At 45.5% G+C, this 53,730-nt stretch overlaps 2 protein-coding genes across 2 annotated transcripts; one reads left to right on the top strand and one right to left on the bottom strand.

Moving 5' to 3' along the window:
* Positions 1–5,403: 5,403 nt before the first annotated feature.
* On the bottom strand, positions 5,404–20,149 carry DDX20 (DEAD-box helicase 20). Its single transcript, XM_053592021.1, has 11 exons — positions 19,682–20,149; positions 19,193–19,287; positions 16,028–16,196; positions 15,185–15,299; positions 14,628–14,770; positions 14,339–14,477; positions 14,190–14,248; positions 10,460–10,542; positions 10,016–10,121; positions 9,809–9,910; positions 5,404–6,910 (listed from the first exon to the last, which is right to left on the bottom strand). Exons 1-11 carry the CDS (start codon positions 19,980–19,982, stop codon positions 5,763–5,765), a joined length of 2,460 nt encoding a protein of 819 aa, XP_053447996.1. The 5' UTR covers positions 19,983–20,149; the 3' UTR covers positions 5,404–5,762.
* Positions 20,150–36,563: 16,414 nt separating this feature from the next.
* On the top strand, positions 36,564–52,916 carry INKA2 (inka box actin regulator 2). Its single transcript, XM_053592765.1, has 2 exons — positions 36,564–36,761; positions 48,264–52,916. The coding sequence occupies exons 1-2, from the start codon at positions 36,726–36,728 to the stop codon at positions 49,098–49,100; spliced, it is 873 nt and encodes a 290-aa protein (XP_053448740.1). The 5' UTR covers positions 36,564–36,725; the 3' UTR covers positions 49,101–52,916.
* The last annotated feature ends 814 nt before the right edge of the window (positions 52,917–53,730 follow it).

Raw genomic sequence — 53,730 nt, 5'->3', positions numbered from 1 at the left:
CCGAGATAGTCTCAACAATGGTTGACCACAATAGTTTACGCATAATTTGAGCAGAAATCAAAGTGGACAGTTAACACTGATCCATAATTAACAAAAAAGTAAACTGGTAGGTATGCTGAGGACTTTATCCAGTTTTCAAAGTATGATTCCTGCAGTTCAGGATCATGTCACTCATATCTTGAGGTTATTAATGAATTTCAGTCACCCAGGATCCCTCTCTTCAATTACCAGGTAACTATAAGGCAGAGAGATCACAATGCTGTTAATTTAAGGCAATATTAGCGTCCCTTCTCTACTGGTTGGCATGGTAACTGTGACAAACTTTTATTATCCCTTTTTGATTTCCTAATGAAATCTCATTTTTGCAAAGCTTTAAAAATGACCGGAGGAAAAACATTGTTACAACCCATGACCCTTGGAGCCCAAACAGCATCATGAAGATAATTGTTGAAACTAAGAGAAAGTGGCTATCAGAAAATGAAACAGCTTTAAAGAAGTTCTTTTTGAGTCTTGTTTTCTATTCAGAATGTTCTATGTTTTTTTCTCATCAAGTGTGGGAATGACATTTATCTTAGCGGGTTACTTAACTACACTGGATGATGTCACTCTACCAGTGTAGGGCACTGATCCAAGTCCTGGGGGCTCCTTGGACCAATGGACTATTTTACAAACCTGGGTGGGAGGGATGGTATATTTTTGATAATCAGACATTCCAATGTAGTGTTTTCCTTAGAGGTCATCCCCCATTAATGTTATTGTGAAAAACATCAAGTGTGTTCTTTTCTATTTTCGTATAATAAATGGGCTTTGCTTACCAACAGCATATTGGCAAAGAAGAAATACACTGTACAAAACTGCAGGAAGATAAACATGTGAAAACTTTCTATGAAAAAAAACTTCTTGAGTTTCCTGTCGTCTTCTTTTGAAACTGTAGTGCGTATGTTAAAACATGTATATCATTTACAGTATTGAGTCGTGTGCCACTACTGTACCTGATTGTATCCAATCTGGATTAAACAAACTATGTGCCACAATCCCTAAAATGACTATGAATATTTCTTTTAATATCAGTTCTCCTTTCTTTCCAAAGATGTTGCTATACATGAAGAAGTAAGGGTAATTCAAACAAAGAAAGGCTTTCTGCTTTGCTAGAGAAGTCATGGAGTCTTAGAAGGGAATTAAAAGTCCTAGTGTAATCTTCCTGCCCTCTCCCTCAATGCAAGCAACCCCTCTGTGATACCCCTGACAGTTCTTGCCTGCTTATACACTTTACTTATGGGTGTTCCCTGTCTAACAGGTAAAGCATTTGATTGCGTTTGTCAATAGCTCTATTTTGAGGTCCAACTCCACATTATTGAAAGAAAAGCTGCCTTTATGTATTAGTACTAATTCTGCTGAAGCAATACGAAGTATCTACTCCTTTGTCTAAATCAAGGTCTCAAACTAAAAAGAAAACTCAAATGCTGTATAGCACTTGGGTGACGGACACCCTTAAAAAACACTGACTTGATCACTACACATTGTGTACATGTAAAAAAGTCATTAGGTGCCCCATAAATTTATACAAATAAAGAAAAGTTTTAATACTAAGTAGGGGAAAGAGCTTGGGAATCAGATGGCAGAAACTCAAGTTTAAGTTCTATTACTTAATTGTATGAATTCACGTCAGTAGCTTTCTCTTGGCTTCAGTTTGTTTCTTCATCTTAAAAATGTGGTATTAGGGTGCAGTGGCACATTCCTGTTGTCCAGCTACTCAGGAGGCTGAGGTAGAAGGCTGACTCAAGCCCAGGAGTTCAATTCCATGCCGGACAACATAATAAGACTCCGGCTTGACCCCCATCTCTTAAAAAAAAAAGAAAAGAAGTGGGTATTAGATTAGTTATCTTGGAAGATCAGCACCAACCTTAACAATTCTGATTTAGATGATGAGAGCAACAGGCATGCTCATGTTTCATCACGTGGCAACTACAGTGCAAATCCTTTTAACTTCCTGACAATTACAGATCTCAACCTATGAAAACAGTAATAGAAATGGACCATTAAGACTAATGCATGATGCCCAAAGGCCCTTGAAATTGACTGTTAGTCATTTTGATCACTAATGCTTACATCCTTATTGCCACTAGGTGTCACTACAGACCCACAGCTCAAATAAGCCGGTGGAAGCCAAATGTACAACAGGCAATTCATGCTTTTTCATTAAAAAGCAGCAAATGTCAATTGGGACATGCGTGCCTGGTCACAGAGGTACAAAGTAATACAGCTTTCTACCAAAAAAAAATTAGAGAATAACTTTATGATAGAGTTCTAATGTCACCTATGACTATCAAAAAAATTGTTTTAATTAACATCAATTTATTTATATTTAGGAAGAAGAAACCCTAGTAACTTCAGACTACTCCCTAGTCTCATACAGATTGATCAGAAGTATGATAATTCATGTTCTTTTTTTTTTTTTGAGACAGAGCCTCACTACATGACCCTGGGTAGAGTGCCAGGGCACCACAGCTCGCAGCAATGGCAAACTCTTGGGCTTAAGCGATTCTCTTGCCTCAGTCTCCCAAGTAGCTGGGATTACAGGCACCCGCCACAATGCCTGGCTATTTTTTGGTTGCAGTTGTCATTGTTTGACAGGCCTGGGCTGGATTCGAACCTGTCAGCTCTGGTGTAGGTGGCTGGTACCCTAGCCGCTGAGCTACAAGTGCCAAGCCTGTAATTCATGTTCAATTGTGTTTAGTATTCAGGGGCTGGAGTTTACCTTTAAACCACATTTTTAAAAGGTTAGTTGATATGACTACTTTAGAAAGCATTACTGTTAATTACCCAAAAGAATAATTTGTATTCTAAGTCAGAATTATCCAAAGAAGCAGATTTCCTGAGGATCTCGCTATATGTTAATAATGCTGGCCTAACTCAAGTGAAAGTTTCATATGACTAATCATAGTTCAATATATTGATTTAAAAGTATTTGAAAATTCAGACATCTAACTAAATCATACTAGCTCTCATAAAAATTACCTGGTTTTATGAAGGCTGAATTTGATTATCCTTTGATTATCCTTTTCCCTAATTATTTTCTCTTCCATATGAGAGATAATAATTATATCTTGTACTTAGAAGGTACCCTAAAAATCTTCTAGTCCAACTTCCACTTTGATGAGAAAACTGGACTGGACCCTGAGGGATTAAATGATTAGTACAAGGTTAAAAAGTAGGTAGCAGTGGTCTCAACCAGGACACGTACTCTTTTTCATTACACCAGTGTTCTCCTGTGAATTTACCTTAAACCTCTCAATAGATCCAACATTACGAAGACGTGACCCTGGACTGACAATTCCAAAAAATTCCATGCAAAGATGTCACACAAAAATAACAGCAGATTCTTTCCACGTCCACCACTATAACTACCTCTCTTATTATATTAGAGAAAGTAGCAGCTACAATTTTTCTGGTAAATGCTTATGAAAATCGAAGCAATTAGTATTTTTGTATGTTATGCGTGTGCTTACCTCCAGCTTATTTTTCTGTGAAGGGAAAAAAAAAGCAAACACAAAATAGAGAATCCAATTAATTTGAAAACTAATGGGTAATCTCATCTCTAATTCAGATGCAGCAATACTGTAATTAAAATCCCCTAGCAATGACAAACTGTGAACTTGAGCTATATTGTTAGGGGAAAGGGTAGAAAAAGAGGTAAATTCAATTACATAGTAATGACAGATCTTATTTAAATGTGTAATTAAAATCTCTACTTCTTAATGACATACTGGACCTAATTATGGATTTGCTACCTAGTGTTAATTAATACTTTCTAAATTGGTAATACCTATACAGTACTGATACACGTAAGTAAAGCCCACCAGTGTCCAAACCAGATGACAGGAATCCAAGTTAAACAGCTTAGGGTTGTTACATGGGTGGTGGGGAGTAAACGGCTGTGGGTGTTTGCTGACATCCCAGGGAAAAAGTGTTTATAACTGTCTAGACAAGCATGTACACAGGAAAAGAAGGGCTTTCCATTTAAAAAGTAAATACACATCTTTATACATAAAGGGTTCTCTCACCAGAAATCCAGTTCACAGAAAGCTTTGGGAATCAAAGCTTAATTGTAAAAGGACTTCCAGAGAAAAAAAACATGTTAACTTCCATTACCTTTATCCAAATCACAACTTATAGCTACACTATCTCAGAAAAATGACAGCTCCCCTTGTCCAAGCATTAGAAGTAAAAATATGGTGTAAGTCTTTTAGAAGACACAAGATTGCGAAACACTAAGAATTTGAACAGAATGAATTCGTTTCCACAAAATACTTAAACCTAAGAGCTAGAATTTTCCTTTAGCTCACCAGCAGAGGTCAGTTCTTAGCTTGAGTTCCAAAGATGAGCATCAGAGGGTCTATGAATCCCTTGAAATTACACTCACTTTTTGGTTTATAGAATAAGAAATTTTCTGGGGTCAATCTCTCGCTTTCATTCAGTTCATTAAAAGATCTGTGAGCCAACAAAAATTAAGAACGCCTCCTCTACCTGAGCAACATAAGACCGCCACTGCTAACCTGGGCTGTTTACAGTACAGATGTGGAAAGCTTTCACTCTCAAGAGCAAAAGACAGTTAAAAAATAAACATGTCAATGTGCTTAGTGAAATTCGTTTTTACTAGAAGCATGTATTTTTACTGGAAACAAATAGTATCCAGTACCTAATTTAGGATAATCTGAAGCAATGTTTAATTATTCCTTCCTGGAGTTCTCAAAGAACTAAAAAAGAATCACCATCCAATCCAGCAATCCCATCACTGGGAATCTACCCAAAGGAAAAAGAAATCAATGTATTAGAAAAGGTATCTGCAGCACTACTCACAATAGCAAAGACATGGAATCAACCTAAGTGTCCCATCAACAGATAACTGGATAAATAAAATGTGGGTACATACACATAATGGGATATAATTCAACCATAAAAAAGAAAATCGTGTGTTTTACAGCAACATGAATGGAACTGGAGGCCATTATTTTAAGTGAAACCACCCAGACACAGAAGGGCAAATACTGCCTGTGTCTTCACTTCTAAGTGGGAGTTAAGTATGTACATATACAAGCAGAACGTGGATAATAGAGACTCAGTGGTGAGGGAGATGGATGAGAGGTCGCTTAGCTGGTATAACATATGCTGCTTTAGTGATGTATGTGCTGAAGGTCCTCTGACTTCACCACAATGTTATCAATGTAGCGACACTGCACTTGTACCCCATGAATATATGCAACTAAAAAATAAATGGAAAACATGCCTAAACCTAAAAGGAGTTTCTGATCTACCACGCTACAAATTTCTGTAAGAATGCACCTATATGGAAGGAAATGCAGCCCATGCCTTTTGTAAAGAAGTGCACAGCAAACTAACAAATTACTTTTCAAATTTCAACTGTTTTTATTCCTTTTAAGTAAACAGTGGTATATGTCATCTTTTTAAATGTTATTTTGGGAACATCTTATAGAAAATGGCACCCTAGGATCTTCAGTTCTATGTCCCAAAAATTCTTTCAAGAGTCTGATGAAATTTCTTTAAAAACTCTTAAAAAACACAAAGATAATACAACCCAGCCTAAATAATAATCTGAAAAATAGTAGTATCCCAGTGGAAAGTCTCAAGTCTTTTCATATTCCTCAAAAATGCCACCATATGCCACTGTACTACAAGTCAAGGAGGATGGATATCCAAAGGTTACCACTTGATAGTTCCTGATACTCAGGCATATCCTATAATCACTGGTTACCACGCATCATTTCCTGTAGATAAATGGTATTCATGTGATAGGCCACCATCCAACTCGGATGTCTCTGAGCATTCCAATAATAAGACTGAGATGCAGCAGCATAATATTCTTGCCATGCCCTATAGTAAGCTCTCCAGTACTCCTCATAATTCTGATAGGTATCAGAAAAACTTGGATGTGTTTCCCTATAACAGTCATACCAACCATCTTCCAGGGGTTCTGTCTGCAATCGATAGGAAGACCGCCTGGGTAGGTTTCTCCGGCTCTGCTTAGCTCTCTGGTTAACCCCCTCTTTATGCCTTGCCTTTGTCTGAACTTCAGGGGATTCCTGATATTCCTCTAGACTGGGGGTGTCATTTCCATTCAGAGGTTGTTCCAAAGAGACATGACCATTCACAGGAGCAGACTCAGAATCTTTCAGCTGAGGATCTGAAGAGCCTTCCAAGTATGACTTATTTCCTTTGCTCTGGGATGAAGTCCTCGAGCTGTAAGAATCACTGTCACTCTCAGAGTCTCCAGATTGGCTACTACTTGCCAATATCTGGACTTTCTCTTCGGGAACTCTATTTTTCACAAAACCATTTTGAGGATTCACAGTCTGATCCCCAGGACCTGTATAGTGCCTAATGATTTCCACAGGTTTCTCTAATCCCTCTTTAATATAGTGTTCATAATCCTCTACCAATTCTGCAAATGTCAAAGTGTATGGCTGATGGTTTTTAAAGGAAGACAGACAAGGAATTTTGGGGAGTGACACCGGGGGTAAAGCATCTGTGACCTGGTGCTGACTGTTGGTAGAGTTCTCAACAGGGGCCTGAACAGAACTCTTCAACTGCTCTTCCGACTGTAGTTGTTTTGGAGACAGTGCTTTTTCTATGACTCCACACTCTGAGTGGCTTTTCACAGGAAGCTTTTGTTTGGTATTTTTTGATTTGACTGACTGTGCACATACAGAAGTATTTCTAGAAGCCAAGTGGTTACTGTGAGCTTTCTGAGTTTGAAAGGTTCTCTCCATTTTTTGAATTTGCTTTTTTAGGGGTTGGGTAGGTACATTTGCTAAACCATAGGTATGCACAGCCGCTTTAACCTCCACATCCCAATCCAAACATTCTTCCATCAGACCGGGAGGAATGGGATCTACACAAAAAAGAAGACAGTATTAAAATTTTCAAGCTATTCTAGACCAGCATTTTCTGAATAATTCATAAAGTTTTCCATGATCAAATAAGTTTAAGAATCAAAATATGCAAATAATATACTAAGAGTTACATTACTATTTTAAAAGACCTAAGCAATCCTTGAATAAAAAAGTATGTCTGAGAAATGTACGAGATCCATCTCATACTCACAAGCACTATCTCTCCTTATCCCTATGTAAACAACAGCTCATTCTAGAAGTAACTTACAAATCTGCACCAATTCTCCCGTCTTTTCTCTCCTTTCTCTTCCCAACCCCTCCCCGTTATCTTACTACTGCTGACAGCAAAACAAGATATCAGAAAATTCACTGTGGCTCCCCAAAGCTTATCAGCTAGGAAATATACCTGTAACTCTGTACATCCAACTAAATCTGTCATTATAATACTCCAACAGAGGAGATCACTGCCCTTGGGAAGATAACTGAAAAGCCCTGTAGTACCAATGACATTTCTAAATGTTTTTAATTAATTTTTCTTTTTTTTTTTTTGAGACAGAGCCTCAAGCTGTCGCCCTGGGTAGAGTGCCAAGGCATCACAGCTCACGGCAACCTCCAAGTCCTGGCTTAAGCGATTCTCTTGCCTCAGTTTCCCAAGTAGCTGGGACTACAGGTGCCCATCACAATGCCCAGCTACTTTTTGGTTGTAGGTATCATTGTTGTTTGGCAGGCCCGGACTAGATTCGAACCCACCAGCTCTGGTGTATGTGGCTGGCACCTTAGCCGCTTGAGCTACAGGTGCCAACCCGATATTTCTAATTTTTAAAAAAATTTCTGGCTTCAGAAATTTCCTACTCCATCCAATTGTGACAATTTGTATAGGCTCTATACACTCAGACTTTTTCAAAGGTGATCAATTTTTGTCTTAGGCAGACAAGACAGTCTGAGTCCCTTCTTTCCAAAGATCTTGCCTGTCTGTTGCTTCTGTATGTTCCATGTGTCTGAACCCACAAAATCTCTAAGGTCTGTATTCTTCAGTGGATGCTCTTGATCCTTTACTGAACTTGATGATTAAAATTGATTCCTATTCACATGGTATGTTCTGTTGGCCTAGGCCTATCACGCAGGCCAATTTCCCCATCTCTGCCCTACGCAACTCATCTAAACAGTCTGTTGCCACACAAGTTCGCAGCCCAATATATAGTAGATCAACAGCATGAATACCATCTTCTCTTCATTTTTGGGCTCTGTTAACATTACATAAAGATCCAAAGGGCAGCACCTGTGGCTTTAGTGAGTAGGGCGCTGGCCCCATAACTCGAGAGTGGTGGGTTCGAACTCGGCCCCAGCCAAACTGCAACAAAAAGAAAACAGCTGGGCGTTGTGGCGGGTGTCTGTAGTCCTAGCTACTTGGGAGGCTGAGGCAAGAGAATCACCTAAGCCCAAGAGCTGGAGGTTGCTGTGAGCTGTGATAGCACAGCACTCAACCGAGGGCAATAGAGTAAGACTCTGTCTCAAAAAATGAGTAAATAAATAAAAAAGATCCAAATATATAATTTTCCATTATCCAAAAACAAATTTTATTTTTATCACTAGATGTTACAATACTGAATCCTATAAGAAGTCTATTACCAATTTTCAATTTATTTTTTTCCATATCAGACCACCAATAGACTTACACGTAGAAAGAACTGACAGTTTTAGAACTGATACAATACCTTAAGACCATCTATTCTAAAACATTTTGCAAATTAAGACATTAAGCTTAGGGCAATTAAAGAGATCTGTAAAAGATCGTGAAATAAGTTATTATTACTAAGTCACAACTACTAGAATCCACAATAGTCCCAGACCCAAAGCTTTACCTAGCTTTGCAAAATAACTAAAGAAATTAAATATAATATCAACAAAATACTCAGTTACATTTATTCAATAACCACACATCCCACATTCTACCAGGTCACGTATATATTACACATGAATACATTTACGTGTATGCAGCTACATATGCATACATACACTACTTGCAGTGTATATTTTTGATGTAACATGCACATCAAACAAACCTATTTCCAACCCAAAAGCATTTTAGGTTTTTTTTTTTTTAAAGAGATCATAAATAGTTGTAAACACTGTTTCCAAGATAATGCTTAAAACCCAGCACGAAAAATGAATGACTAAAATCTAAAAAAAAAAAAATCAGATTTTTCAAGATAGTATTCAAATTAAAAATACTGTTTCTTCCTCATGGTTCCAAAGAGTATGCCAAGAATTACCTTCATTGCAACTAAAAAGAGGTAAGGTATCCCCACCACCTTACATCAAAAAATAAAATCGAATTACAAAGCCACTAACCAAAAACATAGAGCTAATATACAGTATTTTTCATGCACCAGTTGTTAGCCTACAGATCTCCCTGCTACTTATTAGCTGTGACACCTTTACTTTACTTCTTCATGCCTAAATGTCCTGTTTTACAAAAAGCAGATAATAATCATACATATCTTACAGAACTGTGGTAATAATTAAATGAGTTAATACACATATAGTAAGGTCAGGCGTGGTGGCTCACACATGTAATCCTGGCACTCTGGGAGGCTGAGGTGGGTGAATTGCCTGAGCAAATGCAAGACCCTGTCTCTACCAAAAGTAAAAAGAAACTGAGGCAAAAGGACTGCTTGGGCCCAAGAGTTTGAGGTTGCTGTGAGCTATGACACCGCAGAACTCTACCAAGGGTGACAAAATGAGACTTTGTCTCAAAAAAAAAAAAAAAAATATATATATACACACACAGTACTGATTACAGTACCCAACCCAAGTGTCTGTGTTAGTTATTATTTTTTATGCCCATCATAACTACAATTATTATTTTGACAGCAAAATGAAACAGACAAATGTACCTGGTAAAGGAAAAAGGTTGATATTACATTTCTGGGCAATTTTCATCAATACATTTTCTTCTTCTCCCCGGCAACAGTAGGTCACTGTCAGTCCCAAGGTACCTAAAGCAGAAGGAATATTAAGAAGTAAATCAATTTCCACATAAATGACATTCCACATATAACAGATTCCTCCCTTATTTAAAAAAAGCAAACTTTTCTTTTTACCAAAACGGCCAGCTCTGCCAATCCGATGCATATATGTCTCCCAGTCCAATGGTACATCCAGATTTACAACCAGATTCACCTTCTCAGCATCAATCCCACGGGAAGTCTTGAATTGAACAGGACAGCAATTATTTGTTTGCATTAACTACAGTATGGCAACCAATACACACTATGTCCTTCTAGTATAACCAAGAGCCAAATTAAGAAAAGGAGGATATTTAGGAGCAGAGGAAAAGGAAATTCATTCCTAATGACTGACTAATTTTAAGAATAAAGATCAAAATATTAAAGACATTTTAAGAAAGCATTTTCCCCACCACCGAAAAGATAATTGTCTTCTGGTATTCTTGTTAGATGCACCCACATAATAGATGAAATCTGTACATATGATAATAGAACATATGTCAAGATGGATTAGTCACTCAAACTGAACAGGAAATTTACCAGATCTGTGGAAATGAGGACTCTGCAATGAAACTGCTTCAGTTTAGCCATAGCATCAAGACGCTGATTCTGATTCATGTTGCCTAAAAAGACCCAAAAAGAAAGTCATAAAAAGTAAGCTCATACATATTTATCAAGTCCACAAAAAGCAAAAATCATAACATCCAGTCTTAACACTTTATTTATTTATTTATTTTTTGAGACAGAGTCTCACTATGTTGCCTTCAGTAGAGTGTCGTGGCATCACAGCCCACAGCAACCTCAAACTCTTAGGCTTAAGATTTTCTTGCCTCAGCCTCCCAAGTAGCTGGAACTACAGACACCCGCAATGCCTGGCTATTTTTTTGTTGGCAGTTGTTGTCATTGTTTAGCAGGCCCAGGTCAGGTTCAAACCCACCTACCTTGGTGTATGTGGCCTAACCAATGAGCTATGGGCGCCAAGCCACCCATCTTATCACTTAAAATATACCCTCCAGAGTTAATTCTATCCTGTGCAAATCTGGGTTAAGATCTAAAGTCAGGATCTTTTAAAATATGGTTTAGGCCACCAACTTGAAATTCAAAAATCAATTTTAAATGGTGACCAGGCTATACCTACGGATATGACATTCTGTCAGAAAATCACATATACAGTATAACTAACCATTCTTAAGAAAATAAAATTGTTTTAATCAACTATTTGTAAACTTGGTGTTGAAGAGTGATCTATAGTCAAAATATCAGTTCATCAGAAAACAGTCTCCACACTATAACATGACTAAACAAGCTTAAATTAACAGGTGAAAAATTAAGCTGAGACAAAAACAAAACTTAAAACTCTAAAAAGGATCTCACTGATCAAAAATTTACTTATTTTTTTTTTTTTTTCCTATGAAACCAATTTATATTTACTCGTACTTTCTTATGTAAGATAGACCACAACTATAGCCCGGGATGAAGAAGAGAAATGGAGAGGGAAGGGAGGGGAGAGGGGAGGTTTGATAGAGGGAGGGTATATGGTGGGACCACACCTATGGAGCATATTGCAAGGGTACAAGTCAAATCTATCAAGTATAGAATGTAAATGTCTTAACACAATAATCAAGTAAATGAGGCAAAAGTTATGTTGATTAGTTTGATGTAAGCACTCCAAATTGTATAAAAAATCAACACATTGTCCCCACATATGCATAAATGTATTCATGATCTATGTGTATATGACTTAATAAAAGGAAAAAAAAGCCAACTCCCCCACTGACATGGTGAAAATCTGGTGATAGGGCAACAATTAGACAGAAACTTAACTGATTTTCTTTACAAATTTGGCATTTTGGTTATTGGCAAATTTCAGTATTCATTTGCCAGTATTTTCTCTTCTGAAGTATCCTCAGAAGCAGGACCTTTTAAACAGTGTACACAGCCATCACGTTTATTCTGCACTGCAGTTCTGGGGTGTGTGTGAATATCGACGTGGAAGGTATAGACGTGTGGGGAGGGGACATGAGAAGGAACCAGTTGTGTGTGGCGACATTTGCTCCTCCATTTGGGTGGCATTTCCCAACACTGGCTGGTTGTGGTGATATGTGTACATGCCTCAGAATTCATAAGGTGTGTAGTGTAAAAGGTTGGGGTCCTGAGGTCTCCTTTGCCTGCACCCTCCTGGCCACCAGGTGAGGTTCTCTCTGAGTCCCTGCTTCCAGAGTCATTATGTGGCAGGGAGCAGGTGAGCATATCTGGGTCCTCGTACGGCAGGGAGCAGGTGAGCGTATCTGGGTGCTCATATGGCAGGGAGCAGGTGAGCGTATCTGGGTGCTCCTACAGCAGGGAGCAGGTGAGCGTATCTGGGTGCTCATATGGCAGGGAGCAGGTGAGCGTATCTGGGTGCTCCTACAGCAGGGAGCAGGTGAGCATATCTGGGTCCTCGTATGGCAGGGAGCAGGTGAGCAAATCTGAGTGCTCCTATGGCAGGGAGCAGGTGAGCATATCTGAGTGCTCGTATGGCAGGGAGCAGGTGCGCGTATCTGGGTGCTCGTATGGCAGGGAGCAGGTGAGCGTATCTGGGTCCTCGTACGGCAGGGAGCTGGTGAGCATATCTGAGTGCTCGTATGGCAGGGAGCAGGTGAGCGTATCTGGGTGCTCGTATGGCAGGGAGCAGGTGAGCATATCTGGGTCCTCATATGGCAGGGAGCAGGTGAGCATATCTGAGTGCTCGTATGGCAGGGAGCAGGTGAGCGTATCTGGGTGCTCGTATGGCAGGGAGCATGTGAGCGTATCTGGGTCCTCGTACGGCAGGGAGCAGGTGAGCGTATCTGAGTGCTCGTGTGGCAGGGAGCAGGTGAGCGTATCTGGGTGCTCATATGGCAGGGAGCAGGTGAGCGTATGTGGGTGCTCGTATGGCAGGGAGCAGGTGAGCGTATCTGAGTGCTCGTACGGCAGGGAACAGGTGAGCGTATCTGAGTGCTCGTATGGCAGGGAGCAGGTTTGCGTATCTGGCGCCTCTATCCTCCATGTTGCCCTCCTTCCAAGTGTGCAAGTGAATCTGTAGGATGAATTTCTTTCTTGTTTTTTTTTGCAGTCAAGAGTCTAACTATATCGCCCTTGGTTGAGCGCTGCGGCATCGTCGCAGCTCACAGCAAACTCCAACTCTTGGGCTTGAGCAATGCTCTTGCCTCAGCCTCCTAAGTAGCTGGGACCACAGGTACCCACCACAATGCCTGGCTATTTTTTTTTTTTTTGTGCAGTTGTCATTGTTGTTTAGCTGGCTGGGGCTAGGTTCAAACAGCCTCGGTGCATGTGGCTGGCGCTGTAACCACTGTACTCGGGGCGCTGAGCCTTGTAGGATGAATTTCTGAAGTGAAAGGCTGGGGCTGAGGGTCTGGGCATTGAGTTTTGCTCACTGTTTTGCTCAATATTTCTCCTGTGTGCCCTCCATGAAGGTGTGCCACTTTTTTCTCTGATCAGCCACATAGCTTTATCTGTCAAATGCTTTTCAGCAACATTCTAACTGATCAAAAATTTAAATCGTTCATTCCTAGTAAGCCAATCATAGTAATTTAACTTTGCAGCAAAAACTGAATCACTTTTGCCTTCCAAAAGACCATAAGACAGCCATTTTAAGAGTAATTCTGAGTATTTTAACAATGATTAGGTAAAGGAAAAAATATTTTACTCTTCAGACAACAAAGACAAACTTTATTTTTATGATTTTTGCGGACTGATAATATTTGTGGATATAACTCAAAGAGATCCTAATAAAATTTAAGTATCTTGGCTCAGTGCCTGTAGCTCAAGCAGCTAAGGCGCCACTTACACTGGAGTTGGAGGGTTCGAATCCAGCCCCGGCCTGCCAAACAATGACAACTACAACCAAAAAATAGCCTAGCTTTGTGGCGGGCGCCTGTAATCCCAGCTACTTAGGAGGCTGAGGCAAAAGAATTGCTTAAGCCTAAGAGTTTGAGGTTGCTGTGAGTTGTGATGCCACAGCACTCTACCCAGGGCAATAGCTTGAGGCTCTGTCTCAAAAAAAAAAAAAAATTTAAGTCTTTGCATACTAATTTTCTAATTTTTTACTACATGCCAAATTACTCCTTAAAAATACAAAGGTATTGATCAAACTGAAAAAATAAGCCTGAAATGTCTTTCACTCTGAAGATTCACTGTTAACCTCTCACTGTAAGATAGCTCTTCCTCCTGACTTTGGAGGCTTCAAGTCAGTACACTACACATCGAATAAAGGAAGAGATGAACTTACCTGAAATACATTCAGCAGGAAAGCCTTTAGAAGAAAGGATATCAGCCAAATGTTGTGCTCTATGAAAAATAATATAATTTTACAAATATTGCCCCATGCCTACCCTTTTATTTTGTAAGTTTCCCAGATGACCTTTTAAGTTACATTACCTGCTATGCAAATTAGAAAAGACTAAAGCTTGATTAAATGGAATTCTGCTGAACAGTTCCTGTAAATGCTGAGCCTTTTCCTCAAAAATTTTATGGGCTAAAGGATATGAATTGACAATTCTGTAATACTGCTTCAAACCTGTGAAGAAGTCAAGAGTTGTCAGTTAAAACAAACATATCTGCTACTTTCTAATAGCAACTACAAAACAGCAATAGACAACTAGGCAAGGGAAAGTTCTGGAATATCACAAAAAGAAAACCAGTATAAGTATTCAAAATCTATACACACCTATCAGACTTGGATCACTGGAATTCAGTCTTACGAAAGTGGGATCTCTCATGTACTTTGTCAAAGCATTAGCCAAAAATTCAGGGTAAGTAGCTGACACTGCCAACATCTGTTTACTGGCAGGCAAGGAAGAATAAATCCAACTGCAAAACAGAAGGGAAACACATACCATGAAAATTATTAAGACAATAATCACCACCTGGAAAAGCTAAAGACAGATATTATGGGGCATTATTTTGTTTTATTTTATTTTATTTTTGAGACAGTCTCACTACATCACTCTCGGTAGAATGCCGTGGTGTCACAGCTCACAGCACTTCAAACTCTTGGGCTTAAGTGATTCTCTTGCCTCAGCCTCCCAAGTAGCTGGGACTACAGGCACCCACCACAATGCCCAACTATTTTCTTGTTGCAGTTATCATTGTTGTTTAGCTGGCCCAGGTGGAGCTCAAACCTGCCAGCCTCGGTGCATGTGGCTGACACCATAACCACTGTGTTACAGGTGCCGAGCCGGGGGCATTATTTTAATAATCAAGTTAGTTATTCATTTTTCTTACTTAATTTGTTCCTGGAAGCTGCCTTCTTCTAAGAGCTTATCTGCTTCATCAAGAATAAAGAGACGTATACTGCCTGGGTTCAAGTAGTCAAGTTCTATCAGTTGTTTGATTCTGCCTAATTTCAGGAAAAAAAAACACATTGAAATATTTATAATATACCAGATTTGTGCAAACTTCAACCAATGTTGTTACTCTACCTACTCACAGGCCGTACTGCTCCATTTCCTAACTCAACTATTTTTGTGCATTTATACACTACATCACAAATTAAAAATCCTGAGTTCTGATTTTGTTTAAACCCATTATCCTTCCCTTAAGTTTCATCACAAAATAGTATGAAAAATAAACAGCATTCCTATCAAAAGACTTGAGTGCTAAGGCACTGAATGCTAGATTCTAACTCTTAGTGATTCACGATCCAAAGACTAATAGACAAGCCAAAGAATAATCCAACCCGTGGCTAGAAAGGCTTCCTGAAAGTCCTCATTTCTCCTCTTCTCAGAGACCTTATCTCATAAGGTTTTGAATATCTCAAACATCCTTATGACTGAAGGTATTCTCAAAACATCCTTATGACTGAAGATTTCATAAATTCCACTGGTAATCTAGCTATATGCCTGTATCTCATTGGTCTAATGCTCTTCATTTCTAATCAAAATAATTAACACAGTTACCAAAAACTCCTATTTATCCTCATTATTATATTAAAAGTATTAAGTTCCTTAAAAGTTCTAATTACCTAACAATTGCAATCAGTGTAACCTGGCTTATTGTATCCTCAATGAATCCCCAACAATAAAAAAAAAAAAAAGTTCTAATTACCAGCAGTCTTTGTTATCTTACCAGGAGATCCAACAGCAATATGACATTTTTTAAGTCTGGTTTTGTCTTGTGACAACGGGGTCCCTCCAATGAAGACATGACACTCTAAGCCTTCCATTTTGATTCCAATAGATGTAATAACAGAATGTATCTGTACAGCAATCTCTCTTGTAGGAGCCAAGATCAAAATCTAAAAAATTGTAAAATATACTTTTAATAAGTCAAAGGAATAAATACATACAGTTGGCACATTCGTTATATGATCCACTATATTTCACTTTAACAATCATTTAAAATGATGAGTTTTTATTGATAAGGGAAAATACAGCTGTCCCTCAGTATCAGCAGGGCATTGCTTCCAGGACCCCGACATATAACAAAATCAGCAGATACTCAAGTCCCTCAAATAAAATGACATCTATTTGCATATAACCTACGCATATCCTCCCATATACTTCAAATCATCTCTAGATTTCTTATAATACCTAATATAGGCCAGGCACAGTGGCTCACGCCTGTAATCCTAGCACTCTGGGAGGCCAAGGTGGGTGGACTGCTTGAGTTCACGAATTCAAGACCACCCTGAGCAAAAGTGAGACCCCATCTCTACTAAAAATAGAAAAAACTGAGGGAAGAGGATCGTTTGAGCCCTAGTAGGAGGTTGCTGTGAGCTATGACGCCATGGCACTCTACCTAGGATGACAGCTTGAGACTGTCTCAAAAAAAAAAAAAAAAAAATCAGCTTGGTGCCTGTGGCTCAATTGGCTAGGGCACCAGCCACATACACTTGAGCTGGCGAGCTCTAATCCAGCCCGGGCCCATCAAACAATAACAGCTGAAACCAAAAAGTAGCCGGGCGTTGTAGCGGGCGCCTGTAGTCCCAGCTACTTGGGAAACGGAGGCAGGAGAATCGCTTGAGCCCAGGAGTTAAGAGGTTACTGTGAGCTGTGATATCACAACACTCTACCCAGGGTGACAGCTTGAGGCTCTGTCTCAAAAAAAAAAAAAAAAAAAAAAAAAACTAATATAATGTAAATACTATATAAACACTTGTATTACATTTTTGTTTTTTATTATTGTATTTTTTAATTGGGTTTTTCTCCCTAATATTTCCTATGCACAGTTGAATCGTTGGATGCAGAACCCAGATACAGCTGGCTGACTCCTTTGCATTCCATTCATTCATTCATTCAACAAATACTAAGAACCTACTCTGTCCTAGGCAACACATTAGTTCCCAGGGAAACAACTGTTAAGAGTAGTCTTTGTTGGCTCAGCACCTGTAGCTCAGCAGCTAGGGCACCAGCCACATACACCGGAGCTGGCGGGTTAGAATCCAGTCTGGGGCTGCCAAACAATGACAACCACAACCAAAAAATAGCCGGGCGCTATTCTTGTGGCGGGTGCCTATAGTCCCAGTTATTTGGGAGGCTGAGGCAAGAGAATCGCTTAAGCCCAAGAATTTGAGGTTGCTGTGAGGTGTGATGCCACAACACAGGCGACAAAGTGAGACTCTGTCTCAAAAAAAAAAAAGAGTAGTCTTTGCCCTCATTACTTTCATTATTGGACAATAAGAATCTATACAATAAACAAAACAAATGGCAGGTATTGAGAAGTATGATTTAAAACAACAAACAGGGGAAAAAGAAACAAGTTATTTCAAATGAGATGATCAAGAAAGCTCCTCTAAGGAGGTAACATGTGAGCAGAGACCCAGATGTACAGCATGGAGTAGATTTTTGACAGCTAGGGAAGCCTTTTCAGGAAGAGGAAATAGCAGATGCAAAGGCCTTAAGATTATAATGTTCTTAGACTATTTGAGGAACAGCAAGAAGGCCATGTGGCTGAACAGAATTAGGGGGAAAGCTCTCCAGGACAGCTAGACCACAAAAAGCCTGGAGAGCTGTGGTGAAACTTTATAATACAACTACTGAAGAAGGTAAAGATGTATGTTCTCAACTATAAGAAGAAAAAGATTGCTTAAAAAAAAAAAAAAAAAGACTAGGAGTATTTTCTCTCTAGGTGGGTGAGATTATAGATCATTTTCTGATACTTTCTTTTATTTTTCTGAATTTTCCTAATTTTCAAAAATGAGTATTACTTTGATACACACACAAAAAATAATGTCATTATGATGATACAAAGATCTTAAATAAAAAATATAAATTTTATTTATAAAATCTTCCACAGTTTTAGCATTTGATCTGCTGCCAAATTGTCAGAAGCCAAAATCTAATACATCTTAATCTACAATTAGTCTAGCCCAGGTCCTTCAGAATTAGAAGGATGTCCTATGTACAGCATCACCCAGAATTTGGTAGATATAAGATTCAACTCAAAAAGTTTCCCAGACTGGTGGGCACAATGTGAGGGTATATGGCACACCTCCTGGGGTGGGGGGCAGGGGAATACAAGTACAACAGGGACCATACCTAACAAATGCAAACACTGTAACCTAATTCTTTATACCCTCAAATTAACCAGAAATTAAAAAAAAAAAAGCTTCCCAGATCATGAATTATTAGTATCCCATTGTTAAAAAGATGGGATACTAATATTCAACATATTGTTGAAGATTCATCACCAGTTATACATGTGACTAAGAACTTGAAATAAAGCCTGCCATAACTACTAAATTATGAATTAGAACTGTATCTAATACAGCTTCGACTCCCCAATGTCTGGCATACTGTTTATATGCAATATGGACTCAATAATCAATAAATGTTTGTTGAAGAAATGATCTGCAAACCCAAATCTACTATTAATTTGGATACGCCAATCTCAGAAGTATTCCAAGACAACTTCAAAGACAGGAGATCAATATGATACATTTCAAGAACCTCCTGCAGTTACCAACAACTGCCAGAGAACATTACCATGAATCAAATGCTACAATCTAGTCAGTAAGTAAAATAAAGAATTCATCTGTGTTCTCAAGTAATGACAAAACTGACACATATGAAAGTCTTATTCTATGTAAAATAATAGAAAACTCCAAACACTAATAATGTATCATTGGTCACTATCCACATCACCACTCCTCAAGGACCTCAATATTTACTTTGTTTTTATATTTTTCATATAGTTTAACTCAATCACTCATCAAATTCACTTCCACCTCTGAGAAGCTACGGGTAAAATCCATGTAACACACTTCCCTTTAGGTGCTCCGAGCTGACTCACTTGGGTACTTAAGTTTTCCAGAACAAGCGAATCCAAAGCAATGGTGGAGAATACACAGGTTTTCCCAGTGCCAGATTTAGCCTGAACAATTAAATCTGCAGAAGAAAAAAAAAAATTATTACCAGCCAGTAGAGGCTTAAGTACAATGAAGCAGGGAACTAGAAGGGTCTCCAGAGGCACCTTCAGCTTTCGCTGGTTGTCAAAAACGCACGAGAACACATCCACTAACATGTCTGGTCCCAGAACTGCTACAGTTTCTCGTCTCAAACTTAGCAACACTTGTCACAGCTGGAAAGGACCCAACTATTTTCAAGTTTAACAAAGTGCCTTACTTTTACAAATTAACAGAGGTTCGAAGAATGCAGGCCCTTGCCCAGGGAGTGGAGCCCCGCACTCTTCCCCAGCTACCCCGCGGGCCAGGCCGCAGCCGCCCCTCGGCCCCCCGCTTCCCTCGGGCCCTCCCGACCTCTCCCGGGGCCCCGCCCTCACCGAGCCCACAGCGCCCCAGCGGGATGGCCTTCAGCTGCACAGGCGAGGGTCTCTCGAAGCCGGCCGCCCGCAGCCCCTCCAGCACCGGCCGTGAAAGAAGCAACGACTCGAAGTCCGCTGGCTCGGCCAGTAGTACGTCCCCCGTGCGGGTCCGCGGGCCGCCGACGTCGTGAGCCATCCGCAGGCTCCGCACGGGCCCAGGGGGTGGCTCTGGGGCCGAGACCTGCGCGGCAACATGCTCCGCCTGCATACCGCTCTCCGGTGCCGCTAAGGCCACCGGGCCTTCAAACGGCGCCGCCATGGTAGCTGCGCCTTCAGATCTCGCGGTATTTGAGGAGGGCGGGCAGCCTGGGAGCGAGAAAAGGAAAAACTTTATTGGCAGTTATCCTGCAAAGACACGGACATGCCTGGCCTAGAAGCGGAAGGGAGGGGCGGAAGTCGGAGGCGGAGAGATACTTCTAACACACACACACACACACACGCACAGGCGCGCGCGCGCGCGCGCGCACACACACACACAACATGGGCTGAGGCAGGCCGGAAGTGGGAGGAGAGGAACGGGGAGGCTACCGGTGTGCCGTTGTGTAAGGCCTGAAGAGGGCGCCGCGGGCCCACGGTGGGGCGCCGCCCCGCCTCCTGGCCTCTTCACAGAGGGTCGCCCAGCCTTGCCCGCTGCGCGCACATATCTCTCTTTGTGACGCGTGGGGTGCGTCACACCCCCGCCTCAGCGCCACGCGCCGAGTTCGCAGCTCCGTCTTGCTGCGCGGTCACCTCTTCCTGGACGCGTACCTGTTGGCACCTCGACTCGCGGCCTCCTCTGCTCGCAGAGAACGCCCCAGGGTTTGTAGATCTAAGGAGGTACCACGTTTGCTGATAACGTCTGTCCGCAGTTTGGCTTTATTCATCTGCGTGTCCTCAGCCCCTAGCCCAGTACCCCAGGGCACTTGGTGATCTCGGATAAAACTAAATTGAATTGGACTTGGAACTGGTCTGACGACGCCTAAGTTCACATCTCTGCTTTTGATCTCTGTGCTCTCCATCTACCTCCCCAACATCTACACTGAGATCCCTAATGGACGGCTCAAATTTAACACGCCTTCTGTGTGTGGTGCACAAACACACACACACCCCATCATTTCCTGAGTGGTCAACTGGGAGTCTTTACCACTTTTCCTTACAGTAGATCAGGAGATCTCTGCTCAAATATCACCTTTTCAAAGAGTTTTTCTTTCCTTCCTTCTACCCACTTCCTTTTGTGAGACAGAGCTTCACTCTGACCCCCTTGGGTAGAGTGTCTTGGCGGTGTCATAGCTCACAACTTCAAACTCTTGGTCTCAAGGGATTCTTTTATCCCAGCCTCCTCAGTAGCTAGGATTTCAGGTGCTCACCCTGGTGCCCGACTAGTTTTTTCCATTTTTAGTAGAGATGTGGTCCTGCTCTTGCTCAGGCTGATCTCGAACCTCTAAACTCAAGCAATCCACGGTCTTGGCCTCCCAGAGTGCTAGGATCATAGGAGTGCTAGGATTATAGGCATGAGCCACCACTCCCAGCCTCAAACAGTTGTTTTTTTGTTTTTTGTTGTTGTTTTTTTTGAGACAGAGTTTCACTTTGTGCCCTCAGTAGAGTGCTATGGTGTCACAGCTCACAGCAACCTCCAGCCTTGGGCTTAAGCTATTCTCTTGCCTCAGCCTCCCAAGTAGCTGGGACTACAGGCACCCGCCACAACGCCCGGCTGTTGCAGTTTGGCCAGGGCCGGGTTGGAACCTGCCACCCTCGGTATATGGAGTCGGTGCCCTACTCACTGAGCCACAGGCACCGCCCCTCAAACAGTTTTTTCTTATACTCGTGAGACAGCTCTCACATCCTATCTGCTCCCTGGTTTTTCCCATCATTTGCTATTCCTTTGTTCTACCTGATTTTGCTTTATTATAACTACCTGAAATTATGTTTGTCTGTCGTCTTTCTCCCCACTCTGTGAGGGCAGGGTCCTGTTCTGCCTTGTTCTCTGTTCTATTATTAATAGATAAAATACAGTCTGACACATAGGAAATGCTCAATATGTATCAAATGATTGAGCTCCTATAAGGAAGTCCTGCTTATAATGCAGAATATAAATATTTTTTCTGGAACCCAATCTTGTTCCTAAATTCAAATATAAAGATATTCTGTATCCAGTCCCAACTTTGCCCTCAAATTATAATCCTGGTTATTGATTGTCCCCTACCCCATTTACGCCCAAACATACACACCATGATTGATAGTCTGGATTCCATATAATGTATGGAATGGCTTTGACACAGTAATCCCCCTGGAAGGTGGTCCTAAAGATAATTTTGCTTAGAAATTTACAAAATGCAGCGGCACCTGTGGCTCAGTTGGCAGGGTGCTGGCCACATACACCTAGGGTGGCGGGTTCGAACCCAGCCCAGGCCTGCTAAGAAACAGTGACAACTGCAACCAAAAAAAAGTAGCCCAGTGTTGTGGTGGGCACCTGTTGTCCCAGCTACTTGGGAGGCTGAAGCAAGAGAATTGCTTAAGTCTAAGAGTTGGAGATTGCTGTGAGCTGTGATACCACAGCACTCTACCCAGGGCGACAGCTTGAGACTCTTGTCAAAAAAAAAAAAAAAATGGAAAAATTTACAAAATGCCAACTGTCCTTAAGAAGGAAGGGCGACTGAGGAGGGAATGAGATGGAACTAAAGGTTCCAAGTGGCCCCTCATGGTTCATGCCTGTTATCCTAGCACCCTGGGAGGCGGAGGAGGGTGGATTGCTTGAGCTTAGGAGTTCTAGACCAGCCTGAGCAAGAGCAAGACCCTGTCTCTACTAAAAATAGAAAAACTAGTGGGGTGTAGTGGTGCGCTCCTGTAGTCCCAGCTAAGGACTTTAGAAGGCTAAGGCAAGAGGATTGCTTGAGCCCAAGGGTTTGAGTTTGCTGTTAGCTATGACACCACAGCACTCTACCCAGGGCAACAGAATGAGACTCTGTCATAAGTAAATAAATGAATAAATAAATAAAAATAAGGTCCCTCTTGGTAACCCCACCCTTATTTGCCCACCTAATCCTCAGATCAACTTGGAAATTCTTGGCTCCAACTTCTGTCCTTCCCCCTTTTATAACAATTTACTGAGTGCAGGTAATTTTGCCTCCAATTATTTCATCCATTTCTCTTCATCAGCCTCCATAGCATTTGCCCTATTTTAGGTCCCTTTGTCATCTTAACTATTGCAAAAACCTCCTGAACAGTTTCCCTGCCCAGAATTTCTTCTCTGTCCCAGCCCAGTACCCTGTTGGTGCTACAGTGATTTTTCTTAAGTGAACGTCTTATTAGTTTGGGGCTAAGTTCAGATCCTGTTCCTTTTTACATCCTCTTTATTTCCTGTCCTAAGGTCCCACTTCATGCTGTAAAAAATTCCATTCTAGCTCTTATCATGTAGTATTTGCTTATTTATGTGTCTGTATCTCACACTAAATAAACTATGAGCGTCTAAAGGACAGGAATTTTGTCATCCTAGGCTCCCCAGCCCAGCACCAGGCAATTGGTGGACCTAATAAACATTGAATGGCTGACATCTTGCTGAAAAATCTCTCCTGGGTCGTCTTGCGCATAGCAGTGGTTCTTATAGGACTTATCCCCTACACTGCTGAAGTACCCTGCATTCATCCCAAGAAAACAAAAAAGATTACTTTTCCAGAAAAGAGCATTTGTAGTTTTGTAGGCATTCTGTTATTGCATTTGTTGTTTATAATATATTATAGGCAAAAATATTACAGTAATATTGTTGGGATTAAATTGTATTGCTATGGCTTGGCACCCATAGCTCAGGGCGCCAGCCACATACACCAGGGCTGGCAGGTTCTAACCCAGCCCAGGCCTGCTAAACAACAATGACAACTACAACAAAAAACAATATCTGGGAGACTTGTGACAAGCGCCTGTCGTCCCAGCTACTTGGGAGGCTGAGGCAAGAGAATCACTTAAGCCCAAGAGTTTGAGGTTGCTGTGAGCTGTGATGCCACAGCACTCTACTGAGAGCGACATAGTGAGAGTCTGTCCCCCAAAAAAATAAAAATAAAAATTGTATTGCTGTGGCTAAAAACACAAATAAATAAATTTTTTTCCTAATTAGTTAAAAATTATAATAATATTATTGACCATAATTTTTAGTGCTATAAAGATAAAACACAAAGGCAAGAGATGATTTAGTAAATAGGTAAGAAGTGAAAGTAACACATACAGAAATCGTCTGGATCATGTCTGCCTGCGGGCCTTCACCAGGATAAATCACAAGGAGACCCTGCCTCTTTGGCAGTGCAGCCCACCTACCTCCTCCAACCAGACCAAAACACCAACTCCTTAATACTCCATGGCTTGTAACACCTCAGTGCCTTTGTTTATACTGTTCCATCTACCAGGAAACCCTTTCCAGGGAGCTGGAGTTGGGGAGAGAGTCCTGTGAACTGAAGAATTGAGAGTGAAACTTAACTGACAGTGGATGATGAAATCAAATGATCCTGTCCAGTCATTTTGCAGTGGAGGCTTCTGAGCTCAGAGGGAAGGAAAACAATGTAAATGAAGGCATGGTATAAGGTGGCCCACCTTCCGTGTAAGTGTCAGTGGGATATGGAAAGAAGAGAACTCATTATTTGGCCCCCAAAGCAAGAAAAAGTAGATAATGTTGTTATTGGCATTCAGTACTCAAATATCTCTATCCATTCCTTAAACAAAAATCTTCTTAACACCTACCGTAAATCAGCCAAATGCTAGAGATGCAAAAATGGAACAGAGAATAAACAGAGCCTCTGTACTCATGGAGAAAGATGCACACAAACAGGTGGACTCATTCACTGTAAAGTGCCAGGTGCTTCTGAAGTCAAGGAGGGACAGCTAGCCCACATGTGGGCTGCCCGGAAAGGTATAGCAGTCAGGATTAGATTTGATTGCAAATAAGATCTAAAAATAGAAGTTTACTTTCCCAAGACAAAAGTTTATTTTGCTCTATGGAGAATTCTGGAAGTAGGACTGATATAACAGTCTGGTTCATAAAATTCCCAGGTATCCAGGCTTCTGTATTGGTCTCCAAATGGTTGCTTTAGCTTCAGCCATCATGTCTGCATCCCAGCCAGCGGAAAGGAGAAATATTCAAAATAGAAAGGAGAGAACTGGCACAGTGGCTCACACCTATAATCCTAACACTTTGGGAAGCTGAGACAGAAAGATCCCCTGAGCCCAGGAATTTAAGACCAGCTTGGGCAACATAGTATGGCCCCATTATCTATCTATCTATCTATCTATCTATCTATCTATCTCACACACACACACCTAATTGCTCCTGGGACTTCAGGTGTTGGTACACTGGTTTCCAAACACCAGTGCTATATACACACATTTATATATATTTAATTAGCCAGGCAAGGTGGCATGTGTCTGTAGTCCTAGCTACGTGGGAGTCTGAGACAGGGATCACTTGAGCCCAGCAGTTCAAGCCTACAGTGAGCTAGGATCATGCCACTGCATTCCAGCTTGGGTGGCAGAGAGAGACCTTGTCCCCCCAAAAAGAAAAAAAAATAGAATGGGAAATGTTATCATGCCAACAGTCCTTTTAAGAAATGTTCTCTAAAGCTGATATACTCCTGTCTGGCATTTCATTGGCTAGAACTTAGCCATAAAATCATACCTACCTGCAAGGAAATCTGGAAAGTGTAGTTATCTTTCTGGACCATCATATGCCTAGCTAAACGCTGCTGAGAGAGATCTATTACTATGGAAGAAGGGGGAAAGAGCATTGGAGGTAACTAACAATCTCTGCCACATCTTCCCAAATTAGTGAAAGCTAAGCTAAGATCTGAAGAATGAATAGAAGTCAGCCTAAGACAGAGGAGGTGAAAATGGGGGGGTGGGAGATGAGGAAAACCACAGCACATTTCAAGAGCGTTTAGAACACAAATGAGAGAGTGAGCTTTGATGAGGCAGGAGATGAGCTATAGGCCAGGCTAGTGTCTGTGGACCTTATCCTAAAAGCCTTCTACATACCTGAAGCTTAAGAAGTTGCTGCTCTCAAATAACTCCTCAGAGGAAGAATAAGTAATGTGCTCAAAGTCTCAGAGCTCACAAATGGGATTGGAACTCAGATCTGTTTGACAGCAAAGCCCAGTCTCTGTCTAAGCCTGTCCTAAAAGAGTTGACAGCCCATCTGGGGAAATGATCAAGCATGAAATATGCAAGTAGCACAAGCTGGTGTAAAATCATATGCAGTACTGACATTTTTCAGAGCCTTAGTTGTTCAAAGTGTGGCGTCATGTGGGAGAGAGCGAGAACTTCTGAGAAATCAAAGAAAACAGCTTTTGGTATTCAGAGAGCAATAGCTTTCTTCTCTATCCCCTTCTCATCCCCACCCCAAACCAAAGTGGCTTAAAGTATGTATGGAATTGTGAGAAAAACTGCAAGTCCAAGACCATTCTTTACCTAATTGCTGGAGTCCAGCACTTCTGCCAAGATAGTGGCACCAGGAGACAAAACTCAACTCCTGTAAAGCAGTGGGGGCTGATATTTTGAGCTTATCCTGACGGATGAATAAGGAGTTCATCCGGCAGTGGGGGTGGATGGAGAGCAGGCAGACACGTCTCAGAAAGATATTCTGGGCAAAGGGAACAGTTTGTGTAGAGGCGTGGAAGTATGAAAGCCCATAGGAGTTCAGAGAAGCTAAGTGCTTTAGTGTGAGTGGAGTCAAGTATGGCGGCAATCACCACGGGATGAGGATGCAGAGGTTCAGTGACCTCACGTGATGGAGCACCTTGCTGCCACCATAAGGAATGTAAGATGAGCATGTTATGTTCTTCCAAATGGTGTAGTGTTATTTGGTGATAAAGAGAAATACAGCTGGCAGTGTGGAGTGGGCCTTGATTTAAAAAAACAGAGAAGTTTGGATCTTAATTTGCTGACCTTGGAGCGTCACCTAAATTTGCGTTTTAATTTGAGACAGGTAATGGCAAGGCCCACTTTTCACACTGTTTCTTACACCTAATTGCTCCTGGGACTTTAGGTGTTGGTATACTGCTTTCCAAGCACCAGGGCTACCCCTGTGTACACACCATTTATCCAGCAACCCACGATTGAACCTGTGTTTCCGAGTCCCTTTCCCTAGACTGGGGTACTTTCATTGCTGTGTTTCTCAGTGCATCTGTTCAGTGGACTGGTGCCATCCCCAAACTTAAATTGTATCAAGTTTATCAAGAAACAACATCTGCCCTTCTGGATAGAATTTATCATTTCCCAACCCTACTCAATCTTATTAGGCTACCTCCCTACATGGAGAATAGCCATTTTTACATGTGCCCCCTGGCTTATGGGGTTATCTTAGGTATTTTTTTCAGACAGGAATTAGGAGAGAGGGAGAAGTAGCAAAGGCCTGAGCCCCTATGCTCTGCACAGCCACCTTCTGCCACGGGAGTTTGCCAGGCTGGCTTTTGGAAAAGAAGCCTAGTGATCCTCCCTCATGCTCCAGACCAGACTCCCCTCTGCCCACAGCCCACGTTGATTAATTGCCCCATTTAACACCACTGCCTCAGTCTTTAGGGAGGAAGGCAGCAGTTCGCTCTTCTCCTTGTGAGAAAGGGGCCCAATTCATTCTTGTCCAGGCAGCATAATAAATAACCTGCCCCTTTTGGCAGGGAGTTTATTAGAGACTGATGGGACACTTAACAATAACTGGGGGCCTGTGATTTATTAGGTAGGGAGGTTCATGGCTTTTCTGAAGATGGGGAACATGGAATTTAATTGATAAAGCAGCTGTCAGCAGCAATGAGATGCACTCAATAGAATATGCATTTGAGGGATTCTCGGGAGGGATTCTCAGGAGCTGTCAGGAAGGGTTTCTGCTAATCATATGCAGCTCTTGTGGATGGTGGTGTCTGCTGGATATCTGGGTGAGAGACAAATGGCAGGGAGGGGACTGAAAGGGACCCTGGGACGGGTGCACCTGTCATTGGCCTGGCCCTTGGAAGAATATGACACAAATAAGCAAAAGGAAGAAGGATCCCCATCACCCTAAGCTCATCAGTGAGCTCCTCAAAGAGAACAAGAAGTGCTGAGCACCCACTTCCTAAAAAGGGAGAGAAATGGAAGTTAAATAGCAAGAAAGGAGATTTGGTCTGAAATTCTAAACTCCCTAAGCCCTCGGGTTTCTGCACCAGAGACCCCCTAGCCTTTCCCTCCAGCTACTGATATTGACACGTACACCCCACAGTTACCTCACACCTACATAGCAGCCCTCGAACCCCTGACTCAGGTGGCAGCTCCTCCTGTCACTGCTGCTTCTATACCAAGAACAGAGCCACGAGATCTCGGAGGAGGCTTCACCTTGCTGTTGTCATTCTCCAGAGTCTCCGGAGTCCAGGCTGAGAACCTGGAAATAAATGCTAGGGACCCAGGGATGGAGCATACAGCTGCCGAACTCCCTTTACCACCCTCCACCCCAGTTTCCTGAGAACAAGGGAGTTTGGTTTTATCTCTGAGGGCCATCGATGATAGCACAGCTCTGTCCTCAGGCAGCCTCGAGCTTTTGCAAGCCAGCTCTGCTCACATTTTCTATTCCCCCACCCCTTGGGCTTTGCTTAGCTTTAAACAAGGCCATGTAAGGCTCAGAGAGGGGCTTTCTCAGGCCAGAGCCTGATTTCCCTCCTTTGATCCTCCCGCATCTATTCTTAGGCCCCAGGAGATTGGTCTGCCTTCTTGTTCCCTCCAGGGAAAGAAAGGGAGGGGAGGCAATAGCTGGGGAAGAAGAAGTAATTGTCACTGTCTAATCTGAGCCTCAGTGGTGACACTCAGGGACCTCTGAGCAGGATGGATACAGCAACTGGTTTGATTAAATCAAACCTCTCCCGAAACCTTGTTAAATTAAACTGACAGGCCCCGAGCAGATGAGGGAGGGCAGCATGATCATTGCCTCAGGTAGGGGGAAGGGAGGGGGTGTCGGTAAGAAAATCAGACGGAAGCAGAGCATCAGCCTGCCCTTTTTCTTATTTGCTGACTGTAGATAGGAGATGAGATTTATGGATGCGAGATGCACAAGTACCTGTCTGAGCACAGGCTGTGGAAACTGATGCAGAGGCAGACTGTTGCCTCCCCGTAGGCTGGGCAAATTCCCTCTGCAGACAGGCCTCCCATTTAGAACAAGGCTCTCAACATTTCAAAGGGTCTTTGCATACTTCACCTTCACAACAGGCAGGTAGCAGTGGGATCGTCTGTCCCACTTTATAGTCAGAAAAAACAAGGCAATTAGACAATACAAGGCCAATCTAGAGTCGGTCCAGGAACCCAGGTTTCCTGTCTTCCAGTCCTGGCATACACTGCTGCCTGTGTTGTGCCATATGGCAGAATTTCCTAGGATTTAGTCCCAAGAGCACCATCTTGTCTTCCACCCACTAGAAATGTAAACCACACAGCTTGCTTCACGGGCCATCAGGAAAATGCCAATTCCCAACTGGCCTAGTGCAATTGCCTGCAAAGCACAGGGCTAGCTTCCAAAGGTCCCAAGGCTGTTCTAATGCCCCTCATATTCCTCTCCCCCATGCCCAAGCCCTTCCATATCTTCCACTCTGCCTAATTCCAGTTCAGGGGAGGGGTAGAGATGGGAGAGAGATTGTTAGCAATACCAGCAAACAGCAATAGTTGAAGGATAACACTGATACCCTGCTGGTTTCCTCACCTGTCACCCAGTTCCTCACCTGCCAAAGCTAATTTTCCACTCACCAGTGGGTGCAAGCTCATTTCAGAGTGTCTGAGCGACACACACACACACTCACACATGTACATGGATACAGAGCATCTTCAGAATAAGGTAATGCCTCACCCAAGATGCCCCTCTTCTCATTTCAAATGCACTCCAATGATGCGTTTATTGACACATCCACACTTTCCAATCTCTTCTTCAGTAGGAAGGACTCTGAGATGGGGGTGCTGGTAGAGGTGTTAACACTGATTATCAGAGCACAGCTGGGATCCTGTTGGGCCCTGCCTCCTCCCAAAGCTTACTCATCATACCCCAGGCTGCATATCAGCTAACGATCAGATTCTGGACAGAAGGAGCCAAGGACAGGGGAAGGAGAAGGGAGGAGGAGAACTGTATGAGGAAGCTGGGTGAGAGAGCTGGCGCAAGGTGGTAAAATTTGCTTGGAGACAAACAACTGGAAACACCACCAAGGAGGAGAGAGTACAGTTGTGCCACACCAGACAAGGTATTGTGCCCTTTCTTTCTCTGGGGTTACTATGTGAGTTTTGATCACTACTCATGGTCCAAAAAAAGACAGTAGACAGACAACAATCACCAGACTCCTGAACTCATCTTTGGTGTTATGACTGGCCACTCCCAAACCCAGCATTTCTAATCTACCTGAAATCTTTGAACAGGTTTCCTCTAAGGCAAGGAATTGGATTCCTCTAGAAGCACCTGCCAAAGTGAGGTGGAGGAGAAGGAGGTTTTGCCTGGAGGCAGGCAGGGGTCACTGGGCCTCAGTGCCTATGCCAATTCTGTCCCTAGAAACCTGGGTGACCTAGAATCCCTTAACATGTCTGTGCTACGCCTTTTTTTGACTTATAAAATCACATACTCAGGCAGCAAATATAAATTATTAGGGTTTTTTAAACTTTAGAGATCACAGAGGAGAAAATTGAGGCCCAGCAAAATTAAATTCTTGTCCAAAGAGATAAGGAAGTGGAATGACTGAGAGGATGCCGGTTCCGGACACAGGACCAGTTCTACAGGATGGCCCCAGCACACCCCACTGTGTGACCTGAGGTGAGTTACTGTGAAGTCTCAGAGTTACTGTCTCCTATCTTCCCTTTCCCAGAATGGAGAACTAGCACTTACCTCCCATGGTTTGGAAAAAATAAATGAGTGCCTAACAGAAGGAAAGCCTTCAATGCATGTTAGGTTAGGACTATTTTTAAAGCAGAGGTTCAAACCCACATATCTCTTCTTCCGGTCTTTCCATGAGGCCACATGCCCTGATTAACTATAAGGTCCTTTTTAGCTCCAAAATTCTATGACTCCAAGTCAGAAAGTTTGAGATGAAAGTTATTTCCAAAACCCTCCAGGCAGAGACACAAAAGACTATTTGGGGGAGTCATTATTCACTCTCTATTGCCTCAGTCACTTTCTGCAGATGATGATTCATGGAGAATAATCACAGCAAAGAAAACCTGTCCAAGGCCAGGGAGGAGGGGGATGATAAAACCCAAACTCCTTTGCATGTTCAGCTCCTATTCTCCAGTATGTATCTTCATTTGTTAATGACAAATAAACAAATGGTGGTGACAGTGTTTCTCAGCCTCAATGCCTTTTCTCGCTGAGAATTTGAAGCTTTCTCTTTATATAGAACATGTTTTTCAACCTTTCTTATCTCATGGTACACTTGAACCTGTAGTTAAACTTCCACAGCACACTTAAATTATGTTAATCCAAAAAATGAATATACTTACTATGCTTGGAATTTTTGAAAACTTAATTGATGATTCTTTAAACATTTTTGCAGCACATCAGTGTGCTGCAGCACATAGGTTGAAAATCACTGGTATAGACTATTGCTGCTGGTAGTCACTGTCCACCCTATACCACCTCCCCCACCCCCCACCCCCCAAATACCCAGGGAGAGAATCCTGCTTCTCTGGTGAAGCGAAAGCCCTCACAGAAACAGCTGTCACCCTTGGCTCCTCTCAGCGTCTTCAGGCTGAAATTTCTACCATACTCCAGGATGATGTCTGACCAGGGATAGGACAGTTCTCTGGCCCCTGCAAAACAACAAAAGGCTTAAGAGCCAGCCTGGTGGGAGCAAATATTCAAATAAGCTAAACTTGAGATGTGACTTCTTTTTCTTCTTACCCCATGGCCTCAGGAGGAGTAGATAGCTTTCCTTTCCCTCTTGCTAACAAGTCTCTCCCCAGCAGGCTGCCCAACCCTAGTCCTTGCTTACAGCTAGTGGAGATGGCCAAGTAGTATGTAATAAAATGAGCTTTTGCTCTCAGTTACATGCCACGGTAAGGTTACAGGGAAGCCAGCACTGGGGCTCTGGGGAGTCAGATGTTGCAGAATGTCTCCAGAGGATCCTGGGAGCAAGCCACTTTCCTTCTTGGTATAGTTTCCTTCTAGCAGCATTAGTTTGCGCAAATATCATGAATATTTCCCTTAGCTATGTCCTGGCATTCTTTAGGTATTCTTTGTAGTTGAAAAATATTTGCATTTCCAGTAAATGTTTGCAAAATGCTCTCATCCAAGTAGAGATGAGACCTGTGCTTATATACCATAAGCATCAAGCCTATAGCTGCAAATAATTCCAAATAGGAATAAGTATCAGCCTATAGACTGACTGTTTGTTTTTTAGACTAATGTAATGTTGCATTTAAAATTCTCACTAAATTATTCAGGAGAAAACTCCAGGGAGCATTCTTATATGAAGTTTACTCAAAATATCATACAGCTATTTCTTCCTCCAGCACCTCCTTCTTCCCCCTCCCCCCAAAAAAGTTTTAGCAACTGCACAACTCAGTCGTTAAGAAGTTAAGGTGGCGGTGTAAGTTAGCACAATGGGTTAAAGTAATCACAATTCTGTGGGTGTGGAGCCATCACAACTCACTCCCTCAATGGCGTTCATCATTTGGACAGTCCACCTCCAGGCATATCCCTTCTGCTTTCTGCATAGTAGAGTAGTAGAAAGAGTGCTGTCCTGGAGAGTGGGAAATTCTACGCCATCACCATACAGACCAAGCTCTTGAGCATCAGTTTCTCCGTCTATGAACAGGGAGAATGACACTCTTTGACACCCAAAGCTTACAGAGCTTTTGTTTTTGTTTTTTTTTTTTTCCAGAGATAGAGTCTTGCTCTGTCACTCAGGATGAGTGCAGTAGCATAATCATAGCTAATTACAACCTCTAACTCCTGCGCTAACATGATCTTCCCACCGCAGCCTCCCAAGTAACTGGAACTACAGGCATGCACCACCATCCCTGGCTAAATCATGGAGCTTTTTGTGACTAGAGTTTTTGATTCTACCCCCTAACTATAAGTGATTGCCTTTTCTTTAAAAACCAAAGTTAATGTTTCTTTTGGAATAGAGAGTCTTTCCCAACACATAGACCCCTTTGTCCTGTCTGCTGTCCCTCCTGGTATTGGAATTACAAGGGGTAGAGTAGCCCAGTCCTCTAAGATGGACAGAGGGTGAGGTCATGAAAACTATGAGTTAGATTCTTTTAAGAATAGCTGGGCCTCAGTCCAATTCCCCACCTCCACTATCCCAGAGTGTTCACACACAGTCTCTGCTCAGCACCTCTGGGCCAGCCTGTCAGGCAAGGTCCTGTCCCTTGAGAGAAATAGTTCCGCAGTGATATCTGAACACATTCCAACAGTACGTGTTTATCTCTAGGGTCAGCCTTTCCTGACAATGCCCAGGAGGCATGGGAGGAGGGAGGAAGGGGATTGGGATAATGGTTGTTGGCAGCCACAAGGGGCAAAGAATGAAAGCAGTGGGGGATATGGACCCCACCCTTGGGAGAGTGGTATTATGAGGTTTCCAGACTGTGTGTGGCCACGTATTTCTTTCCTCACATCAGGATGAGCTTCCCAGATCTGGTGTCAGTGGAGATGAGAAGTTGGACACTGCCTCATGCAGGGGTGGTGAATCTTCCAGAGCTAGCTAGGGCCTGGTAGGCTGGTGGGTGGCAACCTCCAGATGGGGGCCATAGGATCGGGAGCCAAGAGAATGGAAGTGTTTCCATTGTTTAGTGTAGGGCCTGAGCCCTGTTGGGACACAATTGGTTCTACCTCCTCCTTAAAGCTTATCCATGGTGCCAGCACCTTTCAACTCTGGCAGTGGGACAAAGAGGGCTACCCACCCCCACCCCCAACTAGGCTAAGCAGTTAAGTCCCAAGAGTTTGACACCCTTGGACACAGTTTCCAGGAGCCATACCCTCTCCCTCAGGAAAAGTGCCCACCACACACTCACCCCCACCATCCAGGGCCAATGCCATGGTAATTTCTGAGGACTACATCCCCGCTCTGAACAGTTTTAAGAAAGTATGTTCACAATCAATCTCAGGACTTTCGATTTCTTTATTATTTGCTTTCAAACGAGATAACCTCATCCTCCTTCCAGGCTGAGTTTGGCTGGGGGGAGGAGGCTGAGCCATCTGATTCCTTTTTGACAAAAATAAATCATATACCCCAATCCCCATGCTCATACCAGGAATGTTTACCTACGTTTTTGTAACCATGGCAACAGGTTTTATTCCATGTCACTTAAACTCCTTAAAAAAAAGAAAGAAAGAATAAGAAAAAGTAGAAGATAGATAGCTCTTCTCCTTTTCTGCCTCCTGTTCTTCCCAGATGAGCTCTACCTGTTCAGATAGGATGTGAGAGACTTTCTCCCATACTCCTGGCCTCCTTGGGGCAAGGGAATAAGTAAGTTGCCATGCCAGGCACCATGAAAGGACTTCAGCGTTAGACAGTAAGTGTCCTCCAATGTGCTATGGGAACTACACAGTAATAGCGCCTCTAACGTGTCTGGGCCACATCCTCTACCTTAAAAATGAATGGCATGTGAGGGGCCTTGCTAATATATTCTTCATCTGTAAAATGGAGTAAACATTCCTCTGGTTCTGACTTCACAGATCACTGTCAGAGAGCGTTTTGTAAGGAACATAAAGTGTTAGACCAGTTTAAACCACAAGCCAGGGGAACAGGTGCAATAAGAGGAAAGCATTTGTGAGGTCATACTTTGTAGCCAACAGTATAGTAAAACTTAGGTTCTCGTCAAGACCATAGATAGACTCCTTTTATTTTTTTCTTTTTTCAGTTTCTAGCCACAGCTGGGTTTGAACTCGCCACCTCTGGTATATAGGGTCTGCGCCCTACTCATTGAGCCACAGGCGCCGCCTAGCCTACTTTCAAGTGGACTCCAACCCGGCGAAGTTTCAGAGGTGGAGAAAATCCGGGGACTTAAACTTGACCCTAAAGACCATTTCAGCCACATATCCACAAGCGTTTCCCCTTCTAATAGACAACCACTGTGCTGGAGGGGGGAGATCTAGCAGTGAGCAAAGCAAGGCCCACCAGGTCGGGCGCCCTTCTGTGGTGTTTCTCACCAGGTAAGGGGCCTTCGGTGGACGATAGTGTCAATGGTCCGGGTCCTCCTGTCTACACTATCGAGTTCAGCTCCGGAATTCGTCCAGCTGGGCTGGAAAGCACAGCTCTGTCTTAGTTGTGGTTCCCACTCTTTCCACGGAAATGCGCCTTTTGGAGAATTTACGTTCACAGCTGTGGAAAGGGGAGGGGGAGAGATGCGGCTCAGACGGGCGGGCTCCATTCAACTGGGCTAGGGGAGGGGCCCACCACCCAGACCGGAGGCTTCCAACCAGGTCCGTTCCACCGGCGGGAGCCTCTCTTTTCTTTCCTCACTATATCCTCTCCCGCTGCCGCAGCTTCGCCCTAACCGTACACTCAGGGCCGAAAGGCGTGGGCAAGGTCCTTTGTGATTCGGGACCTGGGGTTAAACGGAGAGGCCGGTCAACTGGACTCTGCAAAGTCTTCATTTGTACAAAGATACTCTCTCTTTTTCTCTCTCCCTTTGTCCCCCCTTCCTCTCGCTCACCTTTCACAGGTAGCTGAACCGTGGTTCTTGGTTGACACGGATCGGAATGACCGCCGCGCTTGCGTTTTTTCCTCCGCGCCTTCTCTCGCGTCCTTGCAGTTTTTGTTCCAAGCAAAGACCCCAAATCCTGCCTGGGGCAAAGCTTTTCACGTTAATTACCTTAAAACTACACGTTGGTAATTGCCCTAATTACTCTCCTGGCTTTGCGACACCTCCCCCGGCGGATCCAATTCCGAGACGCGCGGCGGATCTCGGGCGCCGCTGGGCGGAGCACCTTGATCGTCCTCCGGCCCCTCCGGAGTCCGTCGGCCCCAACTCCACGCCCCAAGGCTGGCTGGAGCTCTCAACGTAGGGCCCGGGATGGCCTGTAGAATAAAATTGGAGCATCTTCGAGTCTCCCTTCCTTTCTCCAACCTGACAGCGCTTCGCCAAAGCGCAGAGCGCCAGTCGGCATAACTGGTGCCGAGTCCTGGAGAGAGCAAAGCTCGCTCCTCCACTCGCAGCCCACTACTGAAAGCATCCCCATCCCATGGCCCTGTTTTATGTTTTTATAATCACCATCTGAAATTACCGTGTTTACTGTTTTGCCTGTTTGTTTCCCCTCCCCTCCTCCCTTGGAAGTTCTGGAGAGCAGAGCCCCTGCCTGTGTCGTTCGACATCCCGGGAGCGCAGCAAATTCTCTGCTGCTTTGTCTTAAATAAGTAAATGGAACCAGCGGCGCTTCTCTGTTCGGTGCGTGGAGGGACGGCTGGGAGGACTTACTCTAGGAGGTGAGGTGGAGCCACACTTCCAGAGTACTCGTCCGGAAAAAAAGAGCTTCTAAAGAACTTTTGGGGAGAGTGGCGGGTGTTTCTTTCCTTATCAGAGTTGGGAAAAGGGACCAACACTAGGGCACTCTACCTCTTGCTGAGACCGCTACCCAGTCCCTAGCGGTAAAAACATGACCACCCTTTCTAACAGAACAGGGGGTCACATGGTTTGTTGGTACGGCCTGGAGTCAACGGTGCCCCCCGCCGCGTTGGCCGAGACCAGGTATCTCTGCCAGCCGGGCGGTGGCCGCGGTGCGAGTCCGGCGCAAACAGAGCCTCTAGGTCCCCCCGGAGCAGCCCAACCCGGCCCCCCGGACCGCTCCCCTCATTGGCTGAAGTTATCCCCTCAGAATTCTCATTGGCTGGCCCGCTTTTCCCTCCGCCTCCAGAGGCGACTGCACGCCGCCCGCAGCTGGGGAAGCAGCTCTGAGTCCCGGGTTGCGAGCAGAGGCTTCGCGCAGCTCTGCGCCAGGTGCAGGGGATCCGCACCGTGAACTCGCCGAGCGCGCAGTTTTCACTGGCGACAGGGTTCCCACCCCGGGACTCTCTTGTGGAGCGGAGCCCGACAAATGGGCGCGTGAAGGAGAGCAGGGGAAATGGACTGCTATTTGCGCCGCCTCAAACAGGAGCTGGTAAGAGCGCAGCTGGCGCCTGGGGCTGGGAGGGCTGCTTCTCTCCGACCGGTACCTGGCTGCCGCCGAGACGGCTAGAGCCGGGACGTGTGCGCTGAAGAGCAAAGTCCGAGACGAGGGGAGAGGACGCGGACCGTCAGGGAGAGGGCAGGGCCCGTCCTTAGAAGGGGACACGGAGAAAACTTTGAGCAAAGGTTGGAGGGGAGATCAGAACAAGTGACAGAGAGAGCGAGCAAACCAACCAAGCTGAAATGTGATAACCGAGGGAGAAAAGAGGGCACACCCAGAGACGGACAGGCACATAGACTGGACACCGGTCCCTGGGTGCGGGGGCTGCTCTTAGGGTCCTGGTGCTTGCGGGCCTGGCCTCTGCCCCGGGATAGAAGGTCAGCCGCACCGCTTGCTGGAGGGGAGGTGCTACCGCCCTGAGCCCCCAGCCCTGCCGGGCTTGGCAGAGCTGGCGCGGCTGCGGGGGCAGACTTGGCCGGCTGTCTGCCCGGGCTTGTCTGCCAGCAGGGAGGGGGCTGGCAGCTGTAATGACGGGGGACGGGCCCTGCACGGGAGGAGGGGCGCTGCCTGACAGAATGCGAGCGGGAGCAGCAGAGGCCCAGCCAGATGTCAGGTCTAGGCTTGGGGAGTGTGCAGGCAGCATGCAGAGGCCCTGAGGTGCAGGGGCTGAGAGAAGCAGCTCAGTCTGGAATTAAAAAAAAAAATCACCAAAGTGAGAGGAGTGGTGTCTGCTAAAGCTATGTTCGGCGAGGCCAGATTGGTTCTCACTGCCTCCATATACCAGCCGCCTCCATCCCTGCCACCTGCCACCTTTCTTATTCCTTCACCCACCAGAATTCAGGCAGACGTTATGCTCACTTTGCCCGTTTCTCCTTCAACCAGTCTCCGTCTGTGCCGCTCTACGACTCTTTGTCTCTTTTAGTCGGTCTCTCTTGTACTTGACTCTTTTCAGCCTCACTTTCCTCCCCTCCTCTTCTTACTTTTCAGAGGCAGGGGCACCCAGGCACACAACAGCAGTCCTGGATCCAGAAAGTGCCAGGTCATGGCTCTCCAGATTCCGTGACGGCCTTTCCTACTGTGCCTGCAAAGACTATGGTCTGCCTGGGCCAGGGGTGACTTGGCAGTGGGCTAGGGGCCTGCTTGGGGGTAGGTGGGCGGAGCTTGAGCGGCAGGTCTGCTCACTGGAGCTGCCTGAGGAAGTTGCCCTGCCACTCTTCCCTCTCGTCCTCCTCCAGGCCTCCCCTCTCAGATCAATGATCATTTCTTTTGTGGGTCTTTTTATGATGACACTCAGATGCAAAAGCTACTGACTCAGAGAAATAGTTCTTCAGGGAAAGACAGAGCTATCCTTTGCTGTTCCTTTGAACTTACACCATGCCCCTTTTTCCATAGTAGTTTTCTTATGTCGGTTTGGGATGGCTGGCCCCAGCCCACACATGAATAATTCTCATTTTTCCCATTCATGTGTCCAATACCAAAAAGAAAGGTCAAGGTCATCACAGATAATCTGAGGTCCAAGGCCCATGCTGAGAAAAGAATCTAATAGAATCCTCCCCGTGGTGCTTGGAATTGGGGACCACACCACCCACCTCAGGGTCTGCCTTAATAGAGGTTTTGTGGGTGTTCCTGGAATGGGCTTGAATTTTAAAATCCTACCTATTTGCATTTTTTGCAGAACTCTAAGTGGGAGGTGGTGAGGGGAGGAAGACACAGTCTGAATGCCAGGAGAATAAAAAAGACAAATAGGAATCTTCACTGAGCTTAGTTCCAGGTCTTGATTTGCACCCTCTGCTGCCAAGGACGTGAGCCCCCAGCGCCTGGGAGGAGGAAGGGGAGAGGCTGAAGGCCCCGAGCTCCCCATTAGCTTTCATTTGGCCCTTTGTCTGAGCAGCTTCAGCCTTTGACTCTCTTGGAGAGGAAGCCAAATGCCTGGCCTGGGTCCCAGAATGACACTCAGATGGGAGAGTGGTACACCCCCCTTCCCCAAAGTTCTCCCCCCCTCCCCAGTGCCAGCCTGGTCAGAGATGAGACAGAGTAGAGGGACGGGCAGAGCTATTCGAGTCTCACTCATACCCTGACTCCTTGGCTTGATGCTTAGGTATCTGAGCCAAATCACAGTGCCTCAGTATCCCCAATCGTAGCAAAGGGGAAAGTAGAGGAAGTTAGCCTGTAGTCAGCCTTCCTCTAAGGACTGCAGGGACTAAATCCAGTACAGTTTGGTTGTGGCTGAGATAGGAGGTGCTGGCTTATTGAATACCCCAGGTCTGTAATGGGGTAGGAAAGCATACAGTTGGTTTGTCATGACCATTGCAGATGGTTTGTCCAGGCAGGATTTCCCCACTTGCCACCCGGGAGAGCTCTGTGTTGCATGGCTCTGCCCTAAGTTGATGTATACCCAGGGATGGCCCTCATGTATAACACTGGTCAGGTTCTATATTTATTTCACTAAATTCCTTTCAAGAAGCAAACATCCTGCAGACACTGTGGGATAAATCTGCTGGAAAAGGAAACATGAGCAGGTTGTGAAATTCTTTTTGTTGATGATGTTTTGTGCTCCCCTCCTGCATCCTGGCCCTGTCATTGGTCCAGAAAAATCTAGACCAGAAGAATCTGTTCTGAAAACCAAAAGCAGCAGAATTTCCCAATTCCCTAAAGCAGAAAATGTGCATTGTACCAAGTAAGTACCAGGGGAAGGCTGAGAGTGTGGGGATCCTGCCTCCATTAAGTTGATGTCTAGAGAGCTGGCCCTTTCCTCCTGTCAGCAAGGGGAAGTGGATCAGGTTTCAGGGATGAAATGTGGCAGAAGTAGCAGCAGCTGACATACTTCTTCATTAGGATGAGAAGGTCAGGGCTTCAACAACTCAGCAGGGAACACATCTCTTTCCCTCCTTCAGCCACCAAAGAGGGGCCCTGCCAGAACACAAGGCCTTGGGACCAGCTGTTCCTTACACACAGCTCCCTTGTGGGTTCCAACAAATGGGGCAGACAAAGGCACACAGAGGAAACAGATGTAAGATGCTCACAGGTCCATTCCTTATGAGTTCAGATTGGTGCAAAACAAATAGAGGCTGTGTGATCACGAAGTACAGTGAAGCTGAGAAGGCTTCCTGGAGGAGGGGAGGTTGGAAGAGGTCATCTCTGGGAATGTCCATCCTAGGAAAACCTGGGTATTCTCAAAAGGCACAAGTTCAGGAGGTTATGGCATGTGGGTAAGAAACAGCTTATTTTGCTTCAAGGAAAATATGGATAAAAGTAGGAGATAGAGGAAATACAGGAGGAATGACCTTTAGCTCTCAGGGCAAAAGGGCAAATTACCTGAGGCAGAAAAAGGTTTTTGCAAAGGATCTCATAAGTAATCTTTCTTGTTGTTTAAAGCTAGGAGGAAGAGGGCTTTGGAACTAGATGGACAATGTGGTCAGTGGGAAGAGTGTGGAACATAGGATTTGGGGTCAGGCCAACTTGAACTCAAATCATAGCTCTAATGTGACCCTAACATATTACTTAACCTCTCTATGTCTTGATTTCCTCATCTCTAAAATGTTTTTTTTAATACTTACTTTATACAGCTGCTATGAAAATTAAATGATAATAAAGATGCCTCCCAACTGTATGTCATTCATGTATAACACAGTGCCTTAGGTGTGCGTCGTAGGCACTTGGTAAACTCTTGATGATGGGTTGATTAGACTGCTTTGCATAAGAGTCATTCATTCACAAATACATTTATTGAGTTCATACTTTGTTCTTAACACTTAACTGGCACTAGCACTAAACAAAAAATATATACAGACACAGATTCTACCTTCAGGTATCTCACAATTTAATAGAAGAGATAATAACATTAATCGATATCAACATTGATATGTCAGACATAAAATGTATTTAATTGCCAAAGCTACATGCAGAAGTTGTACTTTTATCTCCATTTTATGAATGAGAAAATAAAGATAAAGGCAGATTTAAGTGACTTGGCTAAGGTCACAGAGGTGCTGAGTGGAGGAGCTAGGATTCAAACCAGCCAGCCTCGCTGCAGAGCTTATTCTCTTAACCCAGTGCATGTATGCACACACCTCTAGTATAGAAATAGGGGATCTGTGCTGTTAAAGAGGTACAAGTTCAGTGCCCCTACAAGGGAGAAATAACCTCCAACTGGGAGATCAGGGAAAGCGTCATGTCATGGAAGAGGTAGTGTGTGAGCCAGACTTTGAGGGATGAGTATGAACAGGCATAGGGGGAAAGCGCATTCCAGGCAGAATGAAACAACGTCAGCATGGAGGCTGAAGAAGTGAGATGTCTGCAGGCCAATGTTAGTTTGGCTAGAACATAGGGTCTATGTGCAAGGTAGTGGGTAACAGGGCTAAAAGAATTGATGAGGGCAGACTAAGGGGGGCCTGGATGTCATGCTAAAGAGTCTGACCTCGTCTATGTGCATTGGAGAGCATAGGATCAGATACCTGGGGTCTAGGAGGTGATGTGGGGTAGAGGTAGGGGGGAGGGAGGAAAGTGAGGCAGGATTATTACCAGAGTCTGGGTAAGACATTATAGAGGCCTGAACCGGGAAGGAGGAAAGGAAGATAACTTCTCAAGGTCTCTTGGCTACCCAAGGAATTGGGTTGACTGCAGTGGACAGGAGCTAAAGAAGGTCAGAGGGAGGAGGGCTTGCTGAGGCTAAGAGGCAAGCTCCCCAAGGAAGCAACATTGGGCCCCTCTCTCCATCTGCCTGTTGCTTGAGTGTGTGACCCCCAATGGATGGTTCTTTTGGGAAAGTGGGCTCATCCATTTCACATCCCACAGACCTCCTTTCTTTACCCTCCTCCCTCCTACAGCTCTTGGCGTGGTTTCCACTTTACCTTCCTGTTGCAAGTTCCAGCCAAGAGTGCAGGGCTGTGAGGTCCCTATTCACTGAGCTGCAGAATGGGCCACTTGGCAAAAGCGGGTCTTTTCCCGTTTCCGGCCCTGAACCTCCTCCTAGCTTCCCCAGGGCTGAAAGGAACAGTGTGGCATCTTGTGAGTGATGGGGGTGGGGGATGTGAGGCAGGGCACACTGCCAGGTCCATGGGCAAAGCTGGAGCCTGTGTCAAAAGCTTCTGGCTGAGCTAGGAGAGGGCGTGAGATGGATGGATGGAGGGCACAGCTGTGGGATCCGCCAGGAGCCTGGGGAGGCTTGGGAAGAGAGCCGAGGATGCTTGCGTCACACATTCCCATCCCCACTCCTCTCTCACCACAAAGGGCCCAACTAGTGCCAAGGGCGAGCTTGCTGTCCATGGCCAGCTGACCCCACATTACCCCCTTAGGGCTCAGGGCTGGAGGTCCAGGATGGTGGTTTCTGGCTTCCCAACCGCTTGTTCTCTTTCAGCCCCGGGCAAATGGTTCCTCTTCCCTCTTCAGATGATTCAGTGAAGAGAAGGCTTTGGTGGAAAGGAAGTGAAAGGAAGGTTGTGGAGTCCCTCAAAAGGATGACTTCATGCTCTTCCTCTCCATCTGGTGCTAGCTGCCCTCTGCACTTCCTGATGAGTGCCCTGGTTTCTTCTCAAAACAATCCCGTGAGGCTGAGAGGTCAGGGATGATGACGACATGGAAAGTCCATTGGCCTGGAGTAAGACAGCTGGCCTCGGGGTCCCAATCCTCTCCCCAGTAAGCCACAGGACCCCAGGCAGTAGACCAGTGCTTCTCCTGGGGGTGCTCAAGATGGTGCTGGGCAAGACTCAGTCAAAAACTTTCAGTTTAATGCACACACACTCACACACACACTCACGTACATACTATATATATAGTTGTAGTTACCATCTGTCCATGGCAAGTAAAAAGTACTTCATGCAAGTTTCACTATAAATACATTTATTTATATAAACAGAAGATTAAAAGAAATCATGAAATAGGAGTCTAGATCATATGTAGATATGGTGAAAATCATGATGGAGGTCTGGGGAAGAATGTTTGGGAAACACTCAGGGAGAAGCCAGACCTCAGAGCTCTGGTTTCCTAATGCAGGAAGTGGGCTGATGCCACCTGGCAGGCAGCCTCGCAGGGTGACAGTGGGGCTCCGGCAAGGTAGAGGCAGTAAACCTGAGCATGAAAATCTGGCTCACATGCCCAGTGTCATATGACCATGTTACCCAGCCGGGACTTTAGGCCCGGTCTCCCTGCTAGTGTCACAAAGGCTGGGAAGGTGCCCACAGCTGTGCAACCCCACACAGTGAGGAAACTAGGGCTGGTGTAAACCCTAGCCAGAGGAATTAAAGTTCGTCTTGTAGAAAATGTTTGGAATGCAATCTTGGGAGGCCCAAGGGACTCTAGGGGTTAGGAGATGGACGGTGGGGTGGGGTGGCAGCAAGAAGAAGGATGGCAAGAACTTTCCTGACCTTTCTCAGAAGGGATTCCCACGACCTTGCCTGGGATACACTTTTTAAGGGCTTCATCTTGGATGTGGAGCCCGCAAGCTCTGTGTGTACAAGGTTAGCTATGGGGAGAGGGAGGTGGCTGTTAGATCCATCCTCACTCAAACTCATGAAGACCCATTTAGAACTTCCTGTGAATTCTCCAGCTGACCCATAGGAGCAATTTGGTATGATTTGGTCCCTGTCGTGAGGAAGAATCTGAGGCCCTGAGACATTAGGCAGCCAGAGAGGAACTCAGCATCCTATAGCCTGGATGGAGGCTGGGATTTAGGGCTGTTACTTTCTAGCTCAGGATTCTCTCTGTCTGAACTGGCCCTCTCCTTTGCTCCACACCCCACACTGCTCCCTCTTTTCCCTCTTCAGTTCCTGAGGCAAGAGAAGCCCTGGGATCTGAGAAGGTCCCACGCTCTAGATGAAGACAGCAGCTTGGCCTCTGGCTCTGCCTTCTGGCGTGACATCACTCCCTTGGGGTCACTTGGGAAAAGCTATCCTGCTGCTCCTCTCTCAGTCCAGACCCAGAAGATCCTGCCTCACCACCGCCCCAGCCTCCCGGTTTCCCACGACTCGACTTCCTCCTTCCATCCTCAGCCCTTTCAGAGCTGCCTCTCACTCTTCAGTGTCTGTGTCCTGTCTGGCTGGGCTGACTGAGCTCATGTAGGAGTGGGCAAGAGGATGCAGAGGTGTCCTTTTCTCTCCCCTCCCCTTCCCCTGCATGGGGCAGGGGCCGGGGAGAAGGGACAGGACAAGAGATGGATTTCTCCTTGACTGGACCAGATATGATAAGTGGAATCCTATCATCACTATGTGTTAAGTTTCAGTGAGGAGGAATGTTCTGGAAGTACATAAGAAGTCTTAAATTAATAGCCAAAATTCTTTCCGTGCTTTCTTTTTGCCACACAGGGATTCACTTGCCTCACCTGATCTGCACAATAGCTCTATGGGACAAGAACTATTATTACTCCCATTTTAAAGACTGGAGAAATTGAAAACCAGAGACTTTAATGTGCCCAAGTCACATAGTGACTATGTGGCAGAACTGAGATTTGAATTCCGTTCCATTTGTCTCCAGAATTCTTTTTTTTTAATTTTTTTTGCAGTTTTTGGCTGGGGCTGGGTTTGAATCCACCACCTTCAGCATATGGGGCTGGCGCCCTACTCCTTTGAGCCACAGGCGTTGCCCCAGAACCCAAATTCTTAACCAACATGGAATATTATTTTCCATATGGGGCATTTTCAGCCTTGGTTTACTTAAATGGGGCCTCTGTTTTATGGGCAGCCCTGAAGTCATACATACCCACAAGCTCATTCTCACTGGAAAAATGTACAAAACGCCAGCATTATTTCTTACAGATTTTTCCACACTGGAAGATCTTGAATGGGGTCATTTCATTCCTCCCACTGCCTTTGACCTGGGCTGTGTTTAGCCTTCTGGAAGGAAGCCTGCCAGCTCAGACTCCTTGCCTTTTGCTGAAATGAAACTTTAGGGAACAGCTTTGATTCTTCCTTCCCGTGTAGTGAGTTACTGTGTGAAGATAGCAGTTGGAGAGACGATTGGGGTGGCCAGTGGTCCTCATGGGTATGTAGTAAGTGCACAGTGCTAGCAAGATTCTGGGGTAACATAATGATGTACAGATCTCAGACTCTGCCCGCAAGTAGTAGATGCCCAATAAAAATGTCAAGAGTGACTGGGCTTTTAATTTCCTAGAAGTTAGAAATCTGTCATGGAGGGTCTTGGCCGCAGGTTTTAAATAGGGTCTGGGCAATGGAGAGCCACCAAGTGAGATAATAGATGTGTTGGGAACATCCATCAGCCACTCACATGTCTGGTGGCCCAGAAGCCTTCTAGAAGCCAGGGGATACGTGGAAACATGCAAGACTCTGAGGGAGGAAGAATCTAACATGGTACCGATTAATTTGGACAGGAGCAGGGGTGGTTGAATGGAGAAGCCAAAAATCACTCTGAGGTTCAAGGAAAGGGGCATGGTCGGAACAGGGAAGCCGAAGGAGAAGCCGCTTGCCATGAAGGAACCGAGTTTGGTTTGGGGCTCAGAGTCTCCTCTGACTCTGCTCTGATGCAGTAGCTGGTAAGCTGCTGCAGGGTGCTTCTGAAAGGCAGGCATCAGGAGGGTAGACCCAAGAGACACAGTCACCCCATGGGCTCTGTGTCCTTTGCTGCTGCTCCTGCCACCACTCAAATGGCATACACTTGCCCAAGCAGCTGGCCCCCAGGATCCCTACAAATCCCAGGACCATCAGGGGCTCAAACCACCACTTCTTGATGTCATGGGGAATGTGCACAAAGTATGGACCATCCTCACACCTCAGCAAAGGCCTCCTTACCCTCTGGACAGTCAGTCCACCCCTGTCCTTTATTGCTGCTGGCTCACTGGCAGCCTAGCCTGGATCCCCCATCCCTGCCAGGGCCAGGGTTGGTAGGGGAGGTTTAGACCCACACGCTTGGGAGGGTCAGCTGCCAGCCCAGCCCTGCAGAACCTTCACGCCTGCTCTTCAATCCCTCCACCCCTCCACCCTCTGGTCTTAGCTCTGTGCATTAAGACAAGCCTGGGAGGTAAGATGATCCCACAGTTCTCTGAGGGGCTTAAGAAACAGATGGTCCCTGAACATGAGGTTTGCTGTTGGTAACTTGATCAGGATCTGGGGAGGGAGCTGGCGAGATCAAGGCAGCTTGGGCCTGGGACTGGGAACCCTGTGAATGTTATCAGACAAAGCCTCCCCTCCGCAGCCTCCAAATTCGGCCCTCACCCAAGTCAATCTCTCAACCGTTTCCAGCTGGCACCTGGGACTCAGGCCTTAGACACTCACAAAGAGGGCTGGGAGAACTGGCCCCCAGGATCCCTACTCTGGCTTGGCTAGGGCAGCAGAGCAATTGGGCTGAAAAGGCAGGAAGAGTGTTGGAGCCAAGTCAGAGAGCAGCTGAGAGAGGACAGGTGTTTGGGAGAGAGAAACAGGCTGGGAAGAACTGGGCAAGGGTTTCCAGCAAAACAAGAGTTTCTAGGCCTTGTCTCCCTTCTGACCAGTCAGATGTGAACGGCAGTTAAAGGAAACCCCAGGCCTACCCTTTCTCTTTGGGAATCTGAGCTCCTCCTCATCCCCTAGTGTCCATTTCAACGCTCTCCACTGCCCTGTAGAGGACAGAGCAGCCTTAAAGCCTACTACCCTGCCATCCGGAGGTGGCACCAGTCAAATCCTGTATCTGAAATGCTCAGGAATGGAAGTGTTTTTGGATTCTGGATTTTTGGGGGGAGTATTTGAATATATATAATGAGATGTGTTGGGGATGGGCCCCAAGTCTATACAGGGAATTCATTTAGCTAGGTATGGTGGCTTGTGACTATACAGGCAGTCCCCGCATCATGAACAAAATAGTTCTGTAGTTTTGTTCTTATGTTGAATTTGTATGTAAATTGGAACAAGTACACTTATCTATTACCTTTAATAGCCTCCGTTTGTAAGAGTGAGTCATACATGAGTTGGATGTTTGTAACTCGGGGACTGACTGTAACCCCAGCACTTTGTGAGGACAAGGCTAGAGGATCACTTGAAGCCAGAAGTTTGAGACCACCCTGGGCAACATAGAGAGACCCCATCTCTATTGAAAAATAGAAAAATTGTCTGGGCACTGTAGCTCACACAGTCTGGGAGGCCCAGGTGGGCAGATTGCTTGAGCTCAGGAGTTTGAGACCAGCCTGAGCAAGAGTGAGACACCATCTCCACTAAAAATAGAAAAACTAGCTGAGTGTTGTGGTATGTGCCTATAGTCCCAGCTACTCGGGAGGCTGAGGCAAGAGGATCTCTCGAACCCAAGTGATTGAAGTTGGTCTGAGCTATGATGAGGACATGGCACTTAGGGAGATAGAGTAAGACTGTCTCAAAAAAGAAAGAGGAAAGAAAGAAAGAAAGAAAGAAAGAGAGAGAGAGAGAGAGAGAGAAAGAAAGAGAAAGAAAGAAAGAAAGAAAGAAAGAGAGAGAGAGAGAGAGAAAGAAAGAGAAAGAAAGAAAGAAAGAAAGAAAGAAAGAAAGAAAGAAAGAAAGAAAGAAAGAAAGAAAGAAAGAAAGAAAGAAAGAAAGAAGGAAGGGAAGGAAGGAAAGGAAGGGAAGGAAGGGAAGGAAGGGAAGGAAAGGAAGAAAGGAAAGGAAAGAAAGCAAGACTATCTGGGTATGGTGGCAAATACCTATAGTCCCAGCTACTCAGGAAGCTGAGGCAGGAGGATAACTTGAGCATAGGAATTGGAGATTTTGTAGTGAGCTATAATGATGCCACTGCACTCTAGCCTGAGCAACAAAGCTAGAATGTCTCACAAAAACCCTACCATGTTCATGCTCAAAAAGGTTTGGATTTGGAGGCATTTCAGATTTTGGATTTTCAGATCAGGGATGCTCAACCTGTATTTGGTAGTTAGGACCACAGCATTTGGTGTGAGACAGTCCTGTGTTTGAGCTCTATGAGCTATGTGACCTTAGGTAATTTACTTCACCCCTGCCAGTTTACTCCTTGGTTAAAATAGCAACCTCATTTAATAAAGATTCATTGAGATAAAGCGAGTAGAGTACTTAATGCAATTCCTATTACACAGTAAATGTTCTCAAATTGTTATGGCCACCACCATCATGATTTCAGCAAGGCTCAGGGAAAAAGAGGGTCAGACACAGAAAAGGGCAAGCAGGGATGGTCCCTATGACTTTCTGTACCTTCAGACTGGTCTCAGCTCTACCTCTTACTATCTAATTTTGGGCAAGCTATTTATGTGCCTAAATGCCCTCGCTCATAAAATGGGAACAATAATAGCCACAACCTCAGAGTAGGTGGGGAGATTTAAAAAATATATATATGATATATAGATAGATAGATAGACAGGTAGACAGACAGATAGCTTAGGACAGTGCCTACCTTAGCTAGTCATCTGCCATTAATGGTATGTCCTTTATCCAACACTGGTCTGCACTGTACTAGGCACAAGGAGGTTAGGGGCAGGTGGCTCATGACCCTGGATATGTGGTTTGGTGGGTGGTCAGGGGCAGCCCTCCCTGCTGCCCCCATGGTTCACTGGCCCTGTGCCTCCTCTCTCCTCTGCAGATGTCCATGAAGGAGGTGGGTGATGGCTTACAGGATCAGATGAACTGCATGATGGGTGCACTACAAGAACTGAAGCTTCTACAGGTGCAGACAGCTTTGGAACAACTGGAGATCTCTGGAGGAGGGCCTGTGCCAGGCTTCCCTGAAAGTCCTGGGATACAGCCAGAGCACCCTCGAGGGGAGAGCAGCAGAGGTCCTGCTGGGCCCGTGGCCTATTCCCCTGCCAGTCAACCTTCTCTTGGCACCAGCAGGTTTCCATCCCATGGGGATGTCTGTGAGAGGGAGTTAGTCCCCCTGCCCAGGACACAGTTGCCGAACCACAGCTGTGTCCACCAGGGGCCAGAGCAGGTAGAACCGGATGACTGGACTTCCACACTGATGTCCCGGGGCCGGAATCGACAGCCTCTGGTGTTAGGAGACAACGTTTTTGCGGACCTAGTGGGAAACTGGCTTGACTTGCCGGAAGTGGAGAAGGGTGGGGAGAAGGGTGAGACTGGGGGAGTGGGCAAGCCCAAACGGGAGAAAGGCCAGCCTCGGGAGTTGGGCCGCAGGTTCGCCCTCACAGCGAACATCTTTAGGAAGTTCTTGCGTAGCGTGCGGCCTGACCGTGACCGGCTGCTGAAGGAGAAACCAGGCTGGGTGACACCTGCAGTCTCTGAGCCCCGAGTGGGACGCTCCCAGAAGGTCAAGAAGCGGGGCCATTCTAAGGGTTCTGGACACTTCCCCTTCCCAGGCACGGGGGAGCACAGACGAGGGGAAAACTCCTCCACAAGCTGCCCTAAGGCTCTGGAACCTTCACCCTCTGGCTTTGATATTAACACAGCTGTTTGGGTATGAATCCTAGAGACAGGAAGTTGACTGACCTGAAAGGGCCAGCCCCCCGCCCCCACCATTTCTGGGCCCCTGGGGAGGGGGGGGGGAGGCAATATAGCTTTCAAAAGCTCAACTCCAAGTTCATTTTCCCCAGAAAGGAGGGAGAAGCCAGAGTCGCCAGAGCAGAGCTGAAGGGAATGTGGTTGGGAGAGGCTGTCTCAGGGGCTGGTTAGGGGGAGAGGTTAAGAGTCAGAGAGAGAGAGAGTGTGTGTCTTGCTCACTTTGGGTCTGGAGGTGACCCTACGGGAGAGCAGAAGGAAACCAGGACATCCCTCTGACATTTGTCCAGTGCCCCCAAAGACCTCAGTTGAACATTCTGGATGGAAAAGGGCACTGGAGCCTCAGGTTCCCCCAGAGAGGCCACCAAGAAAGACCCATCTCTGATGCGCCAACCTTTTAACACATCCCTGGCACAAGACTGAACCCAGCCCCCCTGGGAGTCAGAGCAGTAGGGAAGCAAAACACATCCCTGTTTATAGTTGCCTTTGAGGTTTCAGCCCAGACCTGGCCTCCGAGAGAGGAGCTGAATGAGCACAGTGTGGAAGGAGCAGCTGGGGAAGCCCCCACATTCCTCTGTCTACCCAAATGCACAGGGCAGGGGAAGGACTCCATGTGGCATGGTACACATTTGAAAGCTTTTTCATAAACATGATCTCATTTGTAAGTGTGCACCCAATGGGCATTATCCCATTTTGCATGCGAGGAAAGACGCCCAGATATGCTCCCTGTCCAGGAACCCCACCCACAGCATGAGGTGGAACAGTCCAGACCTGACTGCAGAGGAGAAGCTAAGCCCTGGAGTTCCCTACCCTCCTCCCCAACGGTCCTTAGAGCCCCCACTCCAACTCCCTGTCTTCTGCATTTAACTCCCATTCGGGACAGATAAATGTGTAAATTCACCAGTGAGGAGAAGAGGAGCCCAAAAGAAATACTCTTAAAATTCCTAGCTCCCTGCAGCAGCCTCTTCCATACCAGATGCTATTGGCCTCAGATTTTCCCCTCACCCAGATTTGGCAGGGTGGGGGGAAGGGCCTGCTTTTCTAAAGTTGTTTTTCACTTTGTCACACTGGGTAGAGTGCTATGGCATCATAGCTCACAGCAGCCTCAGACTCTTGGACTCAAGCAATCCTCTTGCCTCAGCTTCCCAAGTAGCTAGGACTACAGAGGAGAAGTGCCACAGTGACGGGCTATTTTTAGAGACCGGGGGGTTGTCTCACTCTTGCTCAGGCTGGTCTCAAACTTCTGAACTCAAGCAATCCACCTGCCTTGGCCTCCCAGAGTGCTAGGATTACCAGGCCCAGCCATTTCTAAAGCTGTTCTGAGCAAGGGGCTGGGGAGAGACGCCAGCAGATTTGGGGCTTACTTCTGTGCAAGCCACTGTCCTCTGCACCTCAGCAGAGAAGGCCCACGTGCTGGGAAAGGAGGGTGGGTCCTGGCCAGGCCTGTCAAAGAGGGCACGCCCTCTCCCCTCTCTGCCCTCCAGGCTCATCACCCCTCAGCCTGATTGGGTGTGACAGCTGCAATTAGAGGCAAGACGCCTTCCTGCCCTTGGAACGTTAATATCAAATTAGAGAAGCAAAATAACAAAGAAGGCTCTTCTGCCTGCTTCCTGGACAGCCAGCTGCGGAGATGTAGGGAGTGGGTTTAGAGCTCAGAGTTGAAGATGAGGGGTTAGGGTCATCCTCCGATCCCCACACAGTCAAGTGGTAGGTGTTTAGTTTTTGGTGGGGGAAAAAACTACAGAAGGAAGGGAAAATGCTCATGGTTCTTGTTGTTGTTTTGCACACTTGTTATTTGCCAGGTAGTGTGCACACCTCTTTGTAATTTAGAATGACTCCTGAAGGCACTGTTCTCCAGACACTTCAGTGGAATTTCTTAAGGGTCATAGATTTGAACCTAAGGGTTTATCTGGCTCTCAGACCTGTCCTTTCCTCTATATCTGGACTTTGCTAACTGAGCTAGCTCTTTCTAGAGGAGCCAGTCCTTACCAATCCTTTGTCCCCAGAGAACTCTGACATTTCAGTCCTGGGTAATGTTTGTTGGCTGTGGCTGCCTTTGATTCTGTGTGTGTATGTGTGTGTCTGTGGACCATGAAGATTCCACCTCTGAGTCACTGATTTGTGAGAGGAGGGAACTGTGGGCTGCTGGGTGATGGAGAAGCCATCCAGCAAATTATTCAAGATGACGCCAGCTCCAAGTCTGGAATAATTCTATAGGAAACCAAGCCAAGAAGCCATTCATCTGCAACTCATCTGTTTTGTGAACCGGTCATAGCAGTTCAGATCAATGGAAAAAAACTGTATGAATACCACCCAATGCCAGGTATTCTGATAGGAATTAAGGAACAGAGCAATGAAAAGGACCCAGTTCCTGACCTCAAGGGGATCCAGGAAAATAAAGGAGACTTCTGTTAACCAGAAGAGATTCAAGGGACTGAAAATTTATTTTAACGTGGGCCAGAAAAAAGCAATTAGGAAGTGACACTTGGTGCCAGTGTACTTCACAGGTGCCAGGCGTCTTCTCTTTTGTGTTCCTATTTCCTTCCCATTGCACCCTGAAAGCGGTTGCTTTTACTCTTACTTTACATGGAAATTCTCAGAGAAGTTAAGCTGCTTGTCCAAGGCCACACAATGGCAGAGCTCACACAGTTCTGACTTCCGGTCTCGTGCTTTTTATACTACCCCACGAATTGTCCATATCCATTCCAGAGCCAAATCTAGAGAGACAACAAAACCCCCATCCTCCCATATTATCCATGTCCCTGCACGGACAATCAAAGGCCTGCGACTGTGGCTGTCTGTGACTGATGTAGGAATTCTGCCTGCCTTGACAGGGCACTACGTCATGCTTTGCTAATGAAAGGTTATGGCAATTCATTTCCCCTCCCACCAAATTTTTACTTTCCCCCCCTCTGGTCTCAGTGGGAATGCCTATGGGTAGGAGATGGTGGAAGTAAGCAGAGAGAAACTGACAGCTTCATTCTGCCTCTGGGACTCATTTTACGGTTAATTAGGACATGCAAATAAGCTGCAAGCTCATTTAATACAACCCAACCCCGCCACATGCAGCCCCACACCACATCTGGCCCACTTCCCTGGAAGGTACAGGGGGCCCCTGACTGGCCCAGGCATCTGCCGAGGGCTCCAGCTGCTTCTCCCAGGCCTTGTGGCCTGAGTGTGTCTGTAGATGTTCTCCCATAATAGCAGGAACCAGACAAGAATCCTTGCTGGGCACAGCTGACAGGGCCTGCATGGTCTCCCTCCTTCCTCTTCCCAGCCTTTGAGACCTGGATCTCTCTCCCCCTCCCTCAGGCACCTCAGCGCACTAAGGTGATTTCTGAAACTAAATTCGCCCTGAGGAATAGAAATCCAGTTCTGCCTCCCCCCCCCCCACCGAGCCTCCCCCCAGGCCCTTGTGAGGGATGTTTCCTCCATCTTTCCTAATTCACACCACCCTTTCCTACCTGGCATGGACAAAAGCAGGAGCACATAGCCTGTCTCTTTGGGGAGCCGGGGGCTGGCCTACCTCTCCAGAGCAACTGCCAATCCATATCAGGTGACTCCCTGAGCAGAGTTAAGGCACTTCCGTCACTGTGTACGCTTCAGCACACTGCTTGACCTGTCTGAGCCTCACTTTTCTCATCCGTGAATTGGGGGTAATGTGGGGCTGCTGTGAGAGTTAAAGGGCATCAGGTGCCTAGGGGTCAAGTGCACTGCCTGGAACACAGCAGAAGCTCAACAGATATGGACTGCCATCCCATTTCAGGATCTAACCATGTGACTTGAGGCAAAGAACTTAAAAAAAGTACTTTCTCTGAGCTTTTGTCTCTTCTGTTAAAACATTTATACTGACCCTTATTACCTTATAGAACTGTGTCAAGAATGAGAGCAGACAACAGATGCGAACATGTTTTTGTACATTATAAAAATATTACCCAGGCTCGGTGCCTGTGGCTCAAGCAGCTGAAGTGCCAGCCACATACACCTGAGCTGGAGGGTTCGAATCTAGCCCGGGCCCGCCAAACAACAATGACGGCTGCAACCAAAAAATAGCCAGGTGTTGTGGCGGGCGCCTGTAGTCCCAGCTATTTGGGAGGTGAAGGCAGGAGAATCACTGGAGACCAGGAGTTGGAGGTTGCTGTGAGCTGTTAACCCAGGGCAACAGCTTGAGGCTCTGTCTCAAACAAAACAAAAAATATATATATATTACCCAGATGGGTGATTCCTTGCTGAATGCTAAGCCTACCCTGTTCTGGGAGAGATGACATACAGTGGAACCTCCAGAGTGGACCACCTCCCTACACTGACCACCTCCTTAGGTTGACCTAATTTTCATAGACCAGACATGCACCACATGTACATATCAGTACAGTAGGCCTAGTTCCTTGTGTTGACCACCTCCATATATTGACCAGCTTTTTACAGTCCCTTAGGTGGTCAACTGACATTCTACTGTGTACTTGTGCTATAAGGGGAGGGAGGCAGCATGGTTGAGCCGCAAAAAAGGTGCTTGGGGGTCCTCTGCCTGAGAACCTGCTCGAGGGAACATACTTACCCTACACCCCAGCTTTCCCTCATAGTCAACCCTCAGGACC

This window comes from Nycticebus coucang, chromosome 5, assembly GCF_027406575.1.
Source record: "Nycticebus coucang isolate mNycCou1 chromosome 5, mNycCou1.pri, whole genome shotgun sequence".
NCBI classification, from domain to species: Eukaryota; Metazoa; Chordata; class Mammalia; order Primates; family Lorisidae; genus Nycticebus; species Nycticebus coucang.
The sequence above is the reverse complement of the archived record's forward strand: the minus strand, read 5'-3'. Positions and strand labels throughout refer to the sequence as shown.

Bases quoted from the DNA above. Each gene is read 5' to 3' on its own strand.
- INKA2 (XM_053592765.1), top strand. From the start codon at position 36,726: ATGGACTGCTATTTGCGCCGCCTCAAACAGGAGCTG. The intron at 36,762-48,263 runs GTAAGAGCGCAG...TCTCCTCTGCAG, and splicing joins GCCGCCTCAAACAGGAGCTG to ATGTCCATGAAGGAGGTGGG.
- DDX20 (XM_053592021.1), bottom strand. From the start codon at position 19,982: ATGGCGGCGCCGTTTGAAGGCCCGGTGGCCTTAGCGGCACCGGAGAGC. The intron at 14,771-15,184 runs GTAAGAAAAATG...TCTGTTTTGCAG, and splicing joins AGCTTCCAGGAACAAATTAA to TTGGATTTATTCTTCCTTGC. The intron at 10,543-14,189 runs GTAAGTTCATCT...GGGTCTTTTTAG, and splicing joins TCCTGCTGAATGTATTTCAG to GCAACATGAATCAGAATCAG.